We start from the raw sequence: 71,766 nt of genomic DNA on the forward strand, positions 1-71,766 counted from the left end.
GTGTCTTAGATTTATGAGGGAAGGGTCCTATCAGTATTTTCTATTAAATGCCTTTGTTTCAAACTAATCTTATCTTCTGACTGATAATTAAAGGTAGACACCTTGGTGGGAACCCATGGGCTATTGCTATTATGGATATAGATCCATAGTAGATCCATAGAGTACCTTGAACCTGGGGTGGCTTTCTCTAGGGGATTCTCCCTGTGAGTTGAGGCTGTCCCCAGGGGCTCCCAGACCATTTCTACTGCCAGTGATGGCCCTAGCTGAGTTGGTAAGAGAAAGGAACCTTTTCCTACCCCCCTCCTCCACACTTATGAGCACCCCAACGCACTCTCCGAGACAGCTTATCCTTAGCATCTCTTAGCACAGTCCCCGCTATTGTGGATTGGAGCCAAGTTTCAGGGTCACTCAGACAAAGGCAGCTTTTTTGTTTTTTGTTTTATTATCCACAGGGAAGGGAGACACAGGAGGATGTCACTAAGGCCTATAGCTGGGGTCATGGTAGAGAAGTGGGGATCGGGGATCAGAGGGGCCTTTGGACAAGAAATAAATTAAAATAAAAACTCGTTCAAAGGAAGGAGGGAAGAACAGAAAAGGCAAAGGGAACAGAGAAGGCTTGGGTAGGAGATCGGGGTTGGGAGTCCCAGGGCGAGGCTGACAGGCTCACTGAGCCAGAGTTGATGCTGCAGGTCCCTGACCCCGTCCAGCCCGAGGAGTTTGGAAGAGACAGAACCCGGAGGAAGGCATTCCTTGCTGCGCCTTCCCCCTGCGGTCGGCTGGCCCGAGTCTCTGAGTGCCTTGGAAGTCCCCAGCAGGAGCCGTCCACTTGCTGCTGCCCAGCCCGGCAGGGACGGAGGGAGGCGGAGGCCTGGGCCTGGGCGCACGGGGGAGCTCAGGAGGTTCGGCGGTTGTTTCCACTGGGTCTCCCCGGAGTCCAGTCCGATGTCCCTTTGCCCCTGGCTCCCTTCATTGGTTTCTCAGCTGCCCCCCCTCCCCAGGCCCCCTCTTAGTCATTGGAGGTGACGTCGATGTCCTCGCCGTTGGCCTGCTTGGTGGCGATGCGCCACCGGTTGATGTGGTGGGAGCCCTTCTTTTTCTGGTCCGACTCGGGGCCCTCTTCCTCCAGCTTCTGACGCTTGTACTTTGTCCGCCGGTTCTGAAACCAAACCTTCACCTGGGGGGAGAGGGAGGCACAGGTCAGGCGGGCTGGAGCCCTTCATCCCTCCATGCACTGACTCAACAAACAGGCCCAGGCACTTACTGGCCGCTGCTCAGAAAGGATTGCGGCTTCACAGCCCCACGGGGAGAACGCCCCTTACTATTGCCATCAGATGGCAGAGCCCGAGGGCGTTGGAACAGAAAAAGGAGGGAGGGCGGGGCCTTAGCATGGAAAACAATAGTGGGCGGGGCCTTAGCATGGAAAACAATAGTGGGCGGGGCCTCAGGATGGAAAATAGGAGAGGGGCGGGGCCTTAGCATGGAAAACAAGAGTGGGCGGGGCCTTGGCATGGAAAATAGGAGAGGGGCGGGGCCTTAGCATGGAAAATAGGAGAGTGAGGAGGGGCCTTAGGATGGAAAATAGGAGAGTGAGGAGGGGCCTTAGGATGGAAAATAGGAGAGGGGCGGGGCCTTAGCATGGAAAACAAGAGTGGGCGGGGCCTTGGCATGGAAAATAGGAGGGGGGCGGGGCCTTAGCATGGAAAATAGGAGAGTGAGGAGGGGCCTTAGGATGGAAAATAGAGTGGGACAGGGCCTTAGAACAGAAAATAGGAGAGTGGAAGGGCCTTAGAACAGAAAATAGGAGAGTGGAAGGGCCTTAGAACAGAAAATAGGAGAGTGGAAGGGCCTTAGAACAGAAAATAGGAGAGTGGAAGGGCCTTAGAATAGGGAGTGTCAGAGCTGGGAGAGACCCTAGAATTTGCACTGTCAAGAGCCGGTATCCTGGAAGTCACCACTCTGGGCTAGAGAAGGAATCGGTAACTGGACAGCCAGGTGGATGTGGTCCCACTTACACTTCTGCAGTGTAGTCTCCAACCTCAATATGAGCCGGAAATATACATAGCAGCAAATTGGGCTAAAGAAATCTTCATAAAAACATGCTCTTTAGAACAAGGGGCGTGTGTGTGTGTGTGTGTGTGTGTGTGGGTGTGGGTGGGTGAGGACGGACCCTTCTTGCTGTCCTCTGCCATAGTCAGACCACACTGAGCAGACTAAGCTCAGTTCTAGGGTCCATATCATAAGGAGATGGTAGAGCAGCCTCCGGGTTAATTTGTGAAGTATTCTTCACTTCCTCCAGGAAGTTTTCCCCCAATCTCTCCCGAGCTCCCTTCTACTTGCTCTCTGGACAGCTCCATTGGCTGCAGAAAGGCATCTCAAATGGCTGAACTAGAATCTGGATCTGGTTGCTCCTCCAGACTTCCCTATTTCTAGCCTTCTGGTCAGCCAGACTCCCATCATTCTTTGCCCTCGTCTCCTTGCTCAGCTGTCACGGGCCCCATCCAATCAAGAGTCACATTCCGCTCTTCCTAATGCGTCTCCTGTCTATCCCCTTCCAGTCAGTCAGCACCCCGGATCTGTCCCCACCAGGGCAACTGAAACAGCCTCCAGCTGGACTCCTGTTTCCGCAATCTTTCCGCTCCAAACCATCCTCCACCCCGCTGCCAGGACTCACCATGCTGCTCCCCCCCCCCCCAATAATTTGCAATGGCCCCTGGGATAAATAAAAATTCCACACTTGAGTACTTGTGGCCCTACACAGTTGGGTTCTGCTGCTCAATCCAGACTTCTCTCCCTTTAGTTCATATTTCTAGTCTTCACCCTCCCCTGCAGACAAACTGATCTGTGCTGTTCCCTGGCCTTTACAGCCATCCCATCTCCAGAGTCCTTGCCTTTGCTGATCTCCACGCCCAGAGCACACGCCAAGGTAACTTCCTCCTCTCATCCTTTGCATCCTCAGCTAAGGCTCCATGGCTTTCGTTGCTACTGGGAGCCTTTCTTGATTTCCTTACTTCATTTTCCCTCTTTTCCCCTCAAATAATCTCCCTAGAATGTAAGCTCCCTGAAGGCAGGCTGTTTGCATTTTATCTTTGTATCCCCAGGGCACAGTAGGCACTTAATAAATGTGTGTTGAATCTACATCCCCCCCAGGCCAAGAACAAAAGTTTAGAGAGAGTTTGTATCAGACTGTCAAGATGGCCTGAAGCCTGCATTTTAATCCTGGCCCTTCTTGGGTACTTGAATACTAGTAATCAGAAACAAATCACTTCCCTTTCTTGCATCTCACTTTCTGCGTCTCTAAAAGAAGTGGACACAATGTGACACAGCACGTGGATGAGAAGTGCCTCAGGTACTTCCTGTGGTTGTCTCTCTGAGTCTCAGTTTCCTCTTCTGCAAAATGGACTCCTTGGCCTCTACAGTACTATCTGGATCTAAACCTATGATCCAATGACTTGTTGACCTGAAAGACTTCTTCTTGCTCTGCTGTTTGATGATTCTGTCCCTCAGCAGCTGGGGGAGGCATCTGGGGTATCTTGGGGGAGGCAGAGCGCTTTGGAAGAATATCTGAACTAACTCCCCACTTGGAAGCCACTTTAGCACTTCCAAGTAGGGGAGCCTCCAGGCCCCTGCCATCCCCATCCCAGAAGTGAGCACATCCAGAAAGTAAAAATAAAACCACAACCTGGGGGAGGACTCGGTGTGAGTTAGCAGGTTACACCATAGTGTGAAATGCTGCCATATCACCCCAGGCCAGCCAGGGAACCCCAGAGGGGAAGCGGAGAATAAAAAGAAGATATCACCCTGACTGAGGAAAAGAGCTCTATGATCCTGCCTCAGGCCCTGACACTCAAAACCTTAATCTAATGGTCTGATCCTCCGGACACTGTCTGACCTCCTTGACCGTGACCCACTGAACCAACCCCCCAGATTCTCAGTCCAGTGTCCTCATCCTGGACCTGGAACTTCACATGACAGTATAATGGCTTGTAATTGCCCGGGAGTCCTGCCTGGCTTTGAATTTAGTGCCATTATCACTCTCAGTAGACCTTCCAAACGTCAACATAATCTCCCTAAAGCACAAGCCCAGCCTTGGTGTTTCTCTACTCAACAATGAACAATGGCTCCCTATTGCCTCCAGGACCAATTTGATTTCTATAAGAACCATGGCAGGTGAGCTCTGGGCTCAGATAAGGAAATGGGCGGGCCTTCAAGCAGAGTTCAGCAGAAAGAGCACCGATCTGGGTCCAAGTCCAGACTGTCTGTGTGACTGTGACCAATTCAATTGCCTTCCTTGGGAGTACGTCTCTCTAGCTGTAAAACTGAGGCTCTTTCTGGACTTTTAAAAGCCTTCCAGATCTGGGATCCTTGTTGGACGCCTATGATTTGGGTTCTAACCTCAGCTCTGCTGCGAACCTCTCCAGCTCTGCTTCTTTATGTGCAAAATGGGAACAATAATTCCTAACTTGTCTTTTTTTCATGGAGACTCCAGAAAGGAACATTATTCTAAACCCTAAGAGAGTTAAATTCTGGTCTTGGATTTGTCCCAAAAAAACCCCACTGTATAAAACATTTATTTTGTGTGCATATTCTATTTACTCGTTTGATACTGGATTTGGAGTCAGAAAGAGGCTGGGTTCCAAATCTGCTTCAGACGTTTGTCAGCTGTGTGTCCCTAAGCCAGTCACTTTACTGTTGCTGCCTGCCTCAGTTTCCTCATTTACAAAATGGTAATAATAATCACAACCTCCCTCCCCCCGAATTGGAAATCGAAGGGAAGCCCATCAATTGGGGAATGGCTAAACAAGCTGTGGTATAGAATTGTAAAAGGAATACTTCTGTTCTATAAGAAATGACAAGCAGGATGACCTCAGAAATACCCGAAAAGACTTAACATGAACTGATGCAGAAGGAAGTGAACAGAACCAGGCGAACAGCAATACTGTCAGATAAAGAACTGGGGATGACGTAACTACTCTCAGCCATTCAGTGATCCAAGACCATCCCAAGGGACTGATGATGCTGCACGCTCTTCACCCTCAGAGAAAGAAGTGATATTCACTGAATACAGACTGTAGGATGCTATTTTTTTTTTTTACTTTTTCTTTCTTTTTTTTCTTTTGAGTCTTCTTGAACAAAATGACTAATATGGAAATGTTTTTACATAATTGTACATGTATAACCTATATCTGATTGCTTTCAGGGAGGGAGAGAGGGAGAGAATTTGCAACCCAAAACTTTTAAAAATGTTTAAAAATTAAAAAAAAATAATTACAGCTCCAACTTTACAGGGTTGTTGCAGGGATTGTGGGAATAGATGTCAAGTGCTCCAAAGACCTTAAATCTCTATTTTTATTCACCAGTATTTCAGATAAGGAGAATGTAAGTCTTGGAGGGCCTGGTACAAATTGTAGCTATGCCATGTTTTCCAGGGAGATAATGGTAATACCAAGAGACAATGACAGGGCTAAGAGATGGTGAACCTCCCTCCTACCTTATAGAATAGAGCTGAATCAATAAGCTGGAAAAGACCTGAGGGATTACTTTATATCCTATTTTTCAAAAGAGGAAACTGAGGCACAAGAGATGTGACTTCTCCAAGATCATACAGGCAGTAAGGGGCAGGGCAAGAATTAAAATCAAGGTCCTCTAATTCTCAATTTTGAACTCATCTTCCCCCTACTCGGTGCCTCAGTGTCTTCCTGAGGTGTAGTCCTAGGTAGCCTTGGGGGTTCTGCCCTGGCCCTTGGCTCCTGCCCAGGTCCGGTGCTGGATCTGGTTGTGACGGCACAGTGGGCGGATGATCTCACCCTTCCCGGCGGGCACTGAGGTGGGTGAGTCAGGGCTCTGTGACTGCAGAATTGGGGGCGGGGTGGGAGAGAGGAGGTGCCAGTTCCTGGGAGCTGCTGCCATCCATTGCAGCCGCCCAGGGAGGGCCATGTGGCACAGAGGAAGCTGCTGGTTCCCAGGCGCTGGCAGCCCCTGCAGGGGGGAGGTAGATCAGCAGGATCACAGTTGGGGGAGAGGGCACCCCGGAAAGAAAGCCTTTCTGTCAAGGAAAAAGATGCCTGAGAACCTCCCTCACTCCTGAGGAGGAGGGAACCTTGGTGTGAATCATAACATAAAGGCCATGGGGTTCCCCTCTCCCCATTTTACAGAGTTGGAAACTGAGGTCTTGGAAGGCTGACTGATTTTCCCCAGGCTACCTTCCCTCCTTTGAATTTCTCTGTAAAGTGAGGCAGTGGGACCTGACAAATTGCTTAAAATGCTTGTCTACTGATATTTCCAAAGCTACTTGGTGCACTGGACAACTCTCCTGATGCTCAGGATCTGGGGGAACACAGCTGCTCCTCCCCCCAGTGAGGGGGCAGTCCCCAATGCTGACCAAACCAGAGGGAAGTCAGACCACACCCCAAAATCTGACCCCACGAGAGGCCACAGCAACGAGTCTTAACTTCAGCAGGGTCGAGAAAGGTGGCTCAGTGGATAGGTCTATGAGCCCAGAATCAGAAAGTCCAGAGTTCAAATTCAGCCTTGGACACTTACTAGCTGGATGATCGTGGGCAAGTCATTTAACTTCTCTTTGCCTCAGCTTCCTCATCTGTAAAATGGAGATAATAATCACACCTACTTCTCAGGGTTGTTGTGAGGATTAAATAATATTTGTAAAGCTCTCTGCAAACCTTATAGTGATCCCTGAATGCTGGCAAACTATTATTATTATTAGCTTCAAAGGAAAGTCCTAGGACAGTCTCCCTTCTCACTATCTCATTCATCCAAGTATCTCATGTTGGATGATGAAAAGATTGAGCCAAAACTGAGGACTTTTTTCTGGTTTTCATATTCATAGGACTTAGGCTCAGTGCTTGGCACATGATAAGCCTTTAATAAAAGCTTCATCTATCTACCATCCAAGAGTTTATCTATCTATCATCTATCATTAGATGATATCATTATATCATGATATCTATCATTATCTATCATCTATTATCTATTCATCTATCCCTCTATCCATTTATCTATTTATCCATCCATATATTATCCGTCATCTAGTTATTTATTCCTCTATCTAGCCATCATCTATCTGCCTACCTATTTGCCATCTATCTATTTACCCACCATCTATCTACTATCTATCTATCCTATCTATCTACCATTTACTATCTATCCATCCTATCTATCTGCTGTCTACTATCTATCTATCCATCTATCCATCCATCTATCCATCTATCTCTCTATCTACTATCCATCCTATCTGCTATCTACCATCTATCTATCCATTCATCCATCTATCCATCTCTCTCTCTCTCTCTCTCTCTCTCTCTCTCTCTCTCTCCTTAACTATGTCTTTAAGTAACTCAAATTATCTCCCTGGGTCTCAGTTTCCTCATTTTGTAGAATTACCACCTATCACCTAGAGGTCTTTATCACAGGAACAGGTAGATATAAAACTGAAAAAGTCCACAGAGGTCATTGGTCTTACCCTCTCATTTTTACAGAGAAGGAAACTGAGGCTGAAGGAGCTTGAGTTACTTACCCAGGGTCACACAGACAGTAAGCAGCAGATGGCATTGTGAGGATCAACTGAGTATCTAGATGTGAAATAGCCTTGAGAACATCGAAGTGCTTCACTCATGGGAGGCAGCCTTGTTTATACAGACACATAAAGTGCAAAGAGCACGTGAAGAGCAAGATAAATGAATACATGCCCACGTAGCCTCAGCATATCCAAGTATTAGAGAGGAGAAGAGAAATGGATTTGGGGATTATCTGTTATTTCCTATTATGCAGTGCCTCCTTTCTCTTCCTTCGGGCTCTTGTTTCAATCACCTTTCAAATACTTAGATTCTTTATGTATATTTGTGAGCCAGCTCTACCATATATTAATATATAATACACATAGATGTATGTATATGAGCTTTAATCTATGTTTGTGACGGGTCATTGAATATTTCTTTCTCTCTCATCAGTATACGAGCTGCTTAAGGGCAGAGACTTTCTATGTAGCCTTACAATTTAGCATAATGCTTGGTGTGGAATAAAAGCTTAATAAATGTTCGTTGACTGACTGAATGAATCCAGTCCCCTGCCCTTAGGTCTAAACCTTCCAGATTGGAAGGTCAGTCCTTCTGTTCTTTGCATATCTCCCAGGATGGAGAACCCTGGTTTGGGGACGGAGAACCCTGGTTTGGGGACGGAGAACCCTGGTTTGGGGACAGAGAACCCTGGTTTGGGGACGGAGAACCCTGGTTTGGGGACAGAGAACCCTGGTTTGGGGACGGAGAACCCAACCAGGGTTTGGCCTGGATTTGAACCCAAACTATCCTAACATCCAAGGTTTTCCTTTTGTCCAACTGCAATCACTCCTGCTTTAATTTAAACTTGTTTCCTTCTGTTTGGAAAATAATCATTCAGTGCCTCCATTGTCAAAAACTTTTCTTGCTTTACCTTCGTGGCACTTAGCACAGTGCGATGGTACTAGGTACATGGTAAGCCTTTAATAAATATTTCATCTCTCTCTTCTTCTTCAGTGTCTCCTCTCAAGTAGTTCCCTATTCATTGGTTGGGTGACCCAGGGTAATTCTCTTCAATTGGAGCCTTATTTCCCATCCGCAATTCTACCTTCACTCTGTCTATTCCCATTCTTAACTTTATTCTCCATCCCAACCCGGAGCCCATCTAGCTCTGTTTCCAGTTCCAACCCCACTGCTCTTGACCCCCACACTCCCAGTTGCTGACTAGTGAACCTCCTTCCCCTTATTTTGCCCAGACTCAGACCTCCCTCCCAAACTACTTTCCAGTCACCTCAATGCTTAAATATCAGACCTTTCCCCTGCCTCCCCTCTTCCAGTTCTGGGCTTGGAGAAAAGTAATCAACTCAACACTTTCCATTATTGGAAAGGCCATGTAGATCCATTGTCTTGTGACTCTGATCCCCTTTTTGAAGCTCCATTTTTAAATATATTTTATCTACCTGAAAATAAACTCCCTGATGGTAGGCTTTCTTAATCGAATACATCAAAAGTATCTTTAATGTTTAAAAGCACAGTGTCTGGCACAAGTAAGTGCTCAATAAATGCTTTTTCTTTCCTTCATTCATCTCCATCTCTAAACTACATTCTTTATCCCAGAAACTCTGCTCTTAATCTCAGCCCCATCTTTAATACTGCTCAAAGTCAGTCCCACCTCTAAACCATCCCCTCCCTATGTTTTCCCCTTTCCAAATATGATCTCTTGCTTTACCCCCTCCCCCGCTGATCCCACTTGCTAACCTCATCCTGATGTGCTAACTCCGGCTTTTCAAAGGCTTATTAGTGGGCCCAAGTTCAGGGAGAGCTCCCCAGCTAGAAAGGTGTCATGTACGGGCCTGCCCACAGCCCAGATGTCACTGGACATCTTGGAGATTCTCAGGCTACCTCACTCCCTGTTTTTCAAATGGGAAGATTAAGAAGCAGTCTTGGGATCACCCAGTTGGGCAGAGCACAAGCTAGAACCCACATCTCCAAGCTCTTTTAATTAATTTAGGCATTGACAGGGCATCCCCTCCTTTCATTTCTGCCTTTCTTGTGTCTACTTCTACCCTCATCTCACCAAATCCCCTGAGATGGTTCTTCTCCCTCCCCATATCCACCCCCACCTTGGCTCCATCTCCCTTTTCATCTTCCTCCCTCTCTCCCTCCTGCCCTTCCTTTCCACCTCCCACTCCCGTCCCTGGGCTTGCTCCCACGCTGCCCTGATAAAAGCCGGAACTACCTCCCTCAACCATCTGAAGAGCCATTCCTCCCCAGTCCTGCCCCTACCCCCAGCGATACCTACACAGTCCCACCACCCCACCTCTCCCGTCCCAACCCTGAGCCCCTCAGAAAAGCGCCTTGGCCTTTACAAAAAATACTCTCATCTCCCTTAAGGATGTAGCAGAAAAGGAAGCTAGATTTGGATGCAGAAAACACGAGTTCAAATTGTAGCCCCTGTTAGGGCCTGGATGATTTGGGGGCAAGTCATTGAAGCCACTGGGTCTGAGTTTCCTCCTGTATAGAATGAGGAGATTAGACCAGACCGTGTCCAAGTCCCTTCCAGTTCTAACCCTATAAGACAGAGGACAGAGACCGGCCTCGGGATTTCACTAGGTGAAGGGAATTCCCAAGTGAGGGATTTCCACCAATTCTCTCTAGCACATTCTCCGCTACTTCCCTGCCCACGTGACACAGTCAAGATCCATCAAAATGGAACCTGAATCTGGCTTCAAGACTGTTTCTCTACCTACTAAGCACCAAAGTTCACTTGGTCAGCCTCATTCTGGCCTGTTATTCTGAGCACTGATTGATAATGGAATAGACCCTCACCTAATCACAGAAAGGTTCCCTAATTCTGAACATGGAGTGCTCCCCAATGGTGCTCCCCATCTCACAAATAAGTCCTGGGACACAAGGCAGAAGGCAAGACTGAAGGGAGGGTTAGGGGGCTGGGGACCTGGAAGATAAAGTAGAGCTACCTCAGCCCAGCCCATCTCCTCTAGGAAGGAGATAGCTCAGAGCCCCCATCCCAGAGCATCATTTTCTTATGCTTAGGGTGGCGAAGACATGGGAAGTTGGGGATTTGGAAGACAATGTGAAGGGGGCTGGCGCCCTACAGGGGACTGTGAGCTATTAGGCTAACATTGCAGTTCTGTCACTGCCCAGCCTTTAGGTTCTGCTCCTTGGACCAGTGGGAAAGAGCACTTGATAATTCAGTCAAAAGACCAGGTACACATGTTAGTTTGGACCCTGTCTGGGTGGCCTTATGCAAGCCACTGGACCTCAGTTTTCTCATTTATAAAATGAAGGGGTTGGATAAATCACAACATCGTAGATTTCAAAATGGACAGGACTGAGAGGATGGCAAATCCAACTTCCCTCCCATTTTTTGCCAAAGAGGAAAAATGAGGTCCAGGAGAGGCTAAGGAACTTATCCAGAGTTCACCGAGCTTATGAATGTCTTAGTCAAGATTGAACCCTCTGGGAGGTCCTGGATTCAAGTCGTGCTTTTTACACACACCAACTGTGACACCCTGAGCCAACATTTAACCCCTCTGCTGGAGGCAGAGAAGATGCTGGCCTGCATAGGGAGAGGGGGCTTCCTTCCTCCCTGGAGCACTGAAACCACAGCTCCAGTCCCTATGCCAGTCTTTCCCAAAACCGAGTTCCACGCTCTGCCCTCTTAGACCCAACTTTAAAGCAACAATCCTATACCCATGCTAGGGTCTCTTAATTATATGCTGAGCTATCTCTCAGTTGTCTCAGCTTTTGGAGGGGAAAGGCAGAAAATAATGTTTTTTATTGAAAGCCATTACTGAGTAATTAATAGCTTTATCCAAGATTGCATTGCCAGGTAACTTTCTATTAAAGTAATATATGATACACCCGTCAGAATGGCCAGAATGATAGGGAAAGATAATGCAGAATGTTGGAGGGGATGTGGGAAAACAGGGACACTGATACATTGTTGGTGGAATTGTGAATACATCCAGCCATTCTGGAGAGTAGTTTGGAACTATGCCCAAAAAGTTATCAAACTCTGCATACCCTTTGATCCAGCCGTGTCTCTACCCCAAAGAGATACTAAAAAAGGGAAAGGAACCTGTATGTGCCAAAATGTTTGTGGCAGCCCTGTTTGTTGTGGCCAGAAGCTGGAAAATGAATGGATGCCCATCAATTGGAGAATGGTTGAGTAAATTGTGGTATATGAATGTTATGGAATATTATTGCTCTGTAAGAAATGACCAGCAGGACGAATACAGAGAGGATTGGCGAGACTTACATGAACTGATGCTGAGCAAAATGAGCCGAACCAGGAAATCATTATATACGTCAACAACGATACTGTATGAGGATGTATCTGATGGAAGTGGATTTCTTCAACAAAGACAAGATCTAACTTAGTTTCAATTGATCAAGGATGGACAGAAGCAGCTACACCCAAAGAAAGAACACTAGGAAATGAATGTAAACTGCTTGCATTTTTGTTCTTCTTCCCAGGTTATTTTTACCTTCTGAATCCAATTCTCCCTGAGCAACAAGAAAACTGTTCGGTTCTGCACACATAGATTGTATCCAAGATCTACTGTAATCTATTTAACATGTATAGGACTGCTTGCCATCTGGGGGAGAGGGTGGAGGGAGGGAGGGGAAAAATCGGAACAGAAGTGAGTGCAAGGGATAATGTTGTAAAAAATTACCCTGGCATGGGTTCTGGCAATAAAAAGTTATTTAATAAAAAAAATAATAAAAAAAAGAAAGAAAAAAATAAAGTAATATATGAAAGCCTACACCATAATAATTTTATTGACTATATTCTATTTTCCACATGCTATCATATCCCATGTATCCCTGCTACTCCCTCCCTCTTCGAGAGCCTCCCTATATGACAAATGGCATTTTTTGAGAAAGATAAAGAGGGAGACGTCGGCCCCAAATTCTGTGTGTCCTAAAACATGGATGACAAGATTTCTGTTGCATTTGAAATGAAACCAGTGAATGTTTGGATTTCTTTTTCCTTTTCAGAGGTTAATTACCTTCCTCATCCTGAGAGATACTTAGAGTTTGAAAACCCACACTGAAATCCCCATCAAAGGAGATGTGGGTAAAGGGTTTTGAAAACCTCAAAGTGTTAAAGAAACATGGGGTTTTATGGCTTATTCTGACCATCGCTCTATGTCTGAACTCCCTGAGATCACACTTCTTAAAGTTCCCAGGGAGGGGAGGTTCCAAGAAGCATTGCAGGATGGGAGCAGGAACGTAACAGGGAGCCAGTCCGAGACCAGTCACAAAAAAGACAATCAGAGCATCATAGAGTTAGAACTGGAAGAGACCTTAGGGGCCCTCTAGGAACAGCTCCGCATTTTACAGATGGGGAAAACTGAGGCCCACTGAGGTAAATGAAGTGCCTAAGCTCACACAGAACATTGATGGAGGCCAGGTGAGAGTGGAGGCCCTCCTGTTAGAGGCCTGGGACACAAGGCAGAAGTGGAGATTAAAGGGATGCATTTTTCTTCATGTATCTGCCCATAGAAAAAGGAGACCCATTCACTCTTCAATTAGTCTATAGAAATAAGAATGATGTCCTTATGGCAGTGATTATTTCAGAGCAGAGTGACCATCAAATTCAAAGACTGCCTGGACTCAGTGACCTTAGGAATGATTCTAAGTCACATTTGTGGACTCAGTCAACCAGCATTTATTAATCTCCTACTATGTGCCAGCCACTGTGCTAGGGATACAAAGGAAAAATGAAACAATCCCCGCCCTAAGGGATGTCCAGCCAACTGCGTGTCCATACTCTATTTCCTAGACTTCAGGTGGAATTTATTGAACCTTTGGGAATATAGCAGCAGAACAGAACAGAGGATCAGAATTCTAGAATGGAAGGGGCCTTGGAGATAATCTGTTCCAACCTCTTCATTTCACAGATAAAAAAAATTAAGGCAAGGGCAGCGGGGTAGCACAGTGGTTAGAGCACTGGCCCTGGAGGCAGGAAAACCTAAGTTTAAATACAGCCTTAGATATGCTTACTATGTGACCCTGGGTAAGTCACTTAATCCCAATTGCCAAGAAGGGAGGAAGGGTGAGAGGGAGGAAGGAAGAAAGGAAGGAAGGAAGGAAGGAGGGAGAGAAGAAGGAAAGGAGGGAGGGAGAAAAGGAAGGAGGGAGGGAGGGAGAAAAGGAAAGAGGGAGGGAGGGAGAAAAGGAAAGAGGGAGGGAGGGAGGAAAGGAGGGAGAGAGGGAAGGAAGAAAGGAAGGAAGGGAGGAAGGGAGGAAAGAAGGAAGGAAGGGAGGGAAGAAGGAAGGGAGGGAGGGAGGGAGGAAGGAAGGACTAAAAGATTAAGAGACTTGTTGAAAGTCACTCAAATGTTGTGTCAGAGACATGATTTGAATTCATTACTTTCAGATTTCATGCCTAGAGTTCTATTACACACAGTGCAACTCAACTACCCTTGGGACATAAGGGGTTCTGGGCCCCTCGTCAAGAAGTCCTTCCTTCTTTTCCTCCAAGGTGGATCTTTTTCATCATCCTTTAAGACCTACTCAGGCCTTCCAAGCTATCCCACTGTCCCAGGCCCCAATGGCCAGTTCCTACTCTGAATTCTTCTACCTTGTGTGGTGGACAAGCCAGTCTTAGCTCACACTTTAGGACCATTAAATGTCAGAGTTGAGAGAAACCTTAGAACACCAGGTATCAGAACTGAGAGGAGTCTTAGTCGAGGGAATGTCAGAGCTGTTCTAAGGTAAAGCCTTAGAACAAAGAACCTCAGAGTTGGATGGACCTTAGAACCTAGGATGTCCAGGCTGGGAAAGCTTAAAACATAAGATGTCAAGACTGAGAGGGGCTTTAAAACATAGAATGTCAGCACTGAGAGAGGCCGGAGAACACAGAATTTCAGAGCGGGGAGGGATTCTACGAATGTCAGAGCTAAGGGATGTTAAAATATGAAAAGTCAGAGCTCTTCTGGGAGAATCTTAGAGCATGGATGAAGCCTTGGAACCCAGAATGTTAAAGCTGGGTATAAAATCAGCTCTCACCATTAAATGGAGATTCAAGTCTCCTCTGACACATCCAAGACACTCAACCTCTTAGGTCATGCCCTAGGACAAGGAAATGATGCTGATCTGCACTAGAAGAGGGAATTGTCTTTCCTGGGAGTTCCCTACATCGCAAATGAGGAAATTGAGGCTGACCCAGGTTAAGTGACTTGTACAGGATCACACAGTGTCTGAAGTTAAATTTGAACTCGGGGCCCTTCTGACTCCAGGACTGGCGCTCTAACCAAGGCACCCCCTCGCTACTAGATAATAACAGCAAGATATAATAGAGAGCAAGCTAGGTCAGGAAGACCCAAGTTAAAGTCCTACTTCTGACCCACTAACTTCAGGCTAGCTGACTATGTATCCCATTATCTTTTCGGATACCTCATCTCCCATGTATATTCCCCCTACTGTCCCCCATGCATGACTCTCTCTTTCCTCATCTCCATCTCCAAATTCCAGCTAAAACCTCCAGAAAACCTTTTTCTGACTCCCCCTTAATTCTAGGATCTCCCTTCTGTTTATTTCTGATTTTTTTTCTGCCTATGTTTGGAGTTTCTTCAGCCTCTCTTTGTATCACAGTGTCTGGCACACAGTAGGTGCTTAATAAGCTGCTTATTAACTGATTAAGATTCTTAGTTACAAAGCAGGCGCTCTGGAAAGATTCACATAAACTGATGCTGAGTGAAGTGAGCAGAACCCGGAGAACATGGTACACTGTAACAACGTATTGTTTGATGAAGAACTGCGGATGACTTAGCTCTTCTCAGCAATACGATGACCCAAGACATCCCAAAGGATTAATGATGAAGCAAAGTATCTGCCTCCTGAGAAAGAAAGGATCTTGTTTGAAGACAGACTAACGCATGCTATTTTTTGCTTTATTTTTTTCATGTTTTTCCTTTTATCTGAGTCTTCTCATACAAAATGACAAATTTGGAAATGTTTTACATAATCGCAAGTGTATGACCTATATTTGATTACTTACCATCTCAGAGAGAGAGAGAGGAAGGGAGGAATTAGACTTGGAACTCAAAACTTTAAATTAAAATGTTAAAAAAAAAAAAAAAGGAACTGTTTATCTCTACAGGAAATCCCCACTGGAAATTTTCTACATTGATAAAATCACAAAAAGAGAAAAAATAAAACTAAGCAATAAAGAAATGAATGAAACAAATGGTCAATTGAGAGAGAAAAACAGATGAAGAACAAGATGCACAGGAGATAAGGGAGGGACTGTGCTGTGGAGACGAAGGAGTCAGGAAACCACCACTGCCTAAGCCAGAAGACCATGACCAAATTTCCTCCTCAGTTTCCTCCTGTGTAATAGGAGACCGGTGGTACCAAAAGCACCTTTTCCTATGTTGAGTTGCTGTGAGGAAATGGATTTGCCAATACTAAAGCTTTGAAGAAGCAAGAATTGGTCTTATAGATGGAAGGAGAGACAGATAAACAGGCAGTTGAGTGATAAATAAATAAATGCGAGATAGAAATGACAGGTAAAAATGGCTGTGACTCAGTAAAGACGCAGAGATAGAGACACACGTAGATAGATGATCAATAAATTATTATAAATAAGGATGGATGATCCCTTACTATTTAGCTCAATTCAATATTTTACTCAGTGACTGGTGATTTCCCATTTGGGCTACCCACTCAAACACACTGAGTCAGATAATAATTAATAATAGTAATAGCACCTACTATGTGGCAAGCACCATGTTAAATACTTTACCAATAACATTCCAATCCAATAATATTCTCACAGTAATCCTGAGAGGTAGATGCTATTATTATCCCATTTTACAGAGAGAAACTGAAGCAGGTAGAGGTTGACTTGCCAAGGTCACACAGTTAATAGATGCCTGATAGGATCTATATATACACACATATTTGATTTCTCCTCTTGGGATATTATGTGTGTGTGATTTTCTTGTTCAGTTTTCACTTGTGTCTGACTCTTCGTGGCTCTATTTGGGGTCTTCTTGGTGAAGACACTGGGGTGGTCTGCCATTAAACTGAGGCAAATGGGGACTTGCTCAGGGTCGCACAGCTAGGAATCACCTGAGGCTGGAACTGACCTCAAGAAGGTAAGACTTCCTGACTCTGGGCTCAGCACTGGATCCATTGTACTACTTAACTACCCTGGTACCATAAAAGAAAATATACTATAATATATATGTGTATATATTTATATGTGGAGAGTTATGTCTACACACATGATTGTATGTGTATGAGATGATCCTGTAGGATAAATAAAATTAACTGAATGAAGAAGAAAGGGATGAATGAGTGGATGGATGGATGGATGAATAAAAATGCATTTAGTCAGCCCTCATGCTGTACTACACTAAGCCTAGTGATATGAACACAAAGTGAAGCAGTTCCTGTATATGGGAAGCCTTTGTGGGAGAGATTTATGTATATTTTATCATAGAGAGCTAGTGGGGCAGCTAGGTGGCTCAATGAATGAGTACCAGCCCTGAAGTCAGGAGGACCCGAGTTCAAATCTGATGTCATACACTTAACACTTCTCAGCTGTCTGACCCTGGGCAAGTCATTTAACTCCAATTGCCTCAGGGGGAAAAAATCATAAAAAAGAGATAGTGGTAAAGCTCACAGGTAAGAAGAATGAAAGGGAGTATACAGGATCCCAAAAGTCTTTAGAAGACTTTAAATTTAACAAAACTTTAAAGTATCATGTGTTTTATAAGCCTTAAAGTTTAATATAAACGTTAGTTCTTCCTTTCAACAATGGATAAATAATGAATGTTCAGACTAATGACAAAGATTACAGATCATCAGTGGATTGGTATAGCTAAATGAATTCCGATAACCAATATTTTTAAATAATTACCATGTGCCTGTCATTGTATTAGGTCCTGGAGACAAATAGCAAAAAATGAAACAGTCCCTACATTCAAGGAATTTTCATTCAACAGCAACAAACAGATAGAGAGATGTTAGATGCCCATTTAAACGATGACCAAATTATCTAAAGATTCTAAAAATTTGAAATCTGGAAAATATTTTCGACCTCCTTTAGTCACTGTGGAGCTCTCATCTCTAGAGTGGACCTTCTTAAGTCATTGTGGAGCTCTCATCTCAATAGGTCTCATCTCTAGAGGGTTATAAAGTACCTGTAGGTATTGCTATCTTTATTTCACAGATAATGGGACTGATTCTCATGGAAATCAAGAGACTTGCTCAGGGTCATACAGCTGATCTGAGGCAGGACTCGAACCCAGGAGTCTTAAGGCCAGGTACAATGTCCTCTCTACTCCAACACCTTATCATATGAGGAAAAAGGTCATATTGTATATGCATATTTTTCATGTGTATGTACACCATATGCATATTTAATGACAATAGGTGTATTGTTGTCTAGATATGAATACTAAATATACATTTACACCAATGAAGGCCTAAGTCCAACAGCCACTTCTTTTCTTATCCCTATCTATATTATTTTAAATGCACAATGAAAATGTAATCTATAGCTAGATTATAAATAATATAGATTATCCATTGATAGTCAAAAAGTATTTACTAAGCACATACTACGTTCCAGACACTGTCCTAACCACTGGGATACACAGAATAGCAAAAAGCAGTCCCGATAGATAGAAAGATATGATTAAGAGAGTCAGTGGCTGAAAAGAGAAATGATGGTCACTTATAAATCACAAACTATATTGGGTATTGATTTCAAAAATAGCTAAAGAAGCACACATAGAACTTGCTATGACAGCATTTTTACTCTTTCTGTCATTGTTTGCTTGCATGTTTGTTTTCCTTCTCAGGTTTTTTCCTTTCTTTCTAGATCCGATTTTTTTTTTTTTGTACAGCAAGATAACTGTATAAATATGCACACGTATATTGGATTTAACATATATAACATGTATGGGACTACTTGCCAGCTAGGGGAGGGGGTGAGGGGAAGGAGGAGAAAAGTTGGAACAGAAGGTTTTGCAAGGGTCAATGTTGAAAAATTACCAATAATAATAATAATAAGAAGAAGAAGAAGAAGAAGAAGAAGAAGAAGAAGAAGAAGAAGAAAGAAGAAGAAGAAGAAGAAAGAAGAAGAAGAAGAAGGAAGAAGGAAGAAGAAGAAGAAGAAGAAGAATTGCTATGACAGCCAAAGATGAGAAGCAAATATGGATGAATTGTGAGTTTCAGGGACTGGAAGGAATTAGAAGTTGAAAGAAGCTTTGGAGATCATTGAGCCCAATTCACTCCTTATGCAAAAACCTAAGCCCAGAGAAATCGACCAGAATTGCCGTAAAGTAGAGGGGACTGCTCCATATTCAAATCATATATTATAAAAATTACCAATTTCATAAGGCTTAAGAACTCTGCAGGACACTGGTAATGAAGACGCCTACCCACCTCATGACAGAGAGATAATGGCTGTGCAGAATGAGAGATGCATTTTTGTACTTGCCTCAATGGGAGAGTTTTTATTGTTTGTGCTGATGGGATATAAGGATTCTCATCTCTTTTTTTCCTTCTTTCTTTTCAATACAGGAAGTGGGAGGAAGTAAGAGAACGAGAAAATCCTTGTTAATTAAACAAAACAAAATTTTAAAATCTAAAAAGAACCTATTTAGTTCTTCAGAAATGAAATGTAGATAATTGCTAGATACTTGGAGAAAAGATATCATATTTTTCAAATGAGAGATTGAATCTGAGTTATTACATGGGTCAAGCAAGACATCGCTAGAGCTGACAAATAGATACAGATGAATGATCAATAAAGACAGTGAAACAGATATAAATTTTCAATGTATTTCCATGTCAAAAGTCAACAAATTATGAAACAGGGTTTGATTTTTTGTTTTGATGATTGTTAAGGTTTAAGAAAATGAAGGGGAAATGTTTAATTAATTAATTAAAAATTAAATTTAAAATTGTGCACAAAATGTTTAACAATTAAATTTAAAATTGTGCATAATTTCCCTTCCAGAGAGCCAATTGTTAAACATTTGCAACCATACCTCTGCACAATTATATCTCTATATAAGTAGAGCTACAGAGAGAGGGTTAAGAGCTAAGGACGGATGATCACAAAAGAAAGATAGATGATAGAAAGGTAGATAAATAGTTATAGTTGCACATAGACAGTAATTAGAAAACAAGGCAGGACAAATAAACAAGTATGGATTAGCAGATGATGGATGTGACAAAGTTACAAATAACAGAGAAAATGATAAGTGAATATTGTAGGTCAATATTAATGATGGTTTGAGAAAGGGGGGAGAAGAGTTCATTAAGAACATTTTTATTGAGCTTAAAAGCAGTGAGTTTTTAAAAATGCTGCTATACCAGAAGCTAAAGATAGATATATGAATACAGGAATGGATAAGTTATGATGGTAGGAGATATTAATGATTAGTGAGAATATATTATAATGGGAATGCCGCTGCATTTGGCAGGTAGGATTTAATGCTGACCATTTCACTCATTAACTAAGTGATGTTGGAAGCGTCCTTTCCCATCTAGGGCCTGGAGGGAGGAAACACTCTCCATTTTCTTATCTATAAAAACAAGTCTCTTTTGTAAGGTCAGAGATCATAAAATCATAAAGTGAAAGGGTTGGTTGGTTGTTGTCCTTCGTGCTCAAAGAAGAGCAAAATAATAATCACCGTGTCAGGATCAAGATAAGTGGAAAAGACCTTTCCATCTCAAAAAATTCCACGATTCCATATAACTATCATAGAAATAACTGACAAATTTTAATTAATGAGTAAATAATTGTTATTAATCAAATTCCTGATATGGAAACTCCTTCCATCGATACAGATCACTGGTTTCGGGGAAGGTGTTGAAATTTAACTTATAATAATGATGATGGCATTTATATGGTGCTTTTGCAAAATGCTTCATATATTATTTTATGTGATCCTCCAACAACCCCAAGAAGTAGGTACTATTTTTTATCTGTTTTACAGATGGGGAAACTGAGGTGGAACACCTTTTTTAAGTGACTTGCTCAGGGTCACACAGTTATTAGAATATGAGACAAAATTTGAACTCAGGTTTTCCTTATTCCCAAACTGGCCTGCCGGATGCCTCCCAGACAAGCCTTAATATATGACTGGTGGACAGATTAGATCGCTGATGACTAAATACTCATACGTGCTCAGCAATAAGGGTCAAGATGACAAATCGCTATCGCTGAAGGCACATCAAAATAATCAGCAGGAGAGAAAAGATTGATAATGCTGTATGATATAAAAAGCAGTGGAATATAAGGGAGAAAAGTCCAACCTGGAGGAGAGAAAAGTCCTAGCTTTTAGTTTTTAGTTTATGGTTTTGCCACTAACTGGTGGGTCTTTCTTTGTACAAGGGCATCATTTTCCTTCTCTGATGAATGACAGAACTGGAGTAAAATGGCAGCACTGAACTGGGGCCTGCAGGTCCCTAGTGGACCCCGGAGTCTCTGCCAAGGGTCTGTATCATTAAATGAATCACAGTCACAAATGAGCAAGCACACCTGGAGACTGAATATGGAGTGTGTCTCATGATAACTTTTTAAGTGTGTATACAATGGAGCCATTGAGGTTAATAAAATACAAATCTGAAAAGCCTAGGAGCATTTTATCACCAGGTATTTTCTCAGGTATTGATAAATACAAATAGTAGAGCTCTGATGTAGAGGCTGTCTCTGGAATGATTTCACATGGAAAAGATTTAAGAACGGATGGATTTTGTATATATACATATATTGAATTTAACATATACTTTAACATATTTAGCATGTATAGGACTTCCTGCCATCTAGGGGAGGGGGTAGGGAGAAGGAGGGGAAAAATTGGAACAGAAGTTTTTGGAAGGGTCAATGTTGAACAATTACCCATGCATATGCTTTGTATATAAAAAGCTATAATAAGAAAATAATAGATTTTGTTGCTATTACTTGTGTCTAACTTTTCATGATCCCATTTGGGTTCCTTGGCAGTGATATTAGAGTATTTTGTCATTTCCTTCTCCAGCTCATTTTACAGATGAGGAAACTGAGTCAAGCATAACAAAATATAAGCATGTCAAGCATAACAAAAATAAATATCTTGTTCAGGGTGGCAACACAGCTAGGAAGTATCTGAGAGAGATGAGTCTTCCCGACCCCAGAGTTGGCACTCTATCTACTGTATCACCTAGCTCCTTAATCACTGGATTAGATGGACTTGAAAAATCTTCCCAGCTCTGACAATTCGAGGTCCTTTCCAGCTCTTAAGATTTTTCTCAGCTCTGACACTCTCTGTTCTAAGGTTTCTTGAGAGTCTGACATTCTATAATCTATTATTGAATCAGTGTCTCTGATTCTACGGTTCTATGACTCAGATTCAGAAACTGGCCCATTTGCACATTGACATATGGGACCTCCCCAAGTAAAAGGAAAGCTGGTTTGTCTTAAGTAGGGGGAGGGGGTGGGAGGAGAGTTAATTAAGAACACTTTCATTGAGCTTAAAAGCACTGAGTTAAAAAACAATGTTGCTAATAAAAACAAACAGAAGTTAACAGATTTGAGGGTTTTTAATTAATTTAAAAGTACTTCTGAGTTTAAAAAAAAAAAGCCCAGTGATGTGATTTTATTAATTTTTAAACTCAATCTTTTCAGGGAAGGCGAATGAAAAATGGGACTTTTTTTTGTGCACTGAAACCGCTTTTTAATTCTTAAAAATATCCAGTATGTCAATGTGGAAAGTCAGTTTCTACATCTGTTCCTGGACAGAGACATTGATGGTTACATGGCATAATGATCACAGGTGTCAAAAAGGTAGGATTACTCAGGTGGATTACTGAGACAGAGAGAGATAAAGGATATGTAGGTAGCTATATGAATAAATAGGTTATAGACATATGGATACACAGATGGATGGCTGATAGAAAAAAAGGGGGGATAGACATCGATTGAGGTAGTGAACTAGGTAAGATCACAACAAGCAGGAGAGCTGGGAAAGCACTTAGAACTTCTCTAAATCAGCTTCCTCATTTCAAGGATAAGCTTACAGAAGAGTTCAGCTATGGGTAGCCTATGTCAAATGCTAAAACTGGCAGAACCAGGATCTGAGCCCGGGTTGGGCCCCAGGATTCCCCAATGGGTTCTTGTTCTCGAAGCCCTCCCTCACTTCATCCAGTCACCCGAATCCATCCAAGACTCAAATAACTAGAATCATTTTGCCTTCAGTTTTTTCAGAGAGACAATGACCAAGGAAAAGAGCCTGTGACAGGAGTTTAGTCATAGAAGCAATGTCTAGAGTCTGTCTTGGGCTCAGAGAACCCCCTTTCTACCACCTTCTCCATTTCCATCAATTCCAGTCTGAGTGTTCCTCACTCTAAATCAGCATATAAGAGCTGAAAGATACCCTCAAGTTCCTAAACCACTAGATTGACAGATTCAGTTGATGGAAATAAAGGGAAAAAATCTTGAGGGGTAGAAGTGGGAATCATTTGCCCAAGGTCACCCAAGGCGTATAAGAACCAGAAACTAGAATCCCAGTGGGTCTCCTGCTTTCCATTACTCCATAGGGAAAGTCCCCATTCTCCTTAAATAGGACTTACAGAAGGGATATAGGGGACACAAATGCTATAGATAGACTGTTATCAACAAGGAGAAAACCAAAGAGGGTAGTTGGGGTTGTCCCTGGGACAATGAAGATTAAATTGACCCTTCCTGGAGAGCTAGTTATTTGGCTGTCACTAAGGAAGATCAACAGATGGCTTCCTGGATTGGGGGTGGGAGATGGGGGGGGGGAGGTGGCTAGGAAATTAAATTTTGTCCTTTCCTTTCTCATTTCTTTTCTGTACCCACAGGACAACTATCCTGGGACCTATGGGGAAAGGGGAAGCACAGGCATTGTCCCATTTCTCGCCCTCACAAATAAATCAGCAGGTTCTAGAATGCCCCTGACTAAAATCCCTAAATAAACAATTGGTCATTCGTGGGTCCCTGGGCCAGGTTGCTCAATGGCAGATGTCCCGTCTGAACTGTTAACTTCCAGATCAGAAAGCAGTCCTGTTCCTTAGACTAAGCTCAGAAGTACCCCTAGGGAACCTGAGTCCCTGAGTCCTGGCCCTATGCTCTAAAGTTCCTGATGTCAAGGATAATCTCTAAGACCATATGACAATACTTCCAATTCTGAAGATTGCTATTGTGTGTTCCCTATCCCTACCCCCCAAGCAACTGCTACCAGCCATTCTCTTCTCTAGCCTTAACACCTCCACTTTCTTCAATCTAAGCCCTTCACCACCCTGATTGCCCTTCCCTGGAAATGCTTGAGTTTGTCAGTGCCTTCTTAAAGTGTGACCCAGAACTGAACACAATCATCCCAATGAAGTCTGACCAGGAGCAAAGACCGAGGGGCAGTCACTCCCTTCTTTTGGAGGCTGTACTTCCAAGATGGCATCTAGAGAAGTCAGTTGAACTCAGGGCAAACTACAGAGAAACTTCCTGGGCTCTGCTCCTCCTTCCTTCATCCCCCATCCCTGTCTGCTCAGCTAGATCCACTCAAGAGCTAGGAGGGAGAGAGAGAGAGAGAGAGAGAGAGAGAGAGAGAGAGAGAGAGAGAGAGAGAGAGAGAGAAGGGGAAGAAGAGGAAGAAGGAGAAGGAGGACAAGAAGAAGAAAGAAGAAAAGAAAAGAAGGAGGAGGAGGAGAAGGAGGAGAAGATGAAGAAGAAGAGAAAAGAGGAGAGGAAAGGAGAGAAGAAAAGAGAAGGGAGGGGAGGAGGAAGGGAGGAAGAAAAGGGAGAGAGAGAGAATGGAGAGAAAATGAGGGCGAAAGTCGGGGCAGAAGTTAGAGGGGAAAGAAGAGAGATAGAGACAGAGGAGAGAGGAAAAGAGGGAGAAAGGGAGGACAGAGGGAGAGTGACCGAGAAGAACGAGAGAAAGGTGGGAATGAGAAAGAGAAGGAGGGAGAAATGAGATCGAGAGTTGTGGTTTTTTTTTTTTTGGGGGGGGGGGGGTCGGAAGGAGAGAGATACAAAGATTGAGAGGCTGCAGGAGCGGGACGGTTCGACCAAGGGGGCCAAGGGGGAGGGCAGCGCGGTTCGGGGAGCCGGCTCACCTGGGTCTCGGAGAGGCTGAGGCTGCCCGCCAGCTGCTTCCGCTCGGCGCCCACCACGTAGTGGTTTTTCTCGAAGGCGCGCTCCAGCCGCAGCAGCTGCGAAGGCGAGAAGGCCGTCCGAATCCGCTTGGGTTTTCGGGCGAAGGGGCCGTGCAGGAGGAGACTGTCCTGGGGAACCTCGCTCCCTGGCGGCAGGGCATCGCGCCGGACGCCGGGGGGCACGGGCGCGGGACACACGGGGACAGGGCACGAGGGGAAGGGGGATCGGGGGCACGAAGGGGAGGGGGATCCGGGGGCACGAGGGGAAGGGGGATCCGGGGGCACGAGGGGAAGGGGGATCCGGGGCCACGAGGGGAAGGGGGATCCGGGGACCGAGAGTGGGGCGAGAGTGGAGACAACACGCGCGTGCGGACGTGGGGATGGGTGAGGTGGAGGGACGAGGACGTGGGGAGCCGAGAATCCCGTGGACGTGGAGGCCCGGGGGTAACAGGACCCAGGCGACACAAAGCGACCGAATTCGCAGGACACGGGAGACAGCGAGGCAGCAGGAGATGCGGAAGACACAACCGGGAGGGCGTTCGGGAAGACAGGGGGCCCAGAGGTGGGGGGCACGAGGAGGAGGAAGCGACAGCAAATACAGCCCGCGGTGGGTTCCAGGCAGGGACGTGGGGGCAGGGACCAATGGGCAGGTGAGACGGAGAGGAGGAGGCCCCGCGGGAATGGAATGGCAGATACGGGGGTGGGGGAGGGTTAGGATTTGCAGGGGGGAGAGGGGAAGGCCAGACACGGACGGACAAAGAGAGAAAGAGATGGAGAAGATGAGCGCCTTCGCTGCCGCCGTCCCGGCCGTCCCGGCCGTCCCACTTCCCACCGCCCCCTCCCTCGGGCCTTGCCTCCGCCAGCCAGGTTAGCGCGGCCTGCGCTTCCCCGGATCTCTCCGCACCCGGCCCGGCCACCCCTCCGCCCCGGCCCGGGGGCCCCCGCTCAGACTTCGTTGTCTCTTGCGCTGTTCCCATCTCTGTGTTCTAACTTGGGGCTCCCAAGAAGCCTCCCGCCTTGGCTGCGAACTGATAACTAAAGGAAGAGATCGCGGGGTCCGAGAGCAGAGCGGGCGCAAGAGCTGTCCAAGGCCCCGACGCTGGCCTCCCGGGAGGCCGGTTCTCCTTCCTGTCCTTCCCCGCGTTCCTCCTCCTCCAAAGGAGCCGCCGCCTGGGCAGGGGTCTGCTCAGGGCCGGACCTTGGTGAGAACTCCCCCGAGAGCGCTTGGGTAGGACCCTGGAGGCCGCCCCGGCGGAACCCGCCCCGGCGGGCTGTCAAGCAGCCTCTGATTTAGGACTCCGACGACCGGGAAATTGGGAGCCACGCAACCCCCACTGTTTTCGGCTGCTCTGCCTGGAAGCCTGCGCAAAGGGCAGCTATCTGCACCGGGAGGGGGATCACGGCTCTCCATTTCCCAAAAAGCTGCTTCCTTTTCCCGGGCCCCATAAAGGTCAGTTGTAAGCCTGGAGGATCACACAGATACTTGGGCACACATGCTCTGTCATACGCACTGACACAATTACCCAATTACTCAATCCCCAAGCAGCAACACTCCATCGCCCAGAATCGCACAACCATACAAAGTCACACATGAAAAAGAATAACTCGCTTCTACAGAACGCTCTAAGGTTAAGGGGCCAGCGCCCCCCAAGAATCCCGAGGTGGGGAGTTCTGGAATCACTGCTGTAGATGTACAGATGAAAATATTGAGGCTCGGATTCTGAGAAGCGTCATTTGTCCAGTCACTGGAACCCAGGGCTCCTGACACCAAGTTCAAGCTCCTTCCCATTGGGTGACCCTGACTTTTTACAAAGCTCTCCCCTCCCCACCAGCCGCTCTCCCATTATTGCTGATCACTCCAAGCCTCATCCTAACGACTCTGAGGTCACACCACCCACCAAGACCTACTGGGCGCTAGCCACTAACGATCCACCCAAGAGGAGAAGCGGCAGGTCCTCGCTGGGCTCTTCCCCAGGATCAAGCTCAGGCAGATTAGAGTTTGTTGTTGCCCTCTCTTGTCAGAGATGGAGGCAGAGGCAGGTAGAAAGAGAGCTGGGCAGGCATCCCAGGTGATAAAGAGGGAGGGAGGGCCTCAGGTTATTGGCAAGGTGGAGACTGATCCTCCGACCCTCTCCTCGCTTCCCAAAAACCTTTAGTTATAGTCACCCTACAGCTGCTACAGCCGCCATACAGCTGAAGGCACCCAGGGCTAACAAGTGCCCAAGGCAATATTTACTGTCTCCCGATCCAGCGCTCTCTCCACCACAAAAGCTGTCTCTTTAGGCAATGCCTTTACTTTACCGAGGAGGTAACAGAGCGACTCTTGCGCAAGATCATCCGGGTCCTAGATATAAGAACCAGGATTACGACCTGGTACTCGGCATTTCTGCTCGGTACTCGGCATTTCTCCTCCGAGTTCTGTGTGTGGTACTAGGGATTAAAAGCTGCAAGAGAATGGAGGGGCCATTTCCTGGATCGCAGATGAGAGTTGATGAGATTTGCCCAACGTCGCAGAGGTAGGAAGTGATAGAATCGGGATCTGCCCCGCAAGAGCTCTAGCTAGAGCTAAGGTTCCTTCCTCTCCATCAGGCTGATATAACCACTCCTATCCTGCCCAGGGGAAGCCCTTCTACTCTCTGCTGCTGGGGAAGAGGCTCACCCCTGTTCCAGGCAAAAAGTGTTAGTCTTTCTGTTAGACTCCAGAAGGCTCTTAACATATGGAGTTCCGTTCCCAGGGACATGCAGGAGCCAGGGTATATGCAAGTCTGTTAATAAGGTATCATGTTATAACAGCATCATTTGCCATATAGAATGTTTTGAATAAGCAACGTCTCTCTTTAGGGGATTCCGGGGACCTCATTCTCCCCTGGCACCTTCCTTTGTAGGACTGAGTCCATCCACTGTTGACCTCCAAGAAAGAAATGATTCTGGAAGAGGATTCTTCTTTATGCTAATTATCAAAGAGGTAGTTGGATGAAGCCTTTGATCCCTTAGATCATGTTATCCCTCCTGCAATCACCCCATCTCCCTCTACTTTCATTCCTCTCCAAGCCCATCTGCTCCTCCCATTTCTTTCCTCCTTTTCTTCTATTTGCTTCATCCCACCTCCCTTGTTTGTCTCCCCTATTCTAACTTCCAAATCTCCTTCCCCATTCTCCCATACTTTCTCCTATTCAACCATTTTCCTTCTCTTCTCCTTATCTTCACCAATTATTTTCTTAACCCCCAATTCTTCCATTCCCTGCACACTCCTTCCTACTTTCCTTCCTTTACCAAATTCTCATTCTCCTCATCCCTAATCCCCTTCCCAGTTTTCATTTCCAAAACTTCCTGTTTTGATTCCAGTTCTATGAATTTGTCAGAATATCATTCCCTTGTACCTAGACATTATTCCCTGGCCCCAACCATCATGGAACAGAGGGAAAGATTCTAGATTTGGAGTCAGAGGTCCAGGGTTCACATCTCACCTATTCCCTCATACCTCTAGGGGAAAAAAAAGTTTTTCTCTACTCTATTTTCTGACCTGTCCAATGGAGGGGTGGGTGAAGCAATCTCTAAGGTCTCTTCCAGCTATCAACGCATATTGTAACCTCAGTTTGGGCATACAAACTGACATCATTAAAAACATTTTAATCCAAGTTAGTCACCTCCTATCTCAGGACAGCCATACTCTGAAAGAAAAGAATTACCAGATGGAGAACCCCACATTAAAAAAAAAAAAGCTGAGTGTCTAGGCTCCCATGCACCTCCCCCTTACCCCAATACACATCTGGAGGACAGAAGATCTATGGGTACCTTTTCTCTTTCACATCCTTAAACCAGCCTGACAAATAGAAAACGTTCTCCTCTCTCTCTCCTTCCTCTCCTCTCCTCTCCTCCTCTCTCTCTCTCTCTCTCTCTCTCTCTCTCTCTCTCTCTCTCTCTCTCTCACACACACACACACACACACACACACATATACAGCCACCATCCTCTTCCCCCTGGTTTCCCAATACCCAGCAGGGTGGTTCCAATGCTATCCTTCTTTCCAGATAGAACAGCCTGCCTACTTCCCGGTATGGAGCATCGGTTCCTTCCCATTCTTTCTTTTTAGCCTTAGGTTGTACTGCTTATTTAGGCTATTAGGAGGCTGCACAAAATATGCCAAGTTCTCAATTTCCCTCCAGTCTATTCTTGATACGGTGTGCTGATATGACTCCCCCTCATCTCACCCCATCCAAGGAGGTCAGACAAAAAGTAGAAAGGAAAGGATGACCCTCCCACCCAGGCACCAGAGGGTCCTAGCTAGTCACTAAACAGTCCACACTGGTGGAACATGAATATGTGTAAATATATATATGTATGTATATATACATATATAATCTAAATAAGTTTCTTTCTCTTTCTCTCTCTAATTGTGACAGAAATTGAATACAAAAATGAAAAGTTGAAACCAGAAATATGAGAACGAAGTTAAAAATAATAAATGAGAGAGAGAAGGGGGAAGATTTGGTTTTTGCATGGGTGTGCATGTAAATATATATCCTAGTTTGGCTTCAGCCTTCTCCCTAATGTACTGTATATAGACATACAGTATGTGCGTGTTTTTTTAAATGCATGTCCTTGCACACAATTACACACGCGTTTCTGCAGAGGCATTCACACAAACATGCACACGCACACGTACACACAGATTTTCTCTTCTACAGGCAATGAAAGCGTTCTCAGGCTAGTGTATATACATTGATATGAGTCAGTAGTTCCAGAGGCACACACAACCCTCCCCCAACACACATAGCAGCCTGCAACCCCTCTGATCCCTCCGGCAACTTAGCACACTCCCATGTGCACAAATCCAAATCCAAAATATTGTTGGTGGACTTGTGTACAGATATTCACATACAATCCTCTGCAAACACGCAGTGAATTAAATACCCCCAAGCACCGACTTTGGAAAGGTCTGTGCATTGGGTAACAAGAATCTCAGCACAGTATGAAAACTTTATAAATTTCTTTCTCAAACTTGAGGCAGACAGGAGAGAGTTCTGGACTTAGACTTGGATCTAATCCTGTCTCAGACACCTGGGCAAGTCACTTGTTTCTCAATTTCTCATCCGTAAAATGGGGATAATTACCTCCCAGGGAGTTGGGCATCAAATGAGAGAATACATGCCAAACTCATTGCAGGCTTAAAGAGCTATATAAATGTTAGCTATTATTGTTCTTGTTATAATTCAACCTAATGCTACTAGCAACTGGGTTCAATGTTTCAACTGAGATAACAAGTCATGTGGATGGATCTGAATGATTTCTGCGTCATCTCGACCAGCTAAGTATGGAAATAGAACAGAACTAACGTGGCAATTTAGAATCTTAAAAATGACAGAGAGAGAGAGAGAGAGAGAGAGAGAGAGAGAGAGAGAGAGAGAGAGAGAATTTAACAAGATCACCTCAGGTCTTCCATTTAATATATGGATGATATTGGCCAACAAATGCTTTCCAAGATAAAGGCAGATAAATGAGGCAGCATAGTATGATGGGAAAAATATTGAAATTGGAGATCCTAAGAATCCCAAGCCAGGCACTAAATTTCCTCTCTCTGGAGATCAGAGACCTTGAAGGAAGGCACTTTGCAAATCTCCCAACACTATAAAAGGTGAATCACATTATTATTGAGGTGAGAGCCTATTGAGTTAGAGGCCAGAATTCTTCAACATTGGCCACTCTGATGCAATCAGAGACCAGTCCTCCCATTCTTTGGCTCTTCAGAATTCTGGGACTTGGGGAGAGATACCGAATTCCAACAAGGTGACCCAGGGAATTTCCCCAGTCTAAGCCCAACTCCCATCTAGAACTTCAAAGCATCAAAAAAATCTGCTAAAATGAAAACATAATTGGAAAAAGAAGGAAAAAGAAAAAAAAATGGGGCCAAAAAAATCCCACTTTATACACTGCAGAAAAAAAAAAAAAAAAAAGTACACATAGAAAAGTTCCTGATACCGTGATGCTATCGTATGAGGTAAGAGAGAGAAAAAAATTTCTGGAAAAGGAAGGAAATAATATTGTCATAACCACAACGGGATCTTTCAGAAATGAAAGCAGACGATCTCCAATAACTGCCAAAGTGGCTGAGAAGCTTAACCAAGAAAAGAAACGAAACGAAAGAACCAGAATTTTAAAAAGACAAATGAGATGGTTAATATGGAAATAGGTTTTATATGACTTTTGGTGTAGAATCATTATCATATTGTTGGAAGTCTGAAAGGGGAGGAATAAGCGGAAAAGAGAGAATTTGGAACTTAAAATTTTTAAATGAATATGATCATTTAAATTTCATTGGAAAATATTTAACAATATTAAAATATATTTTTAAAATACAACTAAGAACCAATGGTTTAGAACAAAAGGTGGAAAATTATAATAAGATACCAGATTCTGGAAAAGAAAAAGTATGACAGAGATGGAATATAAAAATAAAGAGATGCGACCAGAAATATAAAAACGAAGTTAAACACACACACACACACACACACACACACACACACACACACACCCTCTGGGAGGAGGGACATCTGAGTTTTCTACAAATTAGAATAACTGACCTTAAAGACAATACTTCAGGAGATTTCATAAGAATTTTTGGTCCCTCAGAAAAACAACTGAACTGAAATTCCCTGAACTTTAGAAGACATATAGGCAAGGTTATTGGGCTGCCCAGCACCCCGGTGGGACCAAGGTGAGGGGAAAAAAGAATCTCTAGCAGAACTGAGGGGAAGGTCAGAGGGACACTGATTTCTGCAGCTGGGTCCTTTCCATGACGTTCCTCTCCCAGGGCTAAGCTTCCCATTCCCTTCAGTGCTTTTAGGCTCTCTCTTCTCTGGCTTTGGAAGCTGTATTTACACTGCCCCTGAAGAGGGAAAGTTGGACTTTGTTCTTCTCCTTGCAATGCCCTGTGATCTCCACCTCCTGCCTGATTCTAGACAGAGTTGCCAGGGAAGAGGGGAAAGGACTAAATGCACTTCCTTTAGCCTCAGGAGGCAGGCAGCTCATGGGGAGAAGGCAGACCCTCCCCACACACACTCCCTCCCCCAAATGTCCCTTTCACCTTAGCCCTACCTTCTGAGAGAAGCTTCTTTTGGCTACTCCCCCGCTTTGTCCCAGCCCAGTCCATTCCTGGCTCCCTCGGACCCTTCCACCAAAGGCAGAGCCAAGAGGAGCTTCCTTGGCAGGTGAGAAATAGGAGGGAAGCCCAAAGTGAAGGGAGACAGAAGCCCAGAGAAACGGGGGGAAACGGAGAGCCGTATTCCCAGTTTCATGGTTTAGTCATACGAGCAGCATGTTAAGTTGGGTTGTTCGTGTCTGTGTCTGTGTCTGTGCGTGTGCGCATGCTGGGAGCTCTTCGAGCAGGGTGTTTGCCAAATGTATTTATGTACTGTGTAGGTAGGAATACAGCTAATGAGTCTAATGTAGTGAATTTGATCCCAGAAAAATCCACTTGACTCCCTACAGAGACAAATTCTGCCACAGCTTAACACCTAACACAAGCAGCCAGCTCCCAGACACATGGCCCCGGTCACAAGGGAGACCCAAGAAAAGAGTGAAGGTGGCTGCTTCGGCGCAGATCAAACTTCTGGGGGAGGGAGGGGAGGGTCTCCCCCTCGCCAGGAGCCCGAGGCCGCCCTCCCTCTGTATCACCTGGGATGCCCGCCGAGCTCTCCTGCTCCCTGCCTCTGCCTCCATCTCTGACAAGAGAGGGCAACAACAAACTCTAATCTGCCTGAGCCTGAGCCTGGGGAAGAGCCCAGCGAGGACCTGCCGCTTCCCCTCTTGGGTGGATCGTTAGTGGCTAGCGCCCAGTAGGTCTTGGTGGATGGCGTGACCTCAGAGCCCTTAGGATGAGGCTCGGGGTGGTCAGCAACAATGGGAGAGGGGCTTATGGGGGAGGGGAGAGCTATGTACAAAGTCAGGGTCACCTTTGAACTTGGTTTCAGGAGGCCTGGGGTCCAGTGACTCTGGACAAGTGACGCTTCTCAGAATCCGAGCCTCAATATTTTCATCTGTACAACATCAGCAGTGATTCCAGAACTCCCCACCTCGGGATTCTTGGGGGGCGCTGGCCCCGTAACCTCAGAGCGTTATGTGGATGCGATTTATCCTTTTGCATGGTATGACTTTGTACGGTTGTGGGATTCTGGGCGATGGAGTGTCGCCGCTTGGGGACTGTGTGATTGTGTAACTGTGAGTCAGTGTGTGTGACTGAGCACGTATGACCATCTGACTGTGTGTCCTTTCCGCATTATGTGGCCTGGAGAGAGGAAGCAGTTTTCTGGAAAATGGAGAGCTGTGGCTGCTCCCACCCCCAAATGCCCTTCAGCTCAGGGCTCTAGACAAATCAGCCCCAAGCAGAGGATTCTAGAGGGGACGAATGCCTCTTGCCAGGGTTTCCGTTCCATAATTCCAAAGGCTGGTGCGAGCACAATCTTTGTGCTTGTGCTTGTGGTCAGGGAGCATGTGTGCATGCATGTGTGTATTTTTCTTAATCTTATGAATTTTTACATACACACAGGCTGGTATGGATTTCTCAATGTACTTGTGAAGATGGTTGTGTTAACAGACCCTAGGGAATCTGGGAGCCGAATGGTTCAATATGGTGAAAAGTTATTTGTCTCTCCACCTTTGGTAAAGGAAGGGGAGATTAAAACACTTCTCCTTGAAGAGGAGAGAAAGCTTTGTTTTAGTTTATTTTGTGTCTCATGGCTCAGCTAATTGGCACATGGCTCTCCTTCTTTGTAATTGTGACACTCTGGCCAATATGTATGTTTATCTTTTATAAACTCGTGGCGCCTGTGAGTGTCTGTTCGGTCCCCATAGGTGAGTCTGGGAGAATTTGCGTGTTTATCCATGAATAAATGTGTTTTGTTTTATTTTTCGTGTGTCTGTAAATCCAGGGGGATGTGGATGTGTGAGGGTCTCTATATGTCTATGTGCTCATGAGTTTCTCCTGGTCTTTGTATGTGTGTGAGACCAAATACATTTATTTGTATGTAGGGGTATGTGAGTCTGGGAATGTGTATGTTTATGTACATGTAAATGAAAAATCTGGACTGTAAAAGGCCCTGCATACAGTAGGTGCTTAATAAATGTGTGCTGATGGAGTCGTTGTTTGGGTGGGTGTCTATGTGTGGGCTGTGGTTTTCCAGCCAAGAGATGGTCTTTATGGAGATGACTGACAAGGGGAAATCGGGGAAGAAGGAAGGGGCTGGGCTGAGGCCCAATCCTTGGGCAGGCCCAGCGCCTGCAGCCGGGCCAGGCTCTCTGCCCACGGTAAGGGAAAGTGATGCAGCGTCTGTTAAGACAAGAAGGCAGAACGGGGGCAATGGAAATTCAAGGGTCCCCGGGCCTCCCCTCCTGCACTTGCGGTACAGGAGGAAGGGAAAACAGAAAGGAAGCCCCCCACACTCTCGGGCCCTGGACACAAGCAAGAGGCAAAGGGAGGCTCGGGCTCCTCGAGGCCCTGGGAAGAGCGCTTCGTGCTCCTTCCCGCACCCCGGGCTTGGGGAGCGGAGTCCCAGGACTTTGGGGGAAGGCGGGCCCGGGAAGGTGAATCTCCCCAGCCCCTTGCTCCGCGGGCTCACAAACCACCCCATCCCCACCGGGGGCTGGGGATCCCAAACCACTCCGGCTTCGGGGTCTCTCAGGCCCGCGGAGCCCCGAGCCAGCCCAGAGCACGGGCCTGGGCCGCAGCGGCTCGGAGATAACCTAATCCCTCTGCTCCTGCCCGGAACAAAGGCGCCCTTTGATGCACCCCTGGCTCCCGCGGGCCGCGGGGCTGGTGGGGGAGGTGGTGATTGGAGGGAGGGGAAGGGCCGCAGGGGATTTGCATGGGGAGCTGGCTAATGAGCTCCAGCCGCCCTGCGCCCCTCTCCTAGGGCTTCTCCTCCTTGGGGAAATAGCATTCATTCCCGGGACAAACACACACACACACACACACACACACACACACACACACACACACACACTCGCCAGTCCGCAGTCCCCTTCTCGATCGCACGCTCCACCAGGCAGAGGCCGTGGAGTTCGGAGTGCTCAGACTCAGAGCCCGCGTCCAGCCCCGCCAGCGTCCCCGGCGCCTGCTATTTTAGAGCTCCCGTTTCCCCAGGATTTGGGATGCCCGGGATTTGTTGCTATTCCTCTGGCCGAGCCCTGGGGAGGATCTGCGGGCGACTCCCAGTCTCTATTCCCCGGGTCGAGGAGTAGGGGGGACGGGGTCCTTGCGCTCTGGGCTTTCCCCCTATTTTTCTTTTGATAACACTGTCCCCCAGAGCCAGAGACTTCCCGGAGAGAGCCGGGACCCGGGCTGCAATAGCGAAACAGACAGGAAATAGACAAGCTTTGCTCATTCGTTCGTTTGTCTGTTTCCCCCCTGAATCGAAATGCCGGAGCCGATCGGGCGCCGAGATCCGGGGAGCCGTTTCCTGGAGTAAATGACCCGGCAGACTTCCTTCTGAACGGGCCCCAGCCCCACCCGTGCCTGCAGCCCCCACGGCCCGAAATCCCACCGATTTCCTTTCCCAGTCCCTCGGAATTCGGGGGAGGGGATGGGAAATCTCGGGCGTGGTCCGGGTTCGGAGATAGCTCGCCGATCCGAACTGCCCCGGGCAATCCGAACGTTTCTGGGCTCCGAAACGCAGGAGACTTTCGGAGCCCCTTCTGGGTTCGAGGGAGAATCGGGATCCGGAGGGTTCTTTCTCGGAGAGAGACGCGTAGCTCCATCTCTGGCTCTCCAAAACGTCCCCTCGGCCCAAACTCCTTTTGTCGGGGAAAGGGAAAGCTCCCGAGCTTGATTAAACGAGGAATTATTTCTTCCGTCCCGGGTCTCTCAGGCCTTTCCTCGCGACTGGGGCAGAGGAACTCCTGGGCCTTTTCAAAGCCTCGAGTTTTGTGGCCGAGGCTCCTCTGCATCTCGGCGGTGGCGGCGCTCAAGGAACGGCTGGGCGGAAATAGAACGAAGGGGGGAAATTCCCGGGGGAGCTCTCGGCTCGGGAGGGAAGGATTCAGGGGCCTGAGTCCCTCTAAGCTCGGAGGAGGGATAGGCTTGGCCCAGCTTCTGAGGCCTTGGTCACGCGCTGCGGGCACAGGGGAAGGAAAGTTGCCCACAAGTTTGGGAGCCCGATTCGATGCGGAGGGGAGGCGACCTCCGCAGCCCATCTCTCTCTCCGCGAGGCTCCCGTCTCCGAAGCAAGGGGACCGAGCTCTGGTCCTCTTCCTGGGCTCTTTGAACGACCCCTCTGCTGTCCTAGTCGATCCACCTCTCGTCCTCCCCTGCTCCCGGTTCCCAAGGGCCGATGAAGGCCCGATTTAGGGATAAACAGAACAGACGAGCCGGCCTGCTTCTCTCCGACTGCCAGGCAGCCTATCTGCACCTGTCTGTCTGTCTGGTTCCGCTCAGCTCGTTTGCAGGGGCCAGTATCGTCACGAGGTAACAGAACCCACCCAGAGAGTGAGTGAAATGGAGCAAAATCCGATACCATCGAGAAGAAACAGATTGAATTGACATATGACCTTTTGCCCAAAGAAGCAAAAATTCGAGCAAATTATCCGGATAATTCAGCCACATAATCGTGTTCAGGTGGAGAAAAACAGCAACAATTACACAAGCTCTACTCTCTGCTCTGGTCAGGAGCCTTTGGGTTGCTGTCCTGCCTTCTACCCAAGGGGGAGAAATTAAGGCAAACAAGCCGGTGATCCAAAGCACAACAAAATAAAAATGAGGAGGGAGGAAACTAAGCTGCCTTCACCTGAAATATCTGAACAATCCGCGCACACAACACACACACACACACACACACACCACGGTCCGTGGATTATTTTGCTTGTATTATTGAATTTCCCCCACTCCCCCACTTAACTTTGCTAGTGCAGTCTTTGCCGCAGGACCGAGCAGAGGGCAGCCTAAGTTAAATGGTGTCTCTCAGCGGCTTTCTCCAATCTTCCAAGTTCGGTTTTTTTGTTTGCTCGTTTGTTTGTTTGTTTTATTGTTTGTTTTTACTACAGCCGGGTTCTAAATGCTTAGACTTCTCCCTGCTAGTTCGGGGCAGCGGGAGGAATCCGAGCTCGCCCGGTCTGCTCTAACAGCGAAGTAGTAGGCTGCCGAGACACATAATTGCAACGTCCCTCTGCAAAGGCTAACGACAGAACGGACCCGCGACCTTCTTTAATTTGGGGTGGCCGAATGATTGCAGCGAAGCTCTGTTTGAGGCTCGGCGGTCCCGGGAGAGAACGGATCGATCGGAAATGGACCCGATTCTTCCGCTGTTCTTTGCCACGCCAGCGTAGTCCCCGGGCCGCCTTCCCCTACACTGGCCGATCCCCGGGAAGCCTGCAGATGCCGAGGTCCTACCCAGCTCTGGGCAGAGGCAGGGAAACGGGAGGGGGGGCACGATCCACTCGGCCCGGGGCGCCGTGCGGGCGCCCAACGGACAAGCCGGAAGAGTCCGAAGCCTCTGAGACCCGGGAATCAGCACGCCAAGGCCAGCCGAGGCCGCCCTCCTTAGCTCAGCCAGCCCCGGTGACTGCTGGACTTGGCTCCGCAAGGGCTCCGACCCCAGCGCCGGCCGGCTCGGTTCCTTACGGGTTTGCTGTGCCTTCTGCAAACCAACAAAACTAAGCCGCCTTGGGGCCAGCTGGAGGAACGGAGGAGAGGAGTGGACCCAGAGGTTCCCAAAGATCCTCCTTCAGAGCGAGGGGCAGGCATGGGCAACGGAACGTTTCCAGGACAGGGCTTGGAACGAGAAGGGGACGAGGAGGAACCGTTCTCGAGAAAATGCAGATTGTTCTCTGGAGAAGCCGGGAAGCTCGCCGCCAACCAGCTCGTTCCCTAGCTGAGAGCACGGCGCTCCCCAAAGGGTGGAGAAACCCTGTCAGATCTAATGGACTGAGCGCCGAGCCTGGATGCCCTCTGAGGTCCTAACTCGACGGGTCCCTTTAGTTTCTCCGGCTGGGTGCCTGCTTTTCCCCTCCCCCTTCATCCCTCTTCCAGAACTTCTGGCAAAGAGGTAAAAGGTTCCCAGCACCCTCGCCTCCTCCCCTTCCCCCCCAGCCTCCTCCTCCGCAGGCTTCCTGTTCCCCACCTCCCGGGGGCTTCGGCGAGCGCGCTTCAGTTCCGAAAAGGGAAAGGTGTCAGCTCCCTGCCTGTACGCCGGCGAGTCGGGCTCGGGCTGCGGGCGGCGGCGAGGATGGGGGGACCGAGGCGGGTCGGGGCCGGGCCCCGGCCGCCCCGGCGGGAAGCAGGGACAGGGGCAGACCACTCACCCTGGAAGCGGTGTCCGAAGAAACGGTTGCGCAGGACCCAAGGGTAGAAGTTGAGGGGGTCCCGGTGCTGGGCTCCGAAGAAGGAGTGCGGGTGCTGGAGGTGGGAGGCTCCGAGCTGGGGGGCCGGGTGCACGGTCAGGGACGGGTGGTTCATGGCTTCGGGGAAGACGAGCTCGGGCCCGCCGTAGAGGGAGCGGCCGGCGGCCGCGGCGGCGGCGGCGGCGGCGGCCGCGGCCGCTGCCGGGAAGCCGCTCACGAACGCCTCGGCGGCCGCTGGCGTGGGGTAGTTGAGCGCCGTGGGCCGCAGGGGCTCCTCACCGGCCGCCGCCGCCGGGGCCGCCAAGTGGTGGGAGCCGCCTCCGGGCCCCGGGCCGGGGCCGCCGGGGCCGCCCGGGCCGCCGCTGTCTTTGGCCACCAGGGACTCGATGGTGAAGCCGCGCTTGGTCGCGGGCTGGAACATGATCGGGGCCCGAACGAGAGAGGGGGCTTCTTTGGCTCCGTGGGGGGTGGAGCGGACCGCGTCCCTGCTGCCGCCGCCGCCGCCGCCGCCGTGCGGGGTGTGCGAAAACACACGCACATGCACACACGCACATGCACACACTCACACGCTGCTCGCTCACTCACTCACACACTCGCTCTCACACACACATCCCCCCCCCCCCCCCCCCCCCCCCCCCCCCCCGACGAGGAAAGGGCCCCGGCGGGATGCGGGAGCGGAGTTGGTGCCTGGTTCTGCGCAGCCCCGCGCAGCCCCAGGCCCGAGGGTCCGGGCTGCGGCTGGCACTCGGGAGCGACGACTCGGCTTCCTCCTTGGAGCGGCGGGATCCGGAGTGTGGCTGCTCCGCGGGACCAAAGGGATGCTGCGGGAGCCCCCTCCGCCGCCGCTGCCGTCTCCAAAGCCCCTGAGCCCCACCGGCGGCGGCTCCCGAAGGAGAACCCCCGCCCCTGCCTCCACCTCCGCCCGCCCCCGGCCCGGCCCAGGCTGCGGGCGTGCGGGGAGCCGGAGGACCGACGGAGCCGGTACCTGGACAGCGCCTGCCGATTGGCTGCCGCTCACCTGCCCCCAGGTGGGGGGGAGGGCTAGGGGCTGGGGGAGGGGAGGGGAGGGGAAGGAAGAGGGGAGGGACTGGGGAAGGAGGAGGGAGGGGAAGGGAGGGAACCTGCGATCCGAGGCAAAAAGAGGACTGGAGTGTTGCAGGGCGATTCGGGATCGTTCCCCCTCGGTCGTTTCCCCCCACCCACCCCCAATCCCTTCCATTCTGTTCCTCTCCTTATTCAGCGTCTATTCCTCCACGTCTGAGCTACCACCTCGTCTTCCTCCTCCTCTCCCCCCCTTCTCGGGGGTCGCTCTCGCACCCCACACCGCTGGGTCCCTCGCTACCGGGAAAGCTCGACTAGAGCGGAGAAGTGTCAGACCCCAGACCTTGTCGAGTTTGGCGATTTCCGGAACCCCCTTCCACCCCCCAATCCAGACCCGACTAAGCCAAGGACTCTTGGGGGGAACCAAACTTCCCAATTCAAAGCGAAGGTCACCGCAGTATCTACTCTCAACCTGTTCCTCCCGCCTTCCAATCCGTGCCCCCCACCCCGCTGAGCTCGATTGCCCATCCTGGATTCTGGCGAAGGTTCTGGGGAGCATGGATTAGGGAGAGAGGGGTTGTGGCGTTGAGCGTTTCAGGAAGACGCGGACCAACGTCGGCGCAAATGGAGATGGAAGAAGTGGGAGGACATCTTCCCTTTCCCGTTCTCCCGACGCCTCCAAGTTCTTTCCTCGGATACGAGGGCAGACACTCTGCCCCCGTGACCCAAGTTGGATCTGGCCCAAGGTCGGGAGTTAAATTTGGGGTGAAGAGGCTAAGCGAGACCGGGGTCTTGCTCCCGGAGAAACGGGGCCTCGGACTGAAAGTCGAGTAGTGTTTTGGTCGCATCTTTGGGGTCCCCAGTGGTGAAGGAAAGCTCCGTGAGCCCAAAGGAGGGAATTCATCCTTCTATTCACGGGAAATTTGAAGAGGTGAAGAGGGTAGGAAAATCCCAGCCTCAGTGTCCCCTCTGGGCCAGGCGAGATTATTTGCACACCTTGGGCACACAGACTTTGCCCGAGTTGGGGGCGGAATCCGGCCGGTGGATCGGTTGGCTGGCTGTTGAGGGGCTCCCTCTCCTGCCAGCTTCCCAGCTCAGCACCCAGGCGCGCACCGCACACTCACACTCACACTCACACACCATCACTACCACTAGTTCTGACTTGGAGTGCACAGCCTCGCCTAGAATTTCCGAGCGCACTGGCACTGAGCGCTTCAGGAGACTGCAGGTGCGTCCCGCTGAAAGCGTCCCTTGGAGGAGCCCGCCAGCTCCCGGGCTCTGTCCAGGCTGGCCCTCGGGTGACAAAGGTCGCCAAGAAAATGTATGGCCATTTCTCAGGCCCTGCTTGTCCGTCCTTCACCCTCCCCCCAAAAACCCACAAACACGTTTTAGAACGTGAATATCCCCCCCCCCCACGCACCACAAAAACGCACATAAATATAGTCACACACACGCAAACACCTCCGGTCCAAACCAAACGGTATCTCACACAAGCACGAGATGGTCACCCAAGCACACAAAGCCAGCCACGCAGGACTCCCATCTCCACACCCACGAAGTCACGCACTGACATCCCTCAGAGCCACAGCCATCCCCATTTATGCCTCACATAGATAGCTCTGGGCCCTCCGTCACCCACAGGCACAGGCTCCCCCCCAGGCCCTCTGGGTCCTGGGGTCAGCTAGCAGCTGGCCTGGCTGCTCCCTGCGATTTTCGCTTCATTCTCGGGCCTTTCATTCAATCGATTCGTTTCTGGCTTTTTCTTTTGTTTTCCTTAATCAAATAATAATAATAATTTGGGAAACTTTTTGCCGGGAGCCTTCACTGAGCCTACTGGAAAGCCCGTCGAGAGGCCTGCTTCAGGGCTAAGGGACCCGACTAAGGGTAGTGGAGGGGGGAGGGGAGCAGACGTGGAGTCACAAAGTAGTGGAGGAGGGGAAGGGAGAAGAACCGTGGGGGTCGCGAGAGTGGGGGTGTCCGGGCACCAGCAGCGCGTCGCCTCCGGCCTTGGGCCCTTGTCCTCTCTCCCGGGACCTTCCCCCTGCCACCCTCCAGAGTCCAGGCCAGCTCTTGCGTGTGTCCCCGACCCGGCTCCGGGGAGCTGTGTTCGCCCCCGGGAGCCCGCGGTGCCCTCGGCTCAGCCACAATGAGGGTTTAAAGTCTATTTTCCACTCGACTGCGCTGAAATGCCCCCGCGCGGCAGCTCCGCTCCAGCCCCTTCTGCGGGCAGGGGCCGGGGAGGGAGAGAGGGAAGGAAGGAAAAGGCCCGGGCCCCGCGGGAGAAAAGAAGGGGCTGCCCAGCCCGGGAGCAGCCCGCCCGCGGAGCGCGTCGGCTCCACTTCCACGGCGCAGCTCCTCCGCGCGTGTCAGGGCTCTGGGCCCGGGAGCCGGGCGGGCGGCCGCGGGGGAGTGTTTCACCGGGCGGGAAACTGCACTTCCACACCCTCGGTTTCCCTTGTAACCCTGTATAGTAATGTCTTATCAACCCTATACATTAAAATGTCTTCAAGACATTTTAAAACTTTCTTCTAAGAAGGGATGCACAGCACTCACCAAGGCATGGGTGACAGACACACAAAAAGGCCTCCAACCTAGCTGGACTGAGAGATAGGGAGGGAGGGGGAGAGATCACTTATTTCCTGCTCCTCCTTTTCTCTCCCTCTTATATCCTTCTTTCTCTCTCTCTCCCTCATCTTTCTCTCCTCTCCCACTTGCCTTCTTCCTCTTTATCTTTTCTCTTTATCTGTATTTGTATCTGTATTCTCTCTCTCTCTCTCTCTCTCTCTCTCTCTCTCTCTCTCTCTCTCTCTCTCTCTCTCTTTTTCTGTCTCTCTGTCTCTCTTTTTCTGTCTGTCTGTCTGTCTGTCTCTCTCTCTGTCTCTGTCTCTCTCTCTCTCTCCCTCTCCTTCCCTTTCCCTACGGCAACAGTTCAGGGCCCAATCCTTTCCTCTACCAAATTCTCATCACTTCCCACTCCCCCTACCCTTTTACTCCAACTTTTTTGCGGGAGGCTGGACCAGGGTTTGGAAAAACAGTCCATCCGGGAAAGGAGGGGGGGAGGGGAGGGTTTCCCCAGGGGGATTGGTTTCTGCTGGAGCTGCTCTGGATCTACAGAGTTTGTCTTGGGAAGTCTGAATAAGAAGTATGATCTGACTCCAAACAATGGGTGCTGCCACATCTCTTGTTTCTGAGAAGACATGGGGATGGAATCTAAAAAGCTGGTTTTTTTTCAGGGACTTAAAGAAAAACCCACAGAGGGCAGAAATGGGAAGGAGATACGTTCTCAAAAAGAGATGGAGCTTCCAGCCCTTGGGGAGCGCGGCCCAGGCTGAGGAGCGGGTTCTCCTCGCCCCTCCCCGATTGCCCACATCTAATCCTGAAAAGGAACCTGTGTTCAGAGCATCAGGACTGACCCTTCCCTCTCCCCCAGACTGGCCATTGACACTATGCGCACATGGAGTCCTCCTCATTCCCACTGGCTTTCATTTATTCCTTACTCCAAAGGCTGGTCTACACAGTCATTCAACTACCATTTAGTACGAGTTTATTAGATAAAGTGCATTATTAAATAAAGAGCATCATGTCAGGACACAGACAATTAAGATCAAACGGGATGCCTGTCTCCAAGGAACAGAAAGTCAAGGACTCTCTTCCTTAGTATTGCTTCTGATTTTATTATATTTCCCTTCGTATTTCTTCTGATTTTATTGTATTTCCTAAGGGAGGGATTGTAAAGAAGGCACTTTAGAATCTATAGCATCTTACACTAATGTAAAAACAATTGTTATTATTGCTCATTAGAATAATTTCTTCTTCTCAAAATCATAGACCTTTGGAGCTGGGGGAACCCCTTCCGGGTCACCTGGTCTCCCAAACTGGAACAAATGGTCAACCAAACTTGGCTTTCTGATCATAGAGAAGCAGCCCCTTGCAGACCTGGGCAGTGCAAGTTCTTCCTCCTTGTTAAGGCTTCTCTAACTTTCATTCCTTGCTCCATGATCTTCCCTCTGGGGTCAAAGTCAAGTTTAATCCCAGGTTTCAGTCCTTCAAACACATGAAGACGATTCTAGAGCCTGACCTGTCCACCCTCCCTCCTCCATCTTCTTTAACCAGACTAAATATCCTCCCTTCACTTATAGTGCTTTACCTCTTTGTCATTCATTTCTCAATATATCTCTTTAATGGATGAAAATACCAACACCCAGTGAGGTTCATTGGATTGTCCAGAATCGCACAGCTGGCATAAGTGACCGAATCATCCAAGATTTTAGCTCTCCCCGTGCCAGGCCAAATCTGCTTAAACTCGTCTAGGAAACGAGTTTGAGAAAATTGTGATCTATAAAATAAAAGATAAAAAAGGATAAAACCTCCGGTTGGTGTCTGCAAGGGTCAAATGAATTAATTAATGTCAAGTAACACACATTAAACTTAAACACTCTCTAAAAGTCAGTTATGATCATTTCAACTATTTGTAAAGAGGCCACCTGGGTTTGTGGATAGATAAAGGCAGCTATATAGGGCTGTATAGCCTGGACTCAGCCCAGATGAGACCCTTAACCTGTCAGAGCTCTCAAAGTGTTCTCTGAAGGTCCCTGAAACCCTTTTAATGGAGTTTCCAAGCATCAAAACTTTTCAAAATAATACTCAAATTTTAATTAAATATCATTAGCTCTAACCTACATAAACAAAAACTATTGGGGAAAGGAGACCAATATTTTTAAGAGTTTAAAAGAATCCTAAACCCAAAAAATTGATCTAGGCAATAGATTAAAAATGGGGGGAAAAGGGGTGAGAAGTATTCTGCTCCAGGGAGTTCCTAGGAACCAGGGAATTCATGGATGTAGTCCTTATCTCAAGTCTACACAACTAATTTCATTGTTTTAACTTCAGCTTTATTAGCTCCACTACCCCTGGGTGGGACAGCTCGTATTTTGTAATGCAAATTAGCATACCAACTGGGGTTTTGTTTGTTTCATTGGTTGGTTTTTGGCTGAAGCAATTGAGGTTAAGTGACTTGACCAGGGTCACACAGCTATGAAGTGTTACGTATCTGAGGTTAGATGTGAACTCAGATCCTCCCTCTATCCACTCCACCACCTAGCTGCCCCCATACTAGCAGTTTTAATTCTTCAGCAGGATAGTTTCCTTTGTAATTGGCCCCCTCCCCCGCCCATTTGAAGGACCCTTCCCTTTAAAAAAAATCTCTTAAGCTAAAAAGAGTGTGTTCTTGCAAAATCCCTCTATTGTCCTCTCCAACTTTCATCCCAATATAGCTCAGGCTCTGCTTCCCCAAGCCCAATCCACTAATTGCCTCTTCCCCAGTGCCTGAAGTAGCCTCATTCTGTTGTTCAAAGTCCCTGCATCCTCCACTTTTCTGAAGTCTATCATCCATTTCTTCCTGGTGGGAATTAATTTTCCCTCCTGTAGAAAGTGGGCCTTTAGTTGAATCTTAAAGCCAAGGAGGTCACTAGTCAGAGTGGAAGAGGGAGAGCCTTCTAGGCCTAGAGGCCAGCTAAAGCAAATACTCAGAGCCAAGAGGGTCTTGTTCATAAAAGAGCCAGGAAGTCAGTACCCCTGGATCAAAGAGACTGGCCTGGGGGCTTAGGTGCTAGAAGACTGGGGACAAGGAAGAGGGACCTGAGTTAGGAAGGGCTTTGATGTCAAACAGAGCGTTTTGCATTTGATCTTGGAGGCAATAGGGAGCCACTGGTGTTTATTGAGCAAGGGATGGCATGTTCAAATGGAAAAATCACTTTAGTGGCTGAATGGAAGATGAACTGGACAGAGAAGAGGCTTGAAGCAGACAGATCCACCAGTAATATAACTATTGCAGCCATCCAGACATGAAATGATGAGCCTTGTTCAGGACTCATTCTTCATCTTTGCCTATGTCCTGCAATGCCTTCTTCCCTTAACTCCCATGATTTTGAGCACTCTCCAGTTTTCTTTAGGCCTCTTTCCCTTTTCCTTGTTGGTCCCTTTCACTCTTCTCTTTTTTCTTCTTCTAATCAGCCACATGCAGGTATTCCCCAAGCTTCTGCCCCCTACTTTTTCCCCTCTATGTCCCCTCGGGCTAGAGACCGTGTCTTATCAGGTCATTGTTGATCAGTCATTTGCAGTCACATCTGATTCTTTATGACCCCATCTGGGGGTTCTCTTGGCAGATACCAGAGGGGAGTGATTTGCCATTTCCTTCTCCAGCTCATTTTACAGATGAGGAAACTGAGGCAAAGTGGATGTAATGACTTGCTCAGTTAGTGTCTGAGGCAGATTTGAACTGTGAAACCCTGTGAAAAAAATTCCATGCGGTCACATAGAGTCAGACATTAAAGAACAAGAAGGAATTATTTAGGGAGAGGCCTTAAACAGACCACCTGTTTCTTTGCCTTTTCCTGGCCCTCTACTCTCTTGTCATTTGTTATTAAGAAGGGAAGGAAGGAAGGAATAACAAATATTATCTCATTTGATCCCCACACCAACCTTGGGAGGTTGGTGTTATTATTTCCATTTTACAGATGAGGAAATTGAGGCTGATAAAGAATAAGTGACTTGACCAGAGTCACATTACTTGTGACTTTATTTCCAATTTGTGACGATTACTTCCAATCCTTGAGGCAGGATTGGAACTCGGGAGTTCCTAACTTCTGTGCTCTATCCACCCTGACACTAAGCATTTCATGCTGGGAAAAAGGTCCCTCATAGCTTCAGTCCAACTGCCTCCAAAGCTGAGCTTCTACCACCTCCAAAACCGTAAAGCTCCCCAACACACACAGTCTCTGTTGTCCTGCCTCTCTATCTCTCTGTTTCTGTCTCTTGACCTCAATCTGTCTCTCTGTCTCTGTCTCTCGCTCTGTATTTTGTGTGTATCTGTGTGGGTGTCTCTCTCTGTGTGTCTGTCATTTGGTCTTTGTCTCTTTCTGTGTCTGTCTCTGTCTCTTTACCTCTTTGTCTCTCTGTCTCTGTCTCTGTGTCTGTCTTTATCTCTGTTTCTGTCTATCTGTCTCTCTCTGTCTTTGTCTCTGTGTCTGTCTCTGTCTCTGTTTCTGTCTCTGCTCTTTCTGTCTCTCTGTCTCTGTCTCACACACACACACACACACACACACAGGCTGCCACGAATACTTCTGAATGGTCAGAACAGACAGCAGGCAGAGCCCCCAGGAAAGGGCCCCTCTCCTGCCACAGAGGAGGCTCCTGGAGGTACATGCCTATATGCTTCTAAATCCCCTTTCAGGGGTGGGGGTGGGGTGGGGAGGAAGAAAAAAAGAAGAGAGAAAGGGAAGCAGAGAAAGCGATGGAATGAGTTGGGGGGCGGAGGGCCTCCCCCTTCCTCCCCCTCCGCAGCGAGGATCCCTCCGTCATATGGATGGCAACAGCCCAAGCGCTCTAGCTGGAAACAGCTTTGCATTAAGCCGTTCCATATTGCTCTAGAGGAAAGCCTGACACACTCACTGAGGGCCATATCCTGCCATGTCTTGGAGCCCAGCCTTGTCGAGGGGGCCGGGAAGTGAGGGCCTTCTCTGACCTGAGCAGAGGGGGAATCCGCAGGGCAAAGTCCTTATTCCTTCCCGTTCAAACCTTCATGGAGAAGGGGCTGGTTTATTAGAAAAAGGTCCCTGTGAAAATGTCCTAACAGGGCCCTTTGTCAGTAAGGTAGCCCTTGGGTCAGCCATTGGAAAGCAACCCAGGCGTCTGGCCTGGAGACGGCCATTAGCATTGGAAAAGCCATTCGGTGTGTTGACAAGAAGAATTCCACCGAGGAGGTCTTTTGGAAACCTTCAGGCTTTGGGAATTTGACTCCGATGACTAGATGACAGAAAGGGAGAGTGCTTGTCCTGTCTTACTGGATTAAACTGAAACCAGAGCTAATCATCCCAACACTTCCAAATCTTCATCCACCTTCCAATCTCCTATGTCAATCTTGGCGCAGGCAGGGGCACATCTCGCTCGTAAGGGCTCCAGGTCTTGGAGATGGATCCATTAGCTCAACTCCCGCAGTTTTAAGAAATCTTACCATTTAAGCAATGGACCTTATCCTATGGCAGCAGCTTGGGATTCAAACCCACAACCTCTGCCTTCAAAGCCAAGTCTTTTCTCACCATATCACTCTAACTCTCATGACAGGCCCTTTCGAATATTTGAAAATCAGACTTTTGCTGGTTATATCAAAGGACAGAACTAGAGCCAACAGGTAAGAATTACAGATTTTGGCTCAATGCAATGAAAAACTTAGAATACCAAGATAATAGAAAAAATTCTGGATTTGGAGTCAGGAAACATAGGTTCAAATCCTGTCTGGGATACTTCCTAGCTGTGTGACTATGAAGTTGATTCAGATCTTGAAGCCTCAGTTTCCCCATCTGTAAATGGGCATAGTAACATTCCTACTACCTAACTAGGGAGTGAAGTGGATAGTCCCAGACCTAGAGTTAGGAAGCTTTATCTTCCTGAATTCAAATCTAGCCTCACATACTTACTAGCTGTGTGATCCTGGGCAAATTATTTAATCCTCAGTTTCCTTGTTTGAAAAATGAGCTGGAGAAGGAAATGGCAAAAACCACTCCAGTCTCTTTACCCAGAAAACCCCAAATGTTCAGTCATACACTACCTAAGAGGTTTGTTGTGAGAGTCTTTGTAAGTCTTAAAGCGTTGTAGAGAAAATAAATTATGATCACTATTAATCCGAGTTAGCCACAAGTAGAATGTCTAGAGTGCTAGTCTCCTTCAAATCATATCAATATATGACTATTATATATATATATATATATATATATATATGACTGGTTATTGGGTGGTGACAATTTTTCTGTCACCTCCAGTCTCAAATATTGTCAACAATGGAATGGAGGGGGCAGGATATATCTCAATGGAAGGACTGGCTGTGCTAAAAAAAAAAATCAAGAATCCTTGAATATTGAAGACTAACTAATGCAGGATTTGAGGGGAATAGGAGGCTGGGCAGGAGTGAGGGAAATCCCCTGGAAGTCACCAGATTAACAAATGAGGCAGCCACTGCTTTTAGTTCAGATGTCAACTTCCCTGAGATCTTTCCCTTCTTGTATTCCCTCCTCAGAAATAGAAAATGGACACAGACCTGCCTTCGAAGCCAAGTCTTTTCTCACCATATCACACTAAGTCTCATGATAGGGCCCTTCAGATATTTGAAAATCAGATTTATTCTGGTTGATGTCAAAGGACTGTCTGTGTCTATGTCTGTGTCTGTGTCTGTCTGTCTCTCTCTCTCTCTCAACTTCAGACCTTGAAGAAACATCCAAAGATGCTTTTTTCTTCCAAGTCTATTTTCCTGTATCTTCCAGGGCCTTTTCTCCAGGAGAGCAAACCAGGGGAGAGCCAGGGGAGGTTCAAGCCGAAGCTGCTCCTTCCCAGCTTGCAGAAGAGGACCCCTGGGGGTGTGTCCTCATTGCTTTCTTGGGCCCTCCCCCCTGTCCCCTTCTTTGTAGCCTTTGAGCTCGGTGTCCTCCCCCACCCCCACCACTCTCCCCATTCCTGCTCTACCTCCCCTGCAATGCAGAGAAGCAGCCTTTTCAGCCTTTAATTAGTAAATTATTCCCCAGGTGGGGTGCACCCATGATTTCTCATTAAGGGGTGAGAGCTTCTTGTTAGCTTAACAAGCCTGGCTGGCAGCCTGCGGGCCAGGTTTCCTGGAAAGGGACTCCTCCTCCTCCTGGGGGAGGGTCCCCAAGACCTAGGAGGAGGTTTCTGACTCATTCTGCGATCTCCTCTGGAGACAGCCCAGGTCGGGGATTGGGGCGGTGATCTTGGCCCCAGCCTGCATCTGACTGATCCAACTTCTGAGCTCTCTTCCTCGGCCTGCTTAGCACCTCTCCTGACCAGATCTGGGGTCGTGCCAGCTGCTAAACCCTCTGTCTGACAACCTGAACCTTCGGCTGCTTTTTTCTATTGTTTAGCCCAAATTCCAGATCGGCCATTTTCAGATAAGTCACTTGACCTCTCAGTTTCCTCATATGGAAAATGTTTGAATTAATTGGCTTTTGAGGTTCCTTACCTGCTTTTTAGACAACAATTTGAAGTTTAAGCAAAGTATCTTAGACATCTTCTCTTATTTGGTCCAGACAACAACTGTGTGAAGTAGGTACCGTTAGTAGCCCCACTTTACAGATGAGGAAACTGAGGCTGAGGGGAAGTTAAGTGATTTGCCTAAAGACATAGTTACTAAATTACAAAGATATAGTTCCTGATCCTGAGGTAGGATTGGAATTCCTCATGTTTCTTGACCCCTAGTTACCAGCTCTAAATTAAAAAAAAATTATCATGAGTTTGAAAAACAAGAAAACTTACATCTCCAAAGAGCAGAAAAAGAAAATTGCAAGTAACAATTACCCTCCACCATGTACCGCTTTTAAGACACATGTTCAATTTAACACATTGTATTTCCAACCCTGCCCAGCTTTGTCTGGAACTTCTGTTCTCTTCTGTATATTTCTTATATAATTTATCAATGTTCTTTTTTTTTTTGAAGATTTTTATTTACAAAATATATGCAAGGATAATCTTTCCCCACTGGCCCTTGCAAAACTTGTATTCAAATTTCCCCTCTTTCCCCCACCTTTTCCCCTAGATGGCAAGTAATCCAATATATGTTGAACATGGTGGAAATAAATGTTAAATACAATATATACGTACATATTTATACTATTATTTTGCTGCACAAGAAAAATCAGATCAAAAAAGGAAAAAATGAGAAAGAAAATAAATTGCAAGCGAACAACAAAAAGAATGAAAATGTTATGTTGTGATCCATATTCAGCTCCCACAATCCTCTCTGAGTGTAAATGGCTCTCCTCATCACAAGACCATTAGAACTGGCCTGGATCATCTCATTGTTGAAAAGAGTCATGCCCATCAGAATTGATCATCCTATAATCTTGCTGTTGCTGTGTACAATGATCTCCTGGTTCTGCTCATTTCACTTAGCAGCAGTTCATGTCAGTCTCTCCAAGCTTCTCTGTATTCATCCTGCTGATTATTTCTTATGGAACAATAATATTCCATAACATTCATATATCATAATTTATTCAGCCATTCTTCAACTGATGATCTAGCTTCCAGCTTCTTGCCAATACAAAAAGAACTGCCACAAACATTTCTGCACATATCGATGTTCTTTTAAAAGATTGTTACCACAAGTAATGTCCATCACCCCACCAAAAACCAAAAGCTTTTCCCCATATTAAAAAAATTCAGTAAATCCAAACAAATCCACTCATTGGCCATGTCTGAAGAGGTGGCTCAGTTGGCCCATCCATCTAGTCCTTTATCTCCAAGCCAAGAGATGGGAAGCAGGAACCCGGCCCTCAGGAGCAGTGATGAACCATTGATCATAACCATTTTTGAGTCATTCCCATTATATCCCTTTATAGTACTGAGGTCTTTTTAAAAAATCAGTTGTTCTTTGAGTTCTGCCCATTTCAATCTGTATCAGTCAGTCAGCCAAAAGTACTTATGAAGTGCCTCCTAATTGTTGAATGCAGCCCCTGCTCTCAGTAAGCTGACAATCTCATGGGAGAGAGGCAGCAAGATGGCACAGTGGATAGAGCACCGGCCTTGAAGTCAGGAGGACCTGAGTTCAAATCAGGTCTCAGACACTTAATACCTCCCAGCTGTGTGACCCTGGGCAAGTCACTTAACTCCAATTGCCTCAAAAAAAAAATCTAATGGGAGAGACAATGTACAAACAACTCCGTAAAAACAAGCTTTAGACAGGGTAAATGAAAATACTCACCACAAGGAAGACTCTAGAAATAAGGGAGATCAGGAAAGACTTTGGGGAAAGGTGAGAATTTAGCTGAGATTTGAAGAAAGCCAGAAGGGAGAGGTGAGGAGGGAAAGAGTTTCAGGCTTGAGACAGAGCCAGTGAAAATGCCCAGGGCTAAGAGATGAAATGTCTTATGCAAGGAACAGCAAAGAGCAGTGAAATTGGATTACTGAATATATGGGGTGGGCAATATGTAAGGACACTGGAAAAGTGGGAGGGTACCAGTTTATGGAGGGTATTACAAGCCTAATGGGGGATTTTGAATTTTATCCTGGAGACAATTGGCACCCACTGGAACTAATTGATTGGGGATGGTCAGGGGAGGAGTGGAGTGGTCAGAAGTTTGATTTAGGAGAATCAATTTGACACTTGAGTGGAGGAAGGACTGGAGGGGGCAGGGAGTAAACCTGGAAGAACATTGCAAGAGCCCAGGAAGGAAGTGATGATGGCTCGGAGCTGAGTGATGGAGAGAAGGAGACTCCTAAAGATGTTAGAAACAACATGAATTGGCAATTGATTGGATATGGGGGAAAGTGAGAGAAGGGAAGTAAAATACCTAGGATGATCTGGATTGCTAGGCTGGCTCACTGGGAGAATGGTGGGTCCCATCAAAGCAATGGGGAATTTAGGAAGAAGGGAAAGTTTTGAGGAAAAGATGATGAGTTCAGTTGAGCTTAAGATGTCGTCAACATATCTAATTTGAGATGTCCAATGGATGTAAGACTGGAAGTCAGTAGAGAGGTTAGAGCATGACAAATAAATATGATAATAATCTGGATTTTAAAGATGATAGTTGAATCCATAGAAACTAAGATCACCAAGTGAAATAGTAATAGAGGGAGAAGAGAAGAGGATCAGGAACAGAACATTGGAGAAGACCCAGTAACAGAACATAAAGTGGTGATTATTGATAGTGTCAAGAACTGCAAGAAGAAGGAGGAAAGAGAAAAAAAATTCATTTATTTTGGTAATTAAAAGATGATTGATCCAAGACAATTGCAAAGGATTTATTATGAAAAATGCTACCCACCCCCAGAGACAGAACTAATGAAGGGATGGGGAAAACTGAAGTATACTTCTCTCACTTTATTTTTCTTGCTCTTTTTCTTGGGACATGGCTAATGTGGATATATATTAGGCATGATTTCATATGAATACTTGATATCCTATTACTTATCTATTTGATGGGTGTGAGAGAAGCTAGAAGGAGAGAAAGAAGTTGGAGCTCAAATTTTAAAAAAATAATGTTAAAATGAATAAATAACATTGAAATTTTAAAATATTTTTATAGAAATCATCAACTTTGGAGAGAGAACAATAGGGTTAGGTGAGTTTTATATACCCACAGGACATCCATTTTAATATATTCAATAAGTGATGGAGAGATGAGCCTAGAAATCTGGAGATAAGATTGAAATACCTAGATTTGAGAATCATCAGCTTAAAAACATCAATAAATTGATAGGAGTTATTGAGATAACTAAACAAAATAACCCTTAGTTGATCAGCCTCCTCTTAAGCACCTGGTTAAGCATATAGAAACCAATAGGAAGGAAAGAAAGAAGAAAGGAAGGAAGAAAAGAGAGAAGGAAGGAAGAAGAGAAGAAACAAGCATTTATTAGGCACTTATTAAGTGCTAGGCACTATGCTAAACACTTTACTAATATAATTCCATTTGATTCTCAAAAGAACTCTGAGAGCTAGATACTATTATCCTCATTTCAGAATTGAGGAAACTGAGCAACCGAGATTAAATAACCGGCCCAGTGTCACACAGCTATTAAATGTCTGAGACTGGATTTAAATTTAAGTCTTTCTGAATCCAGGCCTCATATTCCATCCACTATGCCCATGGTCTCCTTGAGGGACCAATCATTCTGCAATTGCTTATGAGAGCTATGCTTTATGCTGAGTATAGTTTTAAACTCTACCAATTCCAATTTCCAAAATGGTTGGATCAATATACAGTTTCATCAACAGTGTCTTCCCCTCCAGCAATCGCCAATCTTTTGTCAACTTGGCCCATCAGAATAGAAGAAGGAACTTCAGAGTTATTTTAATTTGCATTTCTTTTTTTATTAACTATTTGGGAACATTGACTCTGTCCAAATGTCTCATTTTGCATCTTGAATCCATCAAGTGATGAGTAGCGTGTTTCATTGTTGGTCTCTTGAAATTGTGCTCTTATTACCTTTCAAGAAGACAAGGATTTGGATATGTGGACCTAAGGGGGACAGAATACCTAAGTATTCTGAGAGGGACTAATTATTCCTGAAGGAAGTCTTACTTCCTTTGGGAAGTTTTTCTTGACCATACCAGCTCATACTGATACTTCCTTTCTCTAAAACTTGAACTGTCCAAATGAAGAACAAGTTGTCTTTCCCCTCCCCATCCCAACCCAGATCTTCAAACAAAGACTGGGCTGACCACTTGTTGCTATGATATGTCAGGGATTTTTTTTCCAAGCACATGTTGAACAAGTGGTCATTGATGATCATCCACTTGACCAACGGAACATTTGCAATGGAATTCTTCTACATAATCATTTGAATATTGGTAAGACACTCACAAACATATATAGAAACATGTCTTTTTGTATATTTTGTAGCAACAAGAATATTAATTATCATTATTATTGGAAATTCCCAGAAATGTTTCTATCACCATATTGGTAAAAATATAGACATTCAAAATGGCAGCATAAAACACGCATGAATAACAGAAGGGGATTTTAAAGCGTTCCTGGAATTCAACAATTTAACACTTTGTTAAATGCCTACTATGGGTCCAATACAGAACTCAACCAAATTCAGTATCGGTTTTTGTGGGGGGGGTTTCTCCAATGTTAGTGATCACCTTCAGGCCTTGAAAATTGATCAGTTTCAGGGAGTTATAAAGATGCTCTCTGACTTGGGGCATGGGTAAAAAATGAGGAAACCTGTACATGATCATCCCACTCCCCTCTCACCAATGCCCCAGACCGATAGTAAATGTTTCAAGTGGATTGACATCTGTTGCCTTAAATTCTGGGCTTTAATCTTGAACAGAGACACCCAATATTAGAGCTGGCAAAGACTTAAGAAATTATCAGACCCATTCTTCTCACTGCACAGATGAGGTCCAGAGTTGAATCTGACTTATTCCAAGTTAAATAGAATTAGGTTCCCTGATGATCTTTCTACAGTTCCTTCCACTGAGGCAGTCAATCAATGTAACAAGCCTACTATGCACCAATAGGAATGAAAAGACAAAAATGAAACAGTCCCTGCATAGGGAGCTTAAATTCAAAGGGGGGCCACACTGTACATAAATATAGATACATAGAAAACACGTACGAAGCAGCTATAAAGTAACCTTTGGAGCAAGACGCCGGAGAAGTAGGAAAGGCTGTTTTGCAGAAGGTGTTGCTTGAGATGAGTCATCATCTTCATTACAAATAAACACATCACTTACTAATGTGTGCACATATTTATAGTCAATCTATACCGTCTTATGTTCTGCTAATTGTTTTATGTCTTGTCTCACTAATTAGTCTGTGAGCTCCCTAAGGTCAACAAGTACTTATTAAATACCTAACATCCAAGACATAACTGGAGGGGAGGGTGATCAGAGTTTTGCTCCAGGACATTGAAATTGAAAGGGTGTTGACAACGTTGTCTAGAAACATAACTTCCTCCCGTTCTCTGGTGGCCATTGCCCTTCCCTCCAAGCCCAGGCTCTACCCAACTCCCCGGGAACACCAGCAGCTCTGCCTTGTAGTTAGAAACCTCCTGGGATCGTGGGGCAAGCACCGCCCCTTACCTACCCCTCCCTTGCTCTGAGACAAAAATGCTCTCTCTTTTAAGGGGCTCTCCTGGATGCTAGAGGAAAAACCAATGTCTGCTCTCATAGAGCTGGTGTCTTACTGAGAATCCCCTTTCTCCTCCTTTTGCCTTCTCCACAAAGACTTTCTGGATCGATTTGGTCTTGCTTCCCAAACTGTATCCCCTCCCTCACTTTGCTCATTCAGTTGCACCTGAGACAGTGCGGTACATCGTCTAATCTCATTTTACAGTTGGGGAGACTGAGACCTAGAGGGAGAAAGTAATGTCTCATGGTCACACAGATAATAAGTATCAATATTTGATCCTGGCTCCTCCTGTCTTCCGGTTCAGCATCCTATCTCTCAGTTTGAGGGGGGGGCGGGGAGAGGGAGAGACAGAGACAGAGCAGAGACAGAGACAGAGAGACAGGGAGATAGAATCAGAGACAGAGACAGAGACAAAGACAGACAGAGATAGAGAGGCACACCCACATATTCAGATAGAGAGAGAGAGAGACAGGGAGATAGACAGACAAAAATAAACAGAAAAGAGAGAGAGAGAGAGAGAGAGAGAGAGAGAGAGAGAGAGAGAGAGAGGAGAGAAAGAGGAGAGAGGTTACAAAGTCAAACTACATGAAGAGATACGTTGTTTAGTCATGTCCAACTCTTCCCATTGGAATTTTCTTGGAAAGCTATTCCAGCCCATTTTACAGATGAGGAAACTGAGGCAAACACTTAACTGAGTTAAGTGATTTATATAGGGTCACCAAGCTAGAAAATGTCTGAGACTAGATTTGAACTCAGGTCTTCCTGACTCTGGGCCCACCACTCTATTCATTGCCCCATAAATTTTCATTGATTAAACAATTTGATCAATCAACACAAATTTATTAAGCACAACACAGAGGAAGGGGTATAGACACTGAAGTTGGAGGATCTATGTTCAGTTCCCTCTTCTGATGCTTACAATCTGACAAAGCACTTAGTCTTCAAAGGACTCAGTTTCCCTGTCTGGAGGATTGAGGTTGACCACCTCTAAGTTCCCTTTCCTCTCTAAATTGTTCCCATAATTCTACTCTATGCACTGGGAATAAAAGGACAAAAGTCAAACGATGACTGCCCTCGAGTTTACAGGAAAGACAACATACATGAATGTTGACCTTTAAATGAAGACAAAGTTATTTGGGAAGAAACTCCTCAAGCATGAGAACCCCACTTCCATTACCTTTCCAACCCCAACAGCTCCTGTGCCTCTTACCCTCTCTGAGTCACTCCTTCTCTCTGAGACTCAGTTTCTCCATCTGTAAAACTGTAATCATAAGAACTGCTCCCAACACCTCATGATCCATATATGAATGTTAGTAGTTGTTATTTATTGGTATTATCATCGACAAATTTCCCAGTGCAGGAGAATGCAAAGAGCATTGAAAGAAGGTTTCAAGACCTCACTTCTAGTCTTGACTCCACTCTTCACTAACTACACGACTCTAGGCAATTACTCCCCTTCCCTGGGACTCAGTTTCCTCTTTTGTAAAGGAAAAGGTCAGATGAGATGCTGCTGCTGAGGTTACTTTCAGCTCTAAAATCCTACACTTTTTTGGGGGGTGGGGAGCACTATATAAGTATGTACCAAATATGAAAGAAAGAGAGAGAATGAGAAACTCAGTCTCAGACGGAGAGAGAGGAAGACCTAGGTTCAAATCCCACCTCGCACACATCCCGCACGACATGGGCGAGTCACTTAAGTGCTCATGAATTCTCTGACTAAATCTCTGCGAAGGTGCATGCACTGAGGAGGGAGTTTCCAGGCTAGGAGTTCCCTATTCCAGGGAAATCACAGATCCGCTTCTATTCCGGATACCAAATAAATCCCAGGCTATTTGAGGGGGGAGCACTCTCGACCCCGATTTTCTCCTATGTAAAAGGAGGGGAGTCTGGCGCCGGAACCCCGCTCTGAGGATGTTCTGCCCTTCCCCCAGATCTATTTTCCTTGTGAAGAAGTGGGGGAGGGCCAGCCGGGAGAGAGCCCCTCCCTCCTCTAAGCAGAGACGGCCCACTGGGGGCCCTCGGCAGCTGTGGGAGTTGAGAACAGGCCGGCCGGGGAGAGGGAGGCGGCCTGGCAGTGGGTGGGACCCAAACTGCTTTCTTCCCATTCCCCTGCCTCCCCTCCCCGCCCTCCCCCCACCCCAGCAAAATCCTTCCCGACTCCCAGGCAAGGCCCCTTCTTCTCACTCTCCTCTCATTCACCTGCCCATCTTCCTCTCCTCCTCTCTCCCTTTCTATCCAAACTCATAATTAATCGCTCAAGGCAAAAGTAATGAATGTTAATTGGCCATCTGTAGGAAGACTAATTAAAATCTACCACGCTGGGGTTTCAAACATACCTATAGCAACGGAGTGAATTGGGAATGAGACGCGGAGGGATGGAGGTAACAGCTGAGAGGCTGCAAAGCCCCCTCCGCCTAGGTGTGAGCGAGGGAGGAGGGAAGGAGGAGGAGGGAGGGGGAGGGGAGGGGGAGGAGGGGGAGAGGCGGGAGGCAAGAGACGGGGAGAGGGAGGGTGGGGGAGGCGGGGAGGGGAGAGGAGTAAGGGAAGGGGAAGAGAGAGGCAGGGAGGGGGAAGAAGAAAAGGGGACAGAGACGGAGAGGGAGAGGAGGGAGGGAGGGATAGAGAAAGGAGAGGGGGAGAGAGACAGAAAGGAGGGAGTGATACAGAAAGGAGAGGGGAGAGAGAGAAGGAGGGAGGAGTGATAGAGAAAGGAGAAGGGGAGAAAGGCAGGAGAAGAAAGAAGAAGAAGAAGAAGAAGAAGAAGAAGAAGAAGAAGAAGAAGAAGAAGAAGAAGAAGAAGAAGAAGAAGAAGAAGAAGAAGAAGAAGAAGAAGAAGAAGAAGAAGAAGAAGAAGAAGAAGAAGAAGAAGAGAAAAGGGAGAGAGAAAGAAAGGGAGAAGGAAGGGAGGAGAGGGAGGAGGGAGAGGGAGAGGGGGAAGGAAGAGTGAGTGGGGAGCAGACAGACATTCAGAAACACTACAGTCCCCATAGGAATCCATGATCCCAGAAGACATAAAAACTAAAGGAAAGCCAGCAGCACCTCCAAGAGCTGGGAGTCTGTGTTCATGAGACCAGATTTAGTCCAGAAAGAGATGGGCTTAAGCTTGAAAAAACACATGCCTCCATCACCCCTTCTCTCCCCCCTCTGCTTCCTCCTTTTCCCTCCTTCTTTCCCTTCTCTCTCCCCCTCTCCCTCCTTTTATTAGGAAAAGCTACCCCCCCCCCCATTAAATGCTTGGTAAAAGTCTATATAAATGTTACTGTTAGATAATGATAGACTTCCTTCCCTTTATAATCTTCCTCCCCACAAATGGGGACACAGGCACATTATGTCCACACTACAGATACATACCTGGCATCCACCCACATATGAACATACTACTCATTTTCTCCTCCCCCGGATAAATACATAGATGTAGTCAGGACTTGCTCTTCAAATCTATTCCAATTAAATAAACCCTTATTTTTCAGTCGTGTCTGACTCTTCATGATCCCATTTTAGGGTTTAAAATATTGGCAAAAATATTCTCCAGTGCATTTGACAGATGAGGAAACTGAGGTGAACAGGGTTAAGTGACTTGCCCAAAGTCATACAGCTAATACGTGTCTGAGGCCAGAGTTGAACTCAGAAAGATGAGTCTTCCTAATTCCAGACCCAGCACTCTTTCCACTGTACCACCTAGTTGCCCCCATGGTAGGTGCTTTATTAAGCATTATGATAGACTCTGGGAATACAAACACCAAAGGGGAAACAGTTCTTGTCCAAGAAATTAATGGATGGATGAATGGATGGATGGATAGATGGGTGGGTGGATGGATGGGTGAATGAATGGATGGATGGGTGGATGGATGGATAGGTGAGTGGATGGATGGATGGGTGGATGGATGGATGGATGGATGGGTAGATGGATGGATGGATGGATGGATGGATGGATGGATGGATGGATGGATGGATGGATGGATGGGTGGGTGGATGGATGGATGGATGGGTGGATGGATGGATGGATGGAGGGAGGGAGGGATGGAGGGATGGAAAGCATGTATCAAGCAATTCCTTTGGGCTAAACTCTGGGTACAAAAATGCATGCTTTCCGTCTCCCTCCCTACTTTTCCTCCAAATCTTTGTTGAATAATACATTTATAGTTTAGAGATTACCTAGTTTAACCTGTTCCCTTCTTCTCTCTCACATTTTACTTGAGTTGGCTAAATTCAACCTCAGGAACCCAGGTCTTGGGCTAGGTTTCCAGAGGATAACCAGGGGAATTGGGTTCCAGCTGTTCAAATAACCTGCATGGATGCACACCTTGCTGCAGAAAAGAGTCCCCAAATCCCTCCTTTGCTTTCCCATACCACCACCACCAGCTCCTTTGCCCTCAGGGAAGAGATCCTCTCCATCCCTAGCTGCTCCCTCATTCCCATCAGGAAGCTGGAAAAGGAAAAAGGGGAGAGATGATCCTTGGGGGAAGGGCTGTGTCCCCCACGTCAAACCCAGACTTCTATACCATTAAATCCCTTCTTTTCCAATGGGTCCATGGACCCCCAGATAACGGGATCTGGATTTGAGGGGGAGAGCTGAAAAGGGATCTTTTCTTTGTTTTTAAAGTAGCCCTGCCGGATTCTAGTGCCCACATTTTCAGCAGTTAATAAAGAAATAAATGAGTACTAAGCAGTTCATCAATAATTACCAAAGAATCAGGAAGTAGCCATGGGCATGTCTGGTCCAGACTAGAGATTGGGAGACTGAGGGATGACCCTAAGTCTATGATGGTTTCTTTTTAGAGGGACCCTGAGCAGCTTCTTTCTGTGCCCAGAGAGAACTGAATGGACTTGGCTAGGGCTGGGCTTAGAATCAGGAAGTCCTGGGTTCAAATCTTTTCTCTGACACTTGATTTGTAGGCCGTAGGGCATTCCATTCAGAAGGGGTAAGGCAGATTGATCAATCCTGTCTTTGTACTTTTAGGTGTTGGATAGCATCTTATACTTAGTAGGTGTTTAATAAATCCTGGTCCTGAACAAATGAATGGTGAATGTCCCTGATCCTCTAGGACTCTGTAAGAGTCCCCTGGGAGCCTGGGGGCTCATTTAGCTGGTGGATAGGGTCACTTTCACATGGATGAGTTTATGACTATATGGATACTTTTGATTGATCGTGTTGAATCGGTCGATTGATTAATCAACCTTCCCCTCCCCAAGGTGAGACTGGGTTCTCAGATCGAGGGGGAAATTATAGAGTCAGGAGCAGCAGCGGCTCTTGGAGATGAGACCCCTGACAGATTAACCCGTGGGATTCTGGGACTCCCAAAGAGGAGTACCCAGGGGACAATGGGATTTAGCCTGAAATGAAGGAGTGAACGGAGTCTGTTTAGATATTGAGCATCCCTGAGACATGTGACATTCAGCACAATCAGGAGAGAGAGTCACACAGCTGGATAGATGTCCTGCTCGGACAGGGATGGATGGCTAAGAGAGCTCCCTTCCCTCATTTTCCAGGACCCAGAAGTCTATAGGAAGTGCACATGTGCATGAACACAGACACTCCACATTGCCCACTCCCGGATACACACACTATGCACTTCATAGCATTCAAACACTTGCACAGGTTTTACGTATTCACACCCCAACTCGCCCCTGCACACTCACATTTGCTCACACGGGCACATGTCACATCCAAACACTTGGGCGGGTACTATATGCACACACAAGAGGGCACACACGCATGAGGACACAAGCTATCACACGTACACACAAAGCCACATGCAGACAGACTGACACACCCTCCCATGCTCATGTTCTCAGACACTTATGCAGGCATCGCATGCACACAAACACACAAACATGCCCTCAACACTCACACACGTTTGAGCATGCACGAGTTCACACTCACTCCCACGGCTTTCTGTGCATTCACCCCAGTGCCCGGAGACAGTGTGTGCACACGGAGACATGAACACACTCCCATGCACACTGCCAGATGCTCACACATGTATGTGACCACACTCATATGTACTCACACACACATACACACACTTACACATACATCCACTCAAACATCCACACACACACACACACCCTCCACCCAACTCCACACTAGTTTCTACATTTGGATCTTGGAGGGAGCTGACAGATGTGTGAAGTAACAACTCCTCGATGGATGCCTGTGCAGCTGAGGGGCCCAGACAGAAGCAAGGACTATTTCCAGCCCGGCTCAGCAGGAGGGTATGAGAGGGGAGGGAACAAGGGGAGGGGGAAGGAGGGAGGAAAGAGGAGATTCTTTCTCTCTCTCTCTCTCTCTCCCTCTCTCTCTCTCTCCCATCCTCCTTTTCTCCCTCCTTCCCTCCCTCCCTCTCCCCCCTTTGTCTTTCTCTGTTTCTCTCTCTCCCTTCCTCTCCCTCCTTTTCCCTCCCTCTTTTTTCTTTCTTTCTTTCTTTCTTTCTTTCTTTCTTTCTTTCTTTCTTTCTTTCTTTCTTTCTTTCTTTCTTCCTCCCTCCCTCCCTCTCTCTTCTTCCCCCCTCTCTTTTTCTCTCTCTTTCTCCCTCTCCTTCCCTCCCTCCCTCTCCCCCCTTTGTCTTTCTCAGTTTTTCTCTCTCCCTCCCTCTCCCTCCTTTTTTGTCCCTCTTCCTTCCTTCCTTCCTTCCTTCCTTCCTTCCTTCCTTCCTTCCTTCCTTCCTTCCTTCCTTCCTTCCTCCCTCCTTCCCTCCCTCCCCCCCTCTCTCTCTTTCTCCCCCCTCTTCCCTCCCTCCCTCCCTCCCTCCCAGCTGGGGTGGCTCTGTTTGTGTTACTCTTCTCCTTCTCAGCGTCTTCCTGTTCATGTCTCAAACTGCTTGTTATCTGGAAAACTGTAAAATCACGTTCTGGAAGAGACCTTCAACATTACTGAGTGCAAATGTTTGTCCTTCATTTTCAAAGTGGACCGTCGACATCGGGGGTGATGGCTGGGGACGGCTCAGGAAAGCAGTGGATGACTTTGATGTCTTCGGTGTCTGACCAAGCTCTGAGCGCTCCACAGCCCCTGCTTTGGCCACATTCAAGACCATCGGGGCAAATTGTTCTTATCGGCCCATTCCATCAGGGAGGCTTTGATGTCCTTGGGATAGTCACTGACCTCGCTCACCAGCTGGTTTGAGACTCAACCTGACTTAGCCTGTGACTTATCAGGATGTGACCTGTGCACATGTTCCTGCTTTTTGGAGAGGCAGGTGGCAGGTGCACCCCAAAAGTGAAAGGGCCACCTGTACACCAGAGGCACTAGTCCTCTCTGAACCTGCCATATGCCCCATGGTTAAGGTGCAAAAACACCGGGAGCTAGGGGGACCCAGGAATGAAGAGCTTTGAAGGCTCAAGTAAGGGTTGTACCGCCCAGAGGCAATGGGGAGACATTGGGGCTTACTGAGTAGGGGATGGCCTGGCACACCTCCAGCTCAGGAAGGTCCCTTTGGAAGCTGAATAGAGAACTGACTGCAGTGGGGGAGACTTGGGGCCTGCAGACCCACCGACAGGCCTTTTCAATAGTCCAAGAGAAAGGGACCTGCGGCAGGTGGAGACGGTGTCGGAGAGGAAGGGATGTATGTGGAAGCGGGGCAGCTAGCTGGCCCAGCAGGAGCTAGAAGGCCAGGTCTGGAGTCCAAAAGTCCTGAGTTCAAATCTGACCTTGGACACTTCATAGCTGTGTGACCTTAGGCATATTTATTACCTGTTTACAACAGTTTCCTCATAAATAAAAATATAAATAATAATATAATAAATAATAAAATGTAAAAATAAAAAAATGTGAAATGTAAAATAATAGCACCTGCCTTCCAGGGTTGTTGAGGACCAAAAGGGATAACTGTGAAGCACTTAGCAATTTCGATTTAAATGTTTGCCATTATTATCACAAAGGGGAAGTGGCCAGACCGACCAACAGATTGGATTGAATATGGGGAGTGAAAGAGAGGAGGATGACCCCTGGATTCTGAACCTGGATGACCGGAAGGAGGAAGCAGGAAGAGGGGATTAGGAAAAGCAAAAGTTTTGAAGGGAAAGACGAGTTCACTTTGGGGCACGTTGGGTTTAAGATATCTATGAGACATTGACTTTAAACATTTCCCTAAAGGGGCAGCTAGATGGCTCAGTGGATAAGAGCACCAGCCTTGAAGTCAGGAGGGCCTGAGTTCAAATCTGACCTCAGACACTCAATACTTGCTATCTGTGTGGCCCTGGGCAAATCACTTCACCCCAGTTGCCTCAGAAAAAGAGAGAGAAAAAAAGGAAGGAAGAAAGAGAGAAAGAAAATTTCCCTAAAATGGGTCTGATTGTGCATGGCAACTCTGAGTACAAATCCACCATTTCTCACCACCCCCATCCAGAGGCTCTTCTGACGTATTCGCCCTGATCGTGAGCTGGAGGTGCTGCTGGGCTCTCGAAGGATGGTCCAGGAGACCACAAATTCACGCCCATTTTGCCCATTCCTTCTGGTGAGGTCTTTGGTGGTGTCCTATGGGAGCAAGCATGGCCCTGGGCAAGGAGCAGGATCCCTAATGAAGGATTCTGGGCAAAGAAACACTCTGGGCATCTCTGCCAGGACTTAGTGGTCCTATCTACGTAGGAGAGTGATCGATCTGACAGTGAACAGGTGATTGGAGCCAGAGATCCCGTCAGCTTTGGAAAGATGGATCCAGGTGAGATAGCTAAGGATTCTAGGAATCTCTATGAAGAGCTGGAAGAGTCTGTCCTCTGCCATCCTGCCCCCAAGCAGGCTACAACATCTGGGGAAGGTTGGTGGTACAAAAAGAATCATTGGGAAGTCAAAGGGTAGCAGGTTCACTGACTGAGGGACCTCACAGGGTCCACAGGTAGGAAGCAGATCCCAGATCCTTTGCCTCCAAAAACAGAGCTCTTTCCTTTTTTTTTTATTTAATAGCCTTTTATTTACAGGTTATATGTATGGTTAACTTTACAGCATTAACAATTGCCAAACCTCTTGTTCCAATTTTTCACCTCTTACCCCCCCACCCCTCCCCTAGATGGCAGCATGACCAGTAGATGTTAAATACATTAAAATATAAATTAGATACACAATAAGTATACATGACCAAAACGTTATTTTGCTGTACAAAAAGAATCAGACAACAGAGCTCTTTCCAAAGCCCATGAGGTATAAGGTCAGACACAGATTTCTACTCCCTCCCCCCTGGAGATGGGCACTCTGCCCCCGAGCCATCCTGGGCTTTTCCAGAGAGACTCCATCTTGCTCAATTCCAGGTCCTTACTTTCTCCTCCTTTCCAGCTCTTCAAGTCTTTTTTTCCTGAGACAATTGGAGTTAAGTGACTTGCCCAGGGTCACACAGCCAGGAAGTGTTAAGTGTCTGAGACTAGATTTGAACTCAAGTCCTTCTGACTTCAGGGTTGGTGCTCCCAGCTCCCCAACTCTTAATGTAATTTCCCTGAAGGTAGAGACTGTTATCCTTGGAGTCAAAAAGACCTGAATTCAAATCCAGATCTTATTTAGCTGTGTAACTTAGGCAAATCACAACTTCTGAGCAAGTTATGTAGCCTCAGTTTCCTTATCTGTAAAATAAGATTGTAAATTTCAGGGTTCTTATGAGATCCAAACGAGAGAATGAATGAAAGTTTTTTCATAAACCTTGAAGCTCTATGTGAGTTTTAGCTATTACAGTAAGCATGTAATCAATATTCTCTCTTTTTTATTCTTTTTATGCTATAACCATAATTGAGCCCTTAAGCTTCCCCAGTTGTTGAGTTTCTTGGCATCCTTTATACCTTGGTCTGAACGTCCTGCAGAACTGAATTCTACAAGACAATTATATCACTTTGATCTTGAGAGAGGTCTCTAAAGGGATCGACTTGGTCAGCAAAACAGGCTTCAGGTGGATTCAGAAAAGCCTGGAAAGACTTCCCTGAACTGATGCCCAGTGAAGGGAGCAGAATCAGGAGAACATGGTGCTTTGATCGGCTTTGACAGATTTTGTTCTTCCCAGCAATACAGTGATCCAAGACAATTCCAGATGACCCATGGTGGAAAATGCTCATGCCGATGGAGTCTGAATGCGGACAGAAGCAGACATTTTCACTTTTTTGTGGTTTTTCTTTTCTTGTAGTTTTTCCTTTTGTTCTGATTCTTCCTTCACAACATGATCAATGTAGAAATGGTTTAATGTGTGATTGTACATGTATAACCTATACTAGATTGCTTATTGTCTAGAGGAAGGTGGGAAGGTGACAAAAATATGGAAATCAAAATCTTATTAAAGAAAATGTTGAAAACTTCCTAGACATGCAATTGGAAAAAATAAAATACTATTTAACAAAAAAAAAAAAAATAGAAAAACAGGGTTCTGCCCATTGAGGAGTTGAGTGGTGCAAAAAAGGGTAGTACCTCCCAGACTTCCTCATGAGAGAGAGATACAGAGGCAGAGACAGATAGAGAGAGACAGGGAGAGACAGAGAGAGAGAAAAAAAAAAACAGAAACCAGAGACCAATACTTCTGTTCCATCTAGGTCACATGCTCTCAGGCCATCCTTTGTACCTCCCAAAGGGTGACAACCTCCCCCAATCTCTGCCCAGGGGTCATTTAAGAGAACTGATCCTCAATCCTCAGGGGCCACAGTTTTGAACGAAGAGGACCCAGTGCCATTGACAATAGAAAGTTAGTCCTCATTGCTTGGTAGGGGAGAGGATGGGGGGAAGGAGGGAGAAAAAAATTTGGAACACAAGGTTTTGCAAGAGTGAATGTTGAAAACTCTCTGTGCATGTGTTTTGAAAATAAAAAGCTTTTTAAAATTTTTAAAGAAATTTATCCTTCAATTCCATGACTCATTTATGGACTATCTTTATCGACTGGGCTTGATAAGGGAGGGGAACCAAAGCTACAAACCCCTCTTTCATATACTTTGCAGCTGTCAGTTTTCAAATATGACAATACCAACATCTGCTGGCATAAGGTGGACAGACTTTTGTGTTTATAAATGACTTCTTGGAAGTCGGCTATATGTACTTTATAAAAAGATGAGCAGCTCTTCAATAATGAGAGGATTCAAACCAGTTCCACCAGGCAGTGTTGAGGAGAGCCATCAACACCCAGAGAGAGAACTATGGGAACAGAGCGTGGACCACAACATAGCATTCTCACTCTCCCGGTTGTTATTTGCTTGCATTTTGTTTTCTTTCTCAGTTTTTCTTTTTCTTCCTTCTTGATCTTATTTTTCTTGTGCAGCTAGATAACTGTATAAATATGTATCTAAATATTAGATTTAACATGTATTTTAATATATTTAACATGTATTGGACTACCTGCCAGCTGGGGAGGGATGGAGGGGAAGAAGGGGAACATTTGGAACAAAAGGCTTTGCAAGGGTCAATGTTGGAAAAATTACCCATGCATAAGTTTTGTAAATAAAAAGCTTTAATTAAAAAAAATAAAAAGATGAGCAGGGTCAATTGTAAGTTGGACATTGGGAGGTGAATACCAGTGTCCATTTCTTCTCAATGAGGCATCAATGTTTAAAAACCAGAGCATTTCCTTACTGAAAGAGAATGCTCAGTTCTTTCCTTCCTTCCTTTCTTTCTTCCTTCCTTTTTTCTCTTTCCCTTCCTCCTTCCTTCCTTCCTTTCTTTTTTCTCTTTCCCTTCCTTCTTCCTTCCTTTCTTCCTAAATCTTTACTACAAAGCAAAGTTTCTTGCCAGGCACGGAGAATGAAGGGGAAAAAAAACAATAAAAATGAACCCTGCCTTCAAAAAGTTAGCATTCTATTGGTAGGACATTACATAAAAAAACTGTTGAGCAATTTCCTTGATGAAGAGAACAAGCATTTATTAAGCACCCACTATGTGCGGATCACAGAGCTCTGCACTTTACAAATGTTACGTCATTTGAAAAGGAGAGAGTGCTGGTGCTTGTGGGAGGTCAGGAAATGTTTCCTGTAGGAAGTAGCACTTGAACTGATTCTTAGAAGAAAGTCAAGTGGGACTAAGAACACTCATCCTTCCAGGTGTGCGGGATAGCCTTACCAAGGGCCAAAGGGAGACAAGAAGATGCAATGGTGGGATCAGTACATGGGCCTGTCTGATTGAAAAATCAAGATCCTAAAGGTAATTGCGGCCAGGAATGGAGGAGCCCTGTTTAGCAGTTCAGGGAGGGGCAAGGCAGCGAACAATGCCAGGGAGGAGTCGTTTATGAATGTAAGGGGTTCTGGCCCCAAAGAAAGCATTCACAATTCATATAATCATTCAGGGACCACAGTATTAAACCAAGAGGTCCCACTCCATTGACAAGAGAAAGTCATCCCTTCAAATCCAATGATCCTCTGGCTATCTCCATAGATCAGAGGTAGATTATGCTCTCTCTCTCTCTCTCTCTCTCTCTCTCTCTCTCTCTCTCTGTGTGTGTGTGTGTGTGTATGGTGTGTCCCTGTCTCTCTCTCTCTGTGTCTCTCTGCGTCTCTCTGCGTCTGTCTCTCTTTCTCTGTCTCTCTCTGTCTCTCTCTCTACTTGTGCTTCTTTTCGGGGGATAGGGAGTGAGACTGCATGTCACACAAGAGTCTTTCTAGCTCCAGCTGTGTCTGAGAAAAATGGCCCAAGTCAGCAGTCCCAGATAGGAGCCTGAGAAGGGATGCTCCTTTCCAGTCCTGGAGATTAGCATTAACTCTGCTATATGACCCTGAGGAAGTCATCTCTTTGAGCCTCAGTTTCCCCAAATGTCTCCTAGGGATAAAAATCACCTCCATCTCCCAGGTTGTCAGCAGTACTCAAATGAGGTAATGGACAATAAATTGCTTTGCAAAACTTAAATTTTATTGTTGTTATTGTTATCTCTTCCATTTCTATGATAGAGACTGTTGCTTCAGACTTGAGAAGAGACCTCAGTAGTTAGGCTGCACAGTGGATAGAGCATTGACTCTATAGTCAGAAGGATTTGAGTTCCAATCCACCCAGCTGAAGGAAGCTAGTGTGTGCCATAAAGTGCAGGGTGCTAGGTCTGGAATCAGAAAGTCCTGAGATCAAATTTAGTATCAGACACTTATTGGCTGAGTGATTCCAGGTAAATCACTTAATCTTGTTTGCCTCAGTTTCCTCATATGTAAAATGAACTGGAGAAGGAAATGGCGAACCACTTTAGTGTCCCTTCCAAGAAAACCCAAAGGGCGTCACAAAGGGTTGAACATGACTGAGACAACTGGACAACAGAAATTCAGAGCTGTAAGCCAAATCTTAGAGGTGGGGAAAGGATCCAGGCAACTCCATCAAGATTTATTCAGCACCTGCTCAAAGAAAAGGTGAAAGAGGAAGCCCCTGGAAGTGGGGCTGTGAGGAACTTGTTCAGAGACTCTGGGGCAAACTGAGTCACAGAGGAATTTGGGGGTTTGGAGTCACTGGAGGAGTTTGGGTCTGTTCTTTGAGGCCCACATAAGTGACCTGCGATATGGAGAATCATGGGAAAATCTTAAGAATGTGTCTCAGAATCTCAAGAGAAATCCCAAGAGCAGGAGAACGTCGCCACTTTGTGGCTCTTTGAGGCATTACTCTGCTTGAAAGTCTTCTGAGCTCATAATCTAACCAGACTCCAAGGGATCCCTCCTGAGTGTCCAGTTCTATGCCAGGAGATGCAGGGAAATATATAGGGAAAAGACTACCTTCTCCTGCCTTCGGGGGATTGTAATCTAGGTGAAGAATCACAGGTTTCATTTTTCCATTTTTAATTTTTTCCAGTTATTCATTCATTCATTTAATTAACCAATTAATTAATTAGAGCTTTTAATTGACAGAGCCCATGCCTGGGTAATTTTTACAACATTATCCCTTGCATTCACTTCTGTTCCAACTTTTCCCTTCCCTCCCTCCACCCTCTCTCTTAGATGGCAAGCAGTCTTATACATGTTAAATAAAAGTATATCCTAGATACAATATATGTTTGCAGAACCGAACAGTTCTCTTGTTGCACAGGGAGAATTGGATTCAGAAGGTAAAAATAACCTGGGAAGAAAAACCAAAATGCAAACAGTTTACATTCATTTCCCAATGTTCTTTCTCTGGGTGTAGCTGATTCTGTCCATCATCGATCAATTGGAACTGAGATCTTCTCTTTGTCGAAGAAATCCACTTCTATCAGAATACATCCTCATACAGTATCGTTGTTGAGGTATATAATGATCTCTTGGTCCTGCTCATTTCACTCAGCATCAGTTCATGTAGGTCTCTCCAGGTCTCTCTGAAATCATCCTGCTGGTCATTTCTTATAGAACAATAATATTCCATAACATTCATATACCACAATTTACTCAGCCATTCCCCAATTGAGGGGCATTTACTCAGTTTCCAGTTTCTGACCACTACAAACAGGGCTGCCACAAGCATTCATGCACATATAGGTCCCTTTCCCTTCTTTAGTATCTCTTTGGGATATAAGCCCAATAGTAGCACTGCTGGATCAAAGGGTTTGCACAGTTTGATAACTTTTGAGCATAACTCCAGATTGCTCTCCAGAATGGTTGCTTAATGTCTTTTAAAATAGTATTTTAGTTTTCCCAATATGTAAAGATAGTTTTCAACATTTATTTTTGTAAAATCTTGTGTTCCAAATTTTTCTTCCTCTTTCCTTCCCTCCTCCTTTCCCAAAGCAGCAAGAAATCCGATATAGGTTAAACATGTAATTCTTCTAATATATTTCCATATTCATCATGCTGTGCAAGAAAAATTAGATCAAAAGTAAAAAAAAAAAAACAAGCAAACAAACAACAACAAAAAAAGGTTAAAATACTATTCTTTGATCCCATATTTGGTCTCCATGGTTTTCTCTCTGGATGTGGATGGCACTTTCTATCAAAAGTCTATTGGAACTGGGCAGTTAGATGGTAGAGTACTGGGTCCTGGAGTCGGGAGGACCTGAGTTCAAATCCAGAGTCAGACACTTTATACTTACTAGCTGTGTGACTCTGAGCAACCCCACAACCCCAATTGACTTGCCAAAAAACCCCACAAGAAAACCCAAAACAAATCTATTGGAACTGCCTTGAATGACCTTGTTACAACTTAAGGTTGAAGGTAGTGGGGTGTAGCAAAAAAGGAGAATTTTATTTAGATTTGGAGGGTCTGCATGGATCCCAGTTCTGATCCATCCCACCTGTGTAACCTTAGGCAAATCATACAATCTCTGTCAACCTCCATTTCCTCTATTCCACATTCTCTGTTGTCAATCCCTTCCAATTTTCAAATTATAAGCATTTAATAGACACCTACTTTGTGCAGGGCTCTGGGCTAGGTGTTGAGGGACAAGGATGTTGCCTATACTCTAGTCATCAATCTCATCACTGCCCCTTTAGGGCCTCGGACCCTGCCCTGAGGATGTCATACTATGATAAGCTTCTCTTCTCAGGCATCTCTGTACTGTGCTCACCCCCTTGACACCCTGCCTCCTTTACAGCTTCCCTTTAAGCATTTTATCCTGTTAGAGCATAAACTTTTTGAAAGCAAGGACTATTTTGCTTGTTTCTATTTGTTTAACTATTCAGCATCAGTAAGTGCTCTTGGTTGTTGTTTCATCAGTTAGTCTTGTCTGAATTTTTGACTCCATTTGGAATTTCTTGGCAAAGATACTGGAATGGTTCTCCTCTTCCCCTCTCCAATTAATTAGAATTGGATAGATGAGGAAACAGCTAGTGAAAAATGGAATTTCAATGTAGATGTTGCATTGGATGGATGGACATGGATAGGTCGTGCTATTGAGCTACTAGAGGAGAAATGCAAATCACTGAGATCATAGATTTATTTGGTTCTTTGGGCATTTTATAAAGGAATAAGAAAGTACCATAATGCCAGCTACTGTGTCCATATTTCAAAGAGCTCCCCCTTGAAACTCCATAGTTGTGGCTCAAAGGGCATCTTATCACTCATTTTACAGATGAGGAAACTTATCCTTGGAAGAGCAAAGTGACTTTCTAGGACCGCACATCCAAAACTGGAAGGGATCTCTGGGGTCATTGAATGCAACCTCCTTATTACAGAGAAGTTGATAACTAGGAAGGGCTGAACAACTTGTCCAAAATCACCTAGAGAGGGAACATTAGCAGTAGTATTTGAATTCAAGTTTCATGTCTCTAGAGCCAGTGTTACTCCTACTGCACTATGATGTCTCCTTCAGTAACTCCATGAGGTGAACAGTGTCTTGTTGTACCCATTTTGTAAATAAGAAAACTGTACTGTAGTTCTTTGACTTCAGAGGCAGAATTGGAATTTAAATTGAAACCATAAACGTTCAAGCCCAGTGTTCTTGAACAAGGGGGGGAAGGGAGGGAGGCGGGAAGGATGGAGGGGGAGGAGTAGGAGGAGAGGGAGAGAGGCTGGAAAAGCAAGAAAGGGAGAGTGGAAAGAAGAGGGGGAGAGAGAAAAGGGCAGGGAGAGAGGGAGAGAAAGAGAAAAAAGAGAAATGAGGGAGAGAGGGGGAAAGGAAAGAGGGAGAAGGGTAGAGAGAGAGGGAGAGGGGGAGAGAGAGAGAAAGAGGGAAAGAGAGAGAGAAAGAGAAGAAGGAGAGAGTAAGATTCCTTTTGACTAGGAGAATCAGAAAAGGTTTTCTAGAAGAGCCGGTCAATAATCATTATTGAGTTTGAGCCACTCCAAACCTAAGTGCTGGAGAAAAAAAGACAAAAGCATAGTTCATGGTTCCCAATCAAAGAAGCTTACAATCCCTCAAGAAGCTTTCAATCTATTGGGGAAGACAACAAGCAAACACTAATATAGTCAAATTATATAGAGTGTAAATGGCAGGTCATCTCAGAGGGAAAGGAAGGAGAAGACGATTTCAGAAGGCAGGTCAGAGAAGCCAGGAGGGAGAGATGAGGAGCAAGAGCATTCCACACAGGTGTAAAGCCAGAGCCAGGATACAGAGTGTCTCGCCAGAAGGCTAATGTTCTTATATGGCGGAATGCACAAGTTAGAAGCTTGGAGAAGCAGGAAGGGACCAGTTATAAAGGAGATTAAAAGTCAGATCATTTTACATTTGCTCATTAGAGTCATGGGGAGCCACTGGAATAACTGAGCAGGGCAGAGGGAAAGCATTTCATGGGACTTGGTCAGCTCATTTGGGCAATTTAGCAGAAGACAT

At 46.4% G+C, this 71,766-nt stretch overlaps 1 protein-coding gene across 1 annotated transcript; it reads right to left on the minus strand.

Moving 5' to 3' along the window:
- Window positions 1–423: 423 nt before the first annotated feature.
- On the minus strand, window positions 424–38,523 carry EMX1 (empty spiracles homeobox 1). The gene is made up of 3 exons (XM_031949714.1): window positions 37,950–38,523; window positions 24,621–24,805; window positions 424–1,174 (listed from the first exon to the last, which is right to left on the minus strand). Exons 1-3 carry the CDS (start codon window positions 38,407–38,409, stop codon window positions 1,007–1,009), a joined length of 813 nt encoding a protein of 270 aa, XP_031805574.1. The 5' UTR covers window positions 38,410–38,523; the 3' UTR covers window positions 424–1,006.
- Window positions 38,524–71,766: the final 33,243 nt, after the last annotated feature.

This window comes from Sarcophilus harrisii, chromosome 2 (assembly GCF_902635505.1).
Source record: "Sarcophilus harrisii chromosome 2, mSarHar1.11, whole genome shotgun sequence".
NCBI lineage: Eukaryota > Metazoa > Chordata > Mammalia > Dasyuromorphia > Dasyuridae > Sarcophilus > Sarcophilus harrisii.

Bases quoted from the DNA above. Each gene is read 5' to 3' on its own strand.
- EMX1 (XM_031949714.1), bottom strand. From the start codon at position 38,409: ATGTTCCAGCCCGCGACCAAGCGCGGCTTCACCATCGAGTCCCTGGTG. The intron at 24,806-37,949 runs GTGAGTGGTCTG...CCCTGCCGCCAG, and splicing joins CTTCGGACACCGCTTCCAGG to GGAGCGAGGTTCCCCAGGAC. The intron at 1,175-24,620 runs GTGAGCCGGCTC...CTCTCCCCCCAG, and splicing joins TCAGCCTCTCCGAGACCCAG to GTGAAGGTTTGGTTTCAGAA.